At 41.6% G+C, this 60,948-nt stretch overlaps 1 protein-coding gene across 1 annotated transcript; it reads right to left on the bottom strand.

Moving 5' to 3' along the window:
- Positions 1-416: 416 nt before the first annotated feature.
- Positions 417-30,728, bottom strand: CHRNB4 (cholinergic receptor nicotinic beta 4 subunit). Its single transcript, XM_073361465.1, has 6 exons — positions 30,674-30,728; positions 21,413-21,558; positions 12,263-12,307; positions 12,038-12,147; positions 2,940-3,912; positions 417-557 (listed from the first exon to the last, which is right to left on the bottom strand). The coding sequence occupies exons 1-6, from the start codon at positions 30,726-30,728 to the stop codon at positions 417-419; spliced, it is 1,470 nt and encodes a 489-aa protein (XP_073217566.1).
- Between the last annotated feature and the right edge of the window lie 30,220 nt (positions 30,729-60,948).

Below are 60,948 nucleotides of genomic sequence, written 5' to 3'. Positions count from 1 at the left end.
ATTGTTTCTCTTGAAACAGCAAAATTGTGCAATGTGAACTGCAGGGTCTTATGGAAACATAATGTCTTTCCCAAAGTGGCATAAGTAAATGCCATTTTAATAATGATCCTGGTGCACTCTGAGGAAAACTGGTAAGTTGTAGAAATAAATAAATTTCTCTGTAAAATTTTTAAACATATTAAAAAAAGAGCCAATATTTAATCAAAAGTAATGAAATTAAAAAAGAAAAGATTGTCTTCTAGAAAATTCCTAACATCATGTTAACACAGCAGGCCAAATTCTGCTCTCAGTTCACCAGTGTAAATCCAGACTAACTCAACTGACTTCAATGGCATCACTTTGGATTTACACCAGTGGAACTGCGAGCAAAATCACGTGCAGCATCTGTGTAAACATTTTACAGTTTTAAATGAGAGTTAAGGGCTCACAGCAGCAGAGTGGTTTTGAAAAAGGGGCTGGAGAAATAGCCCAGCAGTCCCAAGGACACAAACAAAGATGAATATCCAGAGAAACAGTCTGTCCACTACCATGGCAACATACTTCCAATCTTCAATGACCTGGAAGAAAAAGTCAATTAAAGATACATAGCAATTTACCATGTTCATCTCCATCTCTTTTGTTGATGCTCAATGTTTGTAGTTTGTATATGAAAATAAGAGAAAACAATTCTTAAGGTTCAGGATCACCACAGGGGTCAGGAAGGAATTTTCCCTCATATAATGTCCTGAACAGTTGGTGAATGACACTATAAATAGTTTACACCTTGCTCTGAAGCAGCAGGTATTGATCACTACTGAATGCTTGGTGCCAGACAGGATGGATCCTCAGCATAATCCAGTAAGCTCCTGTGTGTGAATTGTAATTTGCTGATACTATTCATCCCAATTAATAACGATGAACAATACTTACTGCTTTTAAGAAAATAATTCTGTAGTTGATCTTGATTCTCAGTATGCAAGTGTTTTAATACATGTTAGCACTGCTGGTTGTACTCAAATCCCTGTCCAGTGTAGATGAGATCCTGGTCCCATTGAAGTCACAATGGGAGTTGTGCCATTGATTTTAATGGGGCCAGGATTTTACCTCCTATCTTTACATACACTACAGTGACTACAGGCATACTAGTGAGTTGTAAAGGGAAAGTGTTAATCTTTTTTATCACTTCTATTTTTTCTTTTATAATTGACTCTAGTTACACATGGGAATTCTTCCTCTTAACAACTTCACAGTACTTCCCAATTGACTCCTGCCTTATATTAGACCATTACATATTTCCCCCCCAATGAACACATGTACCTCCCATTGCTGTTAATGGGTGTTGTTACATGCTTCTGAGAAGAGAATATACTGTAGGTACATGAACAGTCACTATCAGAGCATGATACTAATGGAAAAAGCGGAGACTAGAATTATGAATCTAGAAAACAATGGTTTGTAACTAAGCACTTTAAGTTAATGTCAGAGGACCTGTGTGCAGAAAGCATTAAATTAATGTCTAACTTACAATACCTTGGAAAATTGCTCTTTAGTCTAGGGTGAGGACAGGGAGTTTGTGAATCATAGGACTGGAAGGGACCTTGCAAGGTCGTCTAGTCCAGTACCCTGCACTCATTTTTTAATATCCAGTATAAGTTCTTTACAAAAGCACAGATAGTATTGAAACACTTTTTCAGCATTGTGAGGCCTATACTTGTTTAAGCTTAAGGCTATATTTACAGATTTAGCATCTGATCTTTCTTTTTTTCTGTTGACCAGTAACTAGTTCCTTGAAAATGCAAGAAAGTCACCAGTGTGGCTTCATGTGGGATTCCTGCAAGATCTGAAGGGGAAAAGGAGCCAGGCTTTCAGACTACTTGACCTGTATAGTAAAAGGAGAGGAGGAGGACAGAGCAGTAATGGAAAACTTAAGACTAGATTGGGAGCTGGGGCAGAGGAGGGTCACGTAGGAAATTTTTCATGGATGCGGGGTGGGTGTTGGGGAAAGTCATGGGTGTTCATCTGAGCCTTCTGAGTTTTGCTGAACATTATTCAATGGATACTTATATGAACTTTAATGTACTAGCTAGTGTAATGTGTCTCTACAGGATGGGAGCAGAACTGCTCGAATGTGTGTCCGGGGTCCTATACTGCTCATAGCTGATGGAGAGTCTCCATTTGCTCAAGTGGAAGAAGCCTCAGCTTTTGTGGTATGAATATTGTGGTTCTATCTACACTCTTGCCAGACAGTGCTGAATGATCTTGGGAGGAAACATAATGACCACCATGTGTCAACCAACCAAACAGGGTATGGAGAGCTAATTGATAGCGCTCCAAAATAATCCAAATAATTTTAATCCAAAATAATAGCGTTCCTAGAAAGGGTTTGTGCCAATCAAACTAAATCCATTTCTAAACCCATTTAGTTAAACTACCTTATGTAGCCCAGCTCTAAGTAACTTACTCTAGCAGAACGCAGCCATGGTCATGGCTGACTTACCTGCAGTCCCTTCATTATGGGCCCAGTTATATGGTGTTTCCTCTGAACAGGTATTGAATGTTAACCCTCTCCCTGCCACACACTAGCTGTGGTCTCTACACCCCATTACCTTGCTGATGTAAAAACACAGTTTGTTTAACGTTAACTCATCTCCATCTCCCTCTGCCCCAAAGCAAGAAACATGTTCTATTTGTGGGGACTGAGATTCTTGTCTGGCACACTGCTTTTTAGAACAATATCCACTTTATCAAGTTGTTATTCATAGGAAATTTATAGGAAAATAAACTTATTACTAAACAGTGATTGACTATGAAAATTATAGCTAGGATCTCTATAAAAATTAACACTAAGGAAGATTGTTGGGTTCTTATTTCCCTTCTGAAGAAGAATACACTTATTTGAGACATCAAAGGAAAGAAAACTGGGGTTTGGAAAGATGGGAATGATTTCTCCTGTTACTTACACTTTGGTCATTGTCCTCACTTTTCATGTGGTCTGCTATAAAACTGACTCCATCAATTGCTTCTTGGACTTCTGGAGAAAACTTCATTGAAGATCTTAACCTAAAATCTTGATGGCCACTGATGTTATCCGGATTCTCAGTAACTTTCAAATCATATTTTTTGGCAGAGGCTGTGTTCACAAAGTAGGTGGAGTTTTTGTACAGGTTGGCTGGATCAGTGCATAGATTATCAGATTTATTCTTTCTGCGCTTGCTTAAGCTTTGTCTTGAAGAGGTATTCTCTGGGCGTTTCATGAACAGAAAAGTTGGAAGTTTATGAAGGAAAATCACCTTTACCCATGGGGGCATAGTGTGGGTGCTGGGAGATCTGTGATGGACATTCAGTACGCAGACGCTGGTAACTATTGAGAATGTTACTAGTACCATTGTAAACATCAGGTACTTTCCAATCAGTGGAACATCCAGTGATGTTGGCGGGACAATTTTGGAGATCAGCAATAAGAACACAGTCAAGGCAAGCAGTACAGATATGCATAAGGTCATCTTTTCACCACAGTCTGAAGGCAAGTAGAACACCAGGATAGCCAATGATGTAATAAGCACACAGGGAATTATAAGATTGATGGTATAAAAAAGAGGTTTCCTTTTAATAATAAAGTCGTATGTCACATCAACATACTTTGGGTCTAAGGGGTTTACATTCCTTCTTCCTGGAAGTGCTACAATATCCCATTCTCCACTTGGTCTAAAGTCATCCATGCTTGCCATGGAAGTTTTAAGTACCAAATCTATTTCTGTGTGATCATATGTCCAAGAGCGGAACTTCAGTGTGCAGTTTTGTTGATCAAATGGGAAATGCTTCACCTCAATCCTGCAGGCACTCTTGTAGATGGCTGGAGGCAACCAGAAAATGCTTCCATTGTTCTTTAAAATCACATTTGTATACACAGAAACTTCATATGTACCATCCGCGCTGAGGAAGTGGGAGAAAAAACAAACAAATAATGAAAAGACAAAAACAGCGAGGAGTCCTTGTGGCACCTTATAGACTAACAAATTTATTTGGGCATAAGCTTTCGTGGGCTAGAACCCACTTCATCAGATGCATGGAGTGGAAAATACAGTAGCAGGTATAAATACATGAAAAGATGGGAGTTCCCTTACCAAGTATGAGGTCAGTCTAATGAGACAATTCAATTAACACTACTTCTTGTCAACTGTTTGAAATGGGCCACTCTCATTACCACTACAAAAGTTATTTTTCCTCCCTTGGTATCCTACGGGTAATTGAATTGTCTCGTTAGACTGACCTCACACTTGGTAAGGGAACTCCTATCTTTTCATGTATTTATACCTGCTCCTGTATTTTCCTCTCCATGCATCTGATGAAGTGGGTTTTAGCCCACGAAAGCTTATGCCCAAATAAATTTGTTAGTCTCTAAGGTGCCACAAGGACGCCTTGTTGTTTTTGCTGATAACAGACTAACACGGCTACCACTCTGAAATCAGTGAAGAAACAGAATATGGGTTCAAAATACAGAAAAGGACAAACTACTACATTCTCAGCCTCCTCTACTGAATCCAAAAGGGGTCCCACTATCTCTGCTAGAATTAAACTTCTGTACCCTTTCAATGATAAAACCCATTTTCCAGGTATTTATAAGTTGACAATCAAAACTATGTATACATTTTTCAACCTGGGAATTAACACTTTTGCCAATAGTTAGACAATATCATTTATTAATGATAACGTGTATGTCTAGAGCCTGTTTCATCCAATAATCACCAAGTATTTTAAAAACAATTAATTATGCATTATTACCCCCATTGGGATGTGTAAAGAGATGTAAAGATAAGATCACCCATCACCAAAATGCAGCCACCATTGCTTTGGAACACAGCCATTAACAGCACATGGCAACTCTTCTGAACAGTTTTGAGCAGGAAGTGAAGAAGAATGCTATATTCAGTTGGGGATACAGGAGGAACATGGCAGAACGAATGCAATTACATGAGTTGTAATTTAGGCAGGATAATTGTGATTAAAGCTCCTGCTCTTACTAAAAGTGCCATGGGATTTTTAATGCCCACAAATTCTTAGTTTAGTTTCTCATCCAAAAGACTAAAACTGTACCAGAAGAGTGTCCTCCATCACCAGGGTGGGTAACTGGTTCAGTGGGAAGAGTGTTCCCTAAGTAATGGTGAACACCACTTCCTGCCATACTTCAATGCTCCTTGCAGAATCCTTGAACTAACAGCTTGATGCCACTTTGCATTGCTGTCCTAAAAAATATCATAAGCTAAGTGGCATGACTGCAAATAAATATTCCTGAAAGTATGATCAGGCTGAGATAGGTTTAACAAAAAAGGCTGTTAAGATCCCAAGATTATTTTGCTTAAATATGTCATCCACTTAGGCAGCACTTTTCCCCAAATACGTATTTGTTGATTAAACTTAACTGATCCTGTTATTGAAAGACACCATGAGGCTAGAAAAGAGTAACTATTCATCACCTTATTTCTCTATAAATTAACAAACACATGAATAAAAACTTGAGTAGGAAAGTCATTTTTAATAAAACAGGGTTAGTCAGTTTTTAAAGTTAGATGAGAGTAAATATAGTAAGGGAGAAATTGTCTGAATTAGAGTACTCTTTATGTTTTTCCTTTTCCTTTTTATTAAAGAATATAAGGGGAAAAATACATAATTTAGAGGCCATCTATCGTCAGCAAAAAAAATCGGATTAAATTTACCACGGATGTAAATAGCTCCATTGACTTCAACTGAGTTGCACCTACTTTCTGAAGCAGAAATTATGCCATAATATTTAGAAATAGGCATAAGTAATTATTCGCTGTTAATAAAGCTCCTTGAAGAAGAAAAGAGCCATGTAAGTATTAACATTTTTCTTCTAAGTAAAGTGTGAAACAAATAAACAGCCAAATAAATTCTGCACATCAATACTGCGTGTGTGACGCAGAGTATTGATGTGCAGAATATATGTATAATTAAAAAACTCTCCTAATCGGTTACAGTTTAAAGGTGCCAGTCTGACAATCCCAGAGAATAAAAATCAACTGAGACCATCAAAGCCATTTCATTTAGGTAATTAACAGCCACCAGAGGCAAGCATGTTTGAATCACTGACAGCATCTTGCCGGCTTCTCTGAATAGTTACTACAACTCCTGAGGAAGCTCGTAGAAGGAAGGTAATATGGATGGGGAGTGTTCAGCTGTTGTTACCTGCACTGGATGTGCCATGTTTGTCTTTCTTCCCCAGGACAGAAGCGACTTTGTCTGTACAAAGTGCAAGCTGGTCTCCATATTGGAAGAGAAGGTTCAAGGTCTGGAGCAACAGATATTGACCCTGCGTTGCATAAGAGAAACGGAAGATTTCCTGGACAGACATCAGGATATGCTTCTACAGACACAACGTTCTGAAGATTCAGAGCAGGCTGCACTGTGGGGACAGGAGGACGGTGAAGAAATTTGGCAGCATGTGACCTCCAGAAGAAGAAAGGGGAGTGTCCATGTACCAGCAACGCAGATACAGGTAAGTAACCATTTTCATTTTCTCTCCACAGGTACTAATGCGGAGAGTGGACTAGATGATACATCTGAGGGAAGGGAACAGAAGGAGACTCCGCTGATTGGAAGGCATGAGATGCACTGTCCTAGGGTTGGGGGTTCCACGATCACCACTCCCAAGAGAAGGAGGCGGGTGGTGGTGGTCGGGGACTCTCTCTCCTCAGCGGGACTGAGTCATCTATCTGCCACGCTGACCGGGAAAACCAAGAAGTCTGCTGCTTGCCAGAAGCTAGGATTTACGATGTGATGGAGAGACTGCCGAGACTCATCAAATCCTCGGATCGCTACCCCTTCCTGCTTCTCCACGCGGGCACCACTGATACTGCCAAGCATGGCCTTGAGCAGATCACTGCAGACTACGTGGCTCTGGGAAGAAGGATAAAGGAGTTTGAGGTGCAAGTGGTCTTCTCGTCCATCCTCTCCATGGAAGGAAAAGGCCTGGGTAGAGACCGTCGAATCGTGGAAGTCAACGAATGGCTATGCGGGTGGTGTCGGAGAGAAGGCTTTGGATTCTTTGACCATGGGATGGTGTTCCAAGAAGGAGGAGTGCTAGGCAGAGACGGGCTCCACCTAACAAAGAGAGGGAAGAGCATCTTCGCAAGCAGGCTGGCTAACCTAGTGAGGAGGGCTTTAAACTAGGTTTACCAGGGGAAGGAGACCGAAGCCCTGAGGTACGTGGGGAAGTGGGATACCGGGAGGAAGCACGAGCAGGAGCGTGCGAGAGGGCAGGGCTTCTGCCTCATACTGAGAAAGAGGGACGATCAGCGACTTATCTCAAGTGCCTATACACAAATGCAAGAAGCCTGGGAAACAAGCAGGAAGAACTGGAAGTCCTGGCACAGGCAAGGAATTATGATGTGACTGGAATAACAGAGACTTGGTGGGATAACTCACAAGACTGGAGTACTGGAGGGCTCAACGGGTAGTGATCAATGGCTCCATGTCTAGTTGGCAGCCGGTATCAAGTGGAGTGCCCCAAGGGTCGGTCCTGGGGCCGGTTTTGTTCAATATCTTCATAAATGATCTGGAGGATGGTGTGGATTGCACTCTCAGCAAATTTGCGGATGATACTAAACTGGGAGGAGTGGTAGATATGCTGGAGGGGAGGGATAGGATACAGAAGGACCTAGATAAATTGGAGGATTGGGCCAAAAGAAATCTGATGAGGTTCAGTAAGGATAAGTGCAGGGTCCTGCACTTAGGATGGAAGAATCCAATGCACCGCTACAGACTAGGGACCGAATGGCTAGGCAGCAGTTCTGCGGAAAAGGACCTAGGGGTGACAGTGGACGAGAAGCTGGATATGAGTCAGCAGTGTGCCCTTGTTGCCAAGAAGGCCAATGGCATTTTGGGATGTATAAGTAGGGGCATAGCGAGCAGATCGAGGGACGTGATCGTTCCCCTCTATTCGACATTGGTGAGGCCTCATCTGGAGTACTGTGTCCAGTTTTGGGCCCCACACTACAAGAAGGATGTGGATAAATTGGAGAGAGTCCAGCGAAGGGCAACAAAAATGATTAGGGGTCTAGAACACATGAGTTATGAGGAGAGGCTGAGGGAGCTGGGATTGTTTAGCCTGCAGAAGAGAAGAATGAGGGGGGATTTGATAGCTGCTTTCAACTACCTGAAAGGGGGTTCCAAAGAGGATGGCTCTAGACTGTTCTCAATGGTAGCAGATGACAGAACGAGGAGTAATGGTCTCAAGTTGCAGTGGGGGAGGTTTAGATTGGATATTAGGAAAAACTTTTTCACTAAGAGGGTGGTGAAACACTGGAATGCGTTACCTAGGGAGGTGGTAGAATCTCCTTCCTTAGAGGTTTTTAAGGTCAGGCTTGACAAAGCCCTGGCTGGGATGATTTAACTGGGAATTGGTCCTGCTTCGAGCAGGGGGTTGGACTAGATGACCTTCAGGGGTCCCTTCCAACCCTGATATTCTATGATTCTATGATTCTATGGATGGATATAAACTGTTCATGAAGGACAGGCAGGGCAGAAAAGGTGGGGGAGTTGCACTGTAGGTAAGGGAGCAGTATGACTGCACAGAGCTCAAGTATGAAACTGCAGAAAAACCTGAGAGTCTCTGGATTAAGTTTAGAAGTGTGAGCAGCAAGGGTAATGTTGTGGTGGGAGTCTGCTATAGACCACCAGACCAGGGGGATGAGGTGGACGAGGCTTTTTTCCAGCAACTCATGGAAGTTACTAGATTGCAGGCCCTGGTTCTCAATCACTCTGATATATGCTGGGAGAGCAATACAGCAGTGCACAGATAATCCAGGAAGTTTTTGGAAAGTGTAGGGGACAATTTCCTGGTGCAAGTGCTGGAGGAACCAACTAGAGGCAGAGCTCTTCTTGACTTGCTGCTTACAAACCGGGAGGAATTAGCAAGGGAAGCAAAAGTGGATGGGAACCTGGGAGGCAGTGACCATGAGATGGTAGAGTTCAGGATCCTGACACAGGGAAGAAAGGAGAGCAGCAGAATACGGACCCTGGACTTCAGAAAAGCAGACTTTGACTCCCTCAGGAAACTGATGGGCAGGATCCCCTGGGAGAATAACATGAGCGGGAAAGGAGTCCAGGAGAGCTGGCTGTATTTTAAAGAATCCTTATTGAGGTTACAGGGACAAACCATCCCGATGTGTAGAAAGAATAGTAAATATGGCAGGCGACCAGCTTGGCTTAACAGTGAAATCCTTGCTGATCTTAAACACAAAAAAGAAGCTTACAAAAAGTGGAAGATTGGACAAATGACCAGGGAAGAGTATAAAAATATTGCTCGGGTATGCAGAAGTGAAATCAGGAAGGCCAAATCACACCTGGAGTTGCAGCTAGCAAGAGATGTTAAGAATAACAAGAAGGGTTTCTTCAGGTATGTTTGCAACAAGAAAAAAGTCGAGGAAAGTGTGGGCCCCTTACTGAATGAGGGAGGCAATCTAGTGACAGAGGATGTGGAAAAAGCTAATGTACTCTTTTTTTGCCTCGATCTTCATGAACAAGGTCAGCTCCCAGACTACTGCACTGGGCAGCACAGCATGGGGAGGAGGTGACCAGCCCTCTGTGGAGAAAGAAGTGGTTCAGGACTATTTAGAAAAGCTGGACGAGCACAAGTCCATGGGGCTGGATGCATTGCATCCGAGAGTGCTAAAGGAGTTGACGGATGTGATTGCAGAGCCATTGGCCATTATCTTTGAAAACTCATGGTGATCGGGGGAAGTCCTGGATGACTGGAAAAAAGGCTAATGTAGTGCCCATCTTTAAAAAAGGGTAGAAGGAGGATCCAGGGAACTACGGGCCAGTCAGCCTCACCTCAGTCCCTGGAAAAATCATGGAGCAGGTTTTCAAGGAATCAATTCTGAAGCACTTAGAGGAGAGGAAAGTGATCAGGAACAGTCAGCATGGATTCACCAAGGGCAAGTCATGCCTGACTAACCTAATTGCCTTCTATGACAAAATAACTGGCTCTGTGGATGAGGGGAAAGCAGTGGACATGTTGTTCCTGGACTTTAGCAAAGCTTTTGACACGGTCTCCCACAGTATTCTTGCCAGCAAGTTAAAGAAGTGTGGGATGGATGAATGGACCATAAGGTGGATAGAAAGCTCACTAGATTGTCGGGCTCAACGGTTAGTGATCAATGGCTCCATGTCTAGTTGGCAGCCGGTATCAAGTGGAGTAACCCAAGGGTCGGTCCTTGGGCCGGTTTTGTTCAATATCTTCATAAATAATCTGGAGGATGGTGTGGATTGCACCCTCAGCAAGTTTGCAGGTGACACTAAACTGGGAGGAGTGGTAGATACGCTGGAGGGTAGGGATAGGATACAGAAGGCCCTAGACAAATTAGAGGATTGGGCCAAAAGAAATCTGATGAGGTTCAACAAGAACAAGTGCAGCGTCCTGCACTTAGGACAGAAGAATCCCATGCACCGCTACAGACTAGGGACCGAATGGCTCGGCAGCAGTTCTGCAGAAAAGGACCTGGGGTTACAGCGGACAAGAAGCTGGATATGAGTCAACAGTGTGCTGTTGTTGCCAAGAAGGCCAATGGCATTTTGGGATGTATAAGTAGGGGCATTGCCAGCAGATCGTGGGACGTGATTGTTCCCCTCTATTCGACATTGGTGAGGCCTCATCTGGAGTACTGTGTCCAGTTTTGGGCCCCACACTACAAGAAGGATGTGGAAAAATTGGAAAGAGTCCAGCGGAGGGCAACAAAAATGATTAGGGGACTGGAACACATGACTTATGAGGAGAGGCTGAGGGAACTGGGATTGTTTAGTCTGCAGAAGAGAAGAATGAGGGGGGATTTGATAGCTGCTTACAACTACCTGAAAGGGGGTTCCAAGAAGGATGGATCTAGACTGTTCTCAGTGGTAGCAGATGACAGAACAAGGAATAATGGTCTTAAGTTGCAGTGGGGGAGGTTTAGGTTGGATATTAGGAAAAACTTTTTCACTTGGAGGGTGGTGAAACACTGGAATGTGTTACCTAGGGAGGTGGTGGAATCTCCTTCCTTAGAGGTTTTTAAGGTCAGGCTTGACAAAGCCCTGGCTGGGATGATTTAGGTGGGGATTGGTCCTGCTTTGAGCAGGGGGTTGGACTAGATAACCTCCTGAGGTCCCTTCCAACCTTGATATTCTATAATTCTATTCTATGATTCTATGACAGCTTGGGGCAATTACAACTAGCAGCATAGAAATGTAAGGCTCTTTAATCCATTGCAAGTCATCTGGTACTTGGCAACATAGAATCTCTTTGCCTTATTCATTTTATCTCTTCATGCTGGTTCTATAGGCCTGGATCTACAAAGGAACCTAGATGTGACGCTAAGCATCACAACACATAACTTTTAGGTGTCTAGAAAATCACAGGAACAACACTGTGACCCAGAATTAGACACCTGGCACCCTGTACAATGAATGTGGAGAGAGAGGCTCCTTAGAATATAATCCACAAAAGCCAGCATCCTAGGTGGGAAGCCACCTATACTAGGCACTGGGAGATACTGACCAGAGGAGTGTGTCCTCAGTCCTGCTCTGCCCTCAGAGATAGGTTTTTAAGTCTGGCCTGCAGGGAGGTGCCTATTTGTGCTAGTGATCCATGAACTGGGAGGAAGACCTGTTCTGGCACCTAAACTAAGTGCAGGGCCTGATCTGATATATGGGCTCAGAGGCCACCTAATTCCATGCAAAACAGCTGGGAGGATGGAGGAGGAAGATCATTCTTATAACCGTTAGCCCAATGATTAGGGTAATCACCTGGGATGTGGGAGACAATGGGTTCTAGTTCCCCCTCTTCTTGATGAGAAGGGATTTGAACAGGGATCTACCACCTCTCCTTGAAGAGATTTTTCACTGTGCAGTATACAATATTATTAATCTAAATAATATCCTAAGCTTACTGTAAGCTTATTTTCCCTGCAAAAGAAAAAGATTTGCGGATTTTTTTTCTTGCTAAATCAATAGGATTTTTGTTTCTGTTTAAAATCTTTGCAACATTTTTTGTATCAAAACTTACTTATTGTAAAGCACAATGTCGGGCAGCCAGATTTGCTTAGATGGGATTCTCAGCTTATTTATGCCTTCATAGTCAGAGGGCTGCCATGCCAAACGATAGTCAGTCCATTCCTAGAGAAAGAATTGTACAGCAGTGATGTAAGTTATTTTGTGTCAGTCAAGTCATACTGACAACAAGAAAGCAATGTGTTAGTAGATTGCTATAGCATCCCCATGGGATGGTTACCTGGTTTAGCCAGACATTTGTGGTCATGATCTGTTCACGTTCATTCTAAAGAAGGAAAAAACATTTATAAATCTAAACTGTACAAGTTAGTTCTATTATTAGGATTTATTCATAAATCTTTCAGGGATACCTCAAACTCCTGGCTGCCTAAAACCATTGCATATAATGTAAAATCTACCTCTTATAACATTAGGAATCTTTCTGTGTCTACTGGTCTATCACTAAAATGCACAATTCTGACTATATTAATAATAATCACATAAAATATGACATGGTACAGAATTTCATACAATTATGTAATTCATTATAACTGTTAACTAAGATGGACTTGGGTATGTGCAGCTTTAAGAAGCTGTTTTTAAAACCCTAGAACAAGAAATGGGTAAAGTAATAGTCTCCTGACCATCTTTTTCTATTCATCAGGTCAATGGAATTGTCATTTTGGATTATACCACTATTGGGGCTCGTACAGGTTGGGGGCTCTCATCCACTCTGAACTGGACGACCAGCACCTAGGAGTATTAAAAGAATTGGCAAGGAACTCTCTGAACGACTACTGTTGATTTTTAACAAATCTTGGAATACTGAGAAAGTTCCAGAGGACTGGAAGAAGCTAATGCTGTACCAATATTTGAAATGGATAAACGGAATGACCTGGATGAGTGCAGGTCAGCTAGCCTGAAAATGATTGTAGGCAAAATCATAGAAAGGCAGATATAGAACTCAGTCAGTACAGAATTAATGGATGGTAGCATAATTAATGTCAATCAACATGATTTTATGGGTAATAGGTCTTGTTAAGCGAACTTGACATGGATTTTTTTGATGAGATTACATGTTTGGTTGATGTAATATACTTAAAATTCTGCGAGGCATTTGACTTAGTCCCACATGTCATTCTGATAAAAATAAATAGTGATCCCAGTGATATACAGAATCAATGAGGCCCCTATTAAATGGATTAAAAACTGGTTAACTGATAGATTGCCAAAACTAATTGTAAATAGGGAATTTATGATTCTGTGGGGATGTTTCTAGTGGAGTTTCAGGGGGATCTGTTCTTGGTCCTACATTCAATATTTTTGTTGATGATTTAGAAGAAAATATAAAGACATTGCAGATAAAATTTACAGAAGACATAAAAATTAGTGGAGTGGTAAATAAAATGAGGATAGATAAATTATGAAGAAAGATTTCTATAAAGCTGAGATTCCTGAAGCCACACCAGTTTTGACATTCCATAAGACCCAGAAAGATTCTAGCAATAGAACTAAGGCTTATTCTCATTGCAGATTTTTGTTCATTCAACAATGTAAATAATTCTACCAGTGATCCAAGAGCAGCAGCAGCCTTAATGACATGGATGATGAAAAACGATAAGAAGGCTGAGAGAAGAACAAAGGAGGGTAAAGCAGAGTGACCTGTGACAGTTACTAATGTCTGAGCGAGACTGGCAGGGAGAGGACACTGTCAAATAGCTGAGACCCCAAATATTGTCCTAGATAAAAATGGTGAGAAGTATTCAGATTCTAAATATATTTATCTTAAAAATCCATCACGCCATTGAAGAGATTCTATTTTCAAACTGTTGAAGGAGTATTCCAAACAATAAAGAGTAATAAACTCCTCCCTCCGCTATGCCAAGGGGCTTGATGTTTTGGGAGACTGGTAAAGCATATTTTAAATTTTAAATATTTTCTACTGGGTAATAGACCCTTTCACTGCTGGGTTACTGATTTAAATCTAGACCAGGTAAATAATGACTGCAAGAAGCTGTTAATATCTGATGATCACTCAGTGTTCTATCTAAAATTACATAAGAATGGTGATACTGGGTTAGACCAATGATCCACCTAGCCCAGTATCCTATCTCTTACAGTGGCCAATGCCAAATGCTTCAGAGGGAATGAACAGAACAGAGCAATTTCGAGTAATCCATCCAGTCCCAGCTTCTGCCAGTTGGAAGTTTAGGAACACCCAGATCATGGGGTTGCATCCCTGATCATCTTGGCTTATTGTCATTGATGGACCAGTCCTCTATTAACTTATCTAATTCTTTTTTGAACCCAGTTATACTTGGCCTTTGCAACTTCCCATGGCAATGAGTTCCACAGGTTGGTTGTGTGTTGTGTGAAGAAGTACTTCCTCTTGTTTGTTTTAAACCATCTGTCTATTAATTTAATCAGGTGATGCCTAGTTGTTGTATTTATGTGAAGGGGTAAATAACACTTCCGTATTCACTTTCTCCATACTGTTCGTGATTTTATAGATTGCTATCATATCTCCCCTTAGTTGTCTCTTTCCTAAAATGAACAATCCCAGTCTTTTTCATCTCTCCTCATATGGAAGTTGTTTCACACCCTTAATCATTTTTGTTGCCCTTCTCTGCACCTTTTCCAATTCTAATATATCTTTTTAAAGATGTGGTGACCAGAACTGCACAAATTATTGAAGGTTTGATATTTCCTGTTTTATTATCTATCTCTTTCCTAATGGTTCCTAACATTGTTAGCTTTTTTGACTGCTGCCGCACATTGAGAGGAAGTTTTCAGAGAACTATCCACGATGACGCCAAGATCTCTTTTTGAGTGGTAACAGCTAAATTAGATCCTATCATTTTGTATGTACAGTTGGGATTAATTTTTCCAATATGTATTACTTTGTATTTATTAACACTGAATTTCATCTGCCATTTTTTTGCCCAGTCAGTTTAGCGAGATCCCTTTTGCAGTCTGCTTTGGACATAACTGTCAAGTAATTTTGTATCGTCTGCAAATTTTGCCACTCACTGTTCACTCCCTTTTCCAGATCACTTATGAATATGTTGAACAGCACAGGTCCCAGTACAGATCCTTGGGGGACCCTGCTATTTACCTCTTTCCTTTGTGAAAACTGACCATTTATTCCTACCCTTTGTTTCCTATCTTTTAACCAGTTATTGAGTCATGGAAGGACCTTCCCTTTTATCCCATGACTGCTTAGTTTGCTTAAAAACCTTTGGTGAGGGACCTTGTTGAAAGCTTTCTGAAAGTTGAAGCACACTATATAGTTTGGATCACTCTTGTCTACATGCTTGTTGACTTCCACAAAGAATTGTAATAGATTGGTGAGGCATAATTTCCAGTTAGTAAAGCCATGTTGACTCTTCCCCAACATGTGTTTATCTGTGCATGTAATAATTTTTAACTATACTTTCAAACAATTTGTTTGGTACTGTAGTTAGGCTTACCAGCCTGTAATTGCCAGGATCACCTCAGGAGCCTTTTTTAAAAATAGGCATTACATTAGTATCTTCCAGTCATCTGGTATGGAGGCTGATTTAAGTGATAGGTTACATACCACAGTAAGTAGTTCTGAGACTTCATATGTGAGTTCCTTCAGAACTCTTGGATGAACACCATCTGGTCCGAGCGACTTATTACTGTTTAATTTATCAGTTTGTTCCAAAATGTCTTGTACTGACACCTCAGTCAGATTTGTCACATAAAAAGAATGGCTTGGGTGTGAGGATCTCCCCCACATCCTCTGCTGTGAAGTGGTAGAGGGTCTCCCTGGTGGACACATCACAAAAAGCCAACGTAACCGTCACTAATGTGTATCCTGGCAGGACGTCTCAACAAGATGTCAAAGACTGAATGGATATGGAGACCTGTCTGGTTTCCTGTCTGTAGAGGTAGTTACTCTAGCTGTGGGAAGAGGCTCATTAGTGGAAGCCTCACCTGCTGCTTCTTATGCTCTTCCCATTCTGTGGATAAACAGAAGTCTCCTCAATTCTGCACCTTTCTCCAGCATTAAATTCACAGGCACTGTACTCTCTAGAAATAGGTGAGTCGCTACCTGGCAATTAAATTGACCAAACCTCATTGACTCTCTTTTTCTCGTTAGTTGGCTGTAAACACAAAGGGACCCTTTAAATTAAGTAGCTTGGCAGCCAGCATAAAAGCAATTTGGATGGACGATAAGGACAAGAAGATAATCAAGCTGTCCTTAAATGTTGCTTCAGACCTGCAGGGCAATAGCAGGAAGTGGAGCTGGAGTGGTTTTTCAGATAAGAGACGCCAGTGAAAAGGGCCAAAAATACAAAGATAAACTAAATCAGTTAAGACTCAATATTGTCCCTTAGCAATATTGCTAATTGCCTTTAAGTTCCCAGCCATTGCCCTGGGTTAACCTTGTCTCACTAATTCCAATGTCATAGTTATCTCTAGAAATTGAGTCTGTGTCTTCAAATTAACAATGTTAGGTAAATAGAATACGTATAAGTAATAGCTAGATTATTATTTGTTTTTATTTTCTTTCTTGATCTTCTGTTTATTTTATTGTCTATTCTGCTTGGGACTCAGTTGGATTCAATAAATCCATTCCTTCCCTCATTATTCGTCTGAGTTGATGCCACACTAGTTGGTCAGTGAGACTCTTGATCTCTCATTTTACAGGAAGATTTATCATAAAGATGCTCTAGATTAAATCATGTGAGGCCCTTTATGGGCCTGGATCCTGGAATTCCTTTCAGGACAGGAAGCAGGGTTGTTGCATTACTGTGACAATGTGAGTGGAGGCTATGCATGAGCAATAGTACATTTCAGGCTCCCTGCACTCTGCTCCCTATATGTAAGGGGATGGTTGCCCCCTTACTAACATTCAGTGGGGGTGTTTTGGTTGGTTAGCTCCGGGTGCTAAAAGGGGAAGGGTCAATGGGAAATCAGGACCCTGAGACTGACAGTCCCCAGGAACAATGGAGAGAGGTCAGTGCTCCAGGTCAGCCTGAAGGACAGGGCGGGTAGGCTAATCAGGGAGTCAGGAGGCCACAGGGGTCCCATCGTCCTCTGTGTGAGCTGGAATTGCCTGGGTCAGACAGAGTGGGACCAACCTAAGGAGAAAGCAAGGGCCCAAGCTGAGCTGCGGAGCAGAACCATGCCAGATCCAGAGGGGCCAGAAAAGCAGCCCAGGAAGCAGGTCAGAGTTGGGAGCAGAGTCACAGAAGCAGCCCAGGGAGAGAGCAGATCCTGTGCTGGGAGCAGAGCTGCAGCCACAGAGCCAGGTGTGGTGAGCAACTGTGGCCAGCCAAGGGGGGACCCTGGGCAAAGGGCCCAGCGCAGAAAGACACCGCCAGCCAAGGGTCCTTGCAGGCCAGACTGGGAGGGGGATCTTAACCTGATGGGGGGGTGCTGACGCTGGGAAGAAGGGTCCCACCACCCAAAGCCTGGAGGTGTGTGGCCACCACCAGAACAAGTGTCCAACCCGCAGCATCCCTGCAGCACAGCCAGGGCCTGAGAAGGAGGCCTGGGACTTACAAGGAACAGACTGTGAACTGCCCTAGCATTCCAGAGACACTGTTTGTAATGTTCCCTGCCACAGAGCAAGGTGATGTGTTTTCCTTTACCTTTCCCATTTTTCCTTATTATTTTTAAAATTAATTGTTGATTTAAATAACTTGCATTTGCTTTAAATTGTATGTAATGATCAGTGGGTCAGGGAAGTGCCCAGTGCAGAGAGAGTACCCCGGAGTGGGGACACCCTAGCCCCTGTCCTAGGTGACCGCAGCAGGGTTGGGGGGTTGACCTCCGGAATCCTGGGCCCTGCCTTGTTGGGGTTACGAGGACTCTGCCAGACAGGAGAGTGGAAGGGGAGTCCTCAAGGGCAGGGAGGCTTCTGGGTAAAGGAAGTGGGAACAAGGACTAAGATCTTTTTGCTATCCCACCTCACCGGGGTAGTGCAGAAGCCAGGAAAGTTCCCCACAATAGTGGGACCATTCCCCCGCTTATATATAGGGTATGTCTACAGTGCAAATTAAGGTATAATTGTGGGGTAGGTAGGCATACCCAAACTAGATTTAATCTTGATAGCATGGGTAATGATGGCAGCGAAGACTCGGTGGTATGGGCTACCACCTCACTACATGCCTGCTGCTGACCCTGGGTATATACTCAGGTTGTTAGCCTATGCTGGGGTTCATGCCACTGTGTCTTCACTACTGTTGGTATGGGAGCTAGTTAAATTAGAGCTAAAGCAGGTATACCATACAATTGAACTGTAATTTACTGAGTAGCTGTACCCTAAGACCATGTCTACACTAGGAAAGGGTGTTTTTTTAACATATGTTAACTTATGTTAAGATCTTATGTAGAGGATGCAGTTTAATTTGTGAAGTGGTCAAGGCAAACTGCAGGAATTCTCCAGCTAACACATATGGAAACTACAGCTTGTCTTCTCTTCCCTAAGATCTTAACGTGTCATCTAAGCTGTTAAAAACACCTCTTTTTCTCGTGTAGATATTGCCTAAGAGTTTGTCCGCACTAGTGTTTTTGACTGTTATGTTATCTAATGCAAATCAATTGGCAATCATTTACCTGTTTGTATGGTCAGGTCTGGATACTCCACAAATATTTGTGGTTTACCTTATCCTGAGCTCTAGGAATAAATGTCTGTGGAGTGTTCAGGCTAGCTAATTTTATCTGTCTGTGCATTTATACCTTGTTCATCACCACAGTGTCTGACAAAAGGAGAACACACTGCTTTACTCCTACACAAACCCATAGTATGGCCTTGTTTCATTTGCACCCGGCCATTCAGATATATTGGGTGGAAGAGAGAACCAGACTGATCATGAGACAATAGTGACATCAAAGTGATTGGGGGCGAGGGTGGGCAGGGGGGAAGTTGTTTTGTTCCAGAAGTTGTGAAAAGCCTTGTGTCCTTATATAAGCTTCAGAGGCAGTTGTTGAGAGCCTCTCCAGTAGTACAGCAGGCTGTGTCAAGAAGGTGGACGTCTGCATCTGGGCTAAATATCACCAAGTGTAGGCACTTTAGCAAATTTAGAACAGATATCCTACTGCATGAAGGAGAAGGAAGAGCCTTTGGATAGGATTCCTTCCACACTTAGTTATATCATTAGCAATATAGTATGTCTAAGCTTTATGGGTCCGGAGCACCCCTCCCTGTGAGCAGATGTGGGCATGTGTGTCTCTGGTACAGTCTGGATGACAGGGAGGGGCAGTGGCTTTGCTGCACATACCTTCCCTCTGTTGGAGCATATGGAAGTCTCCCTGGCATGGCTGGGCCTCTAAAGACAGAAGGGCAAAGATCCTGGAGGACTTCTGCCAAGAAATCCCTGAAGGTGGCGCTAATGCTCCTAAAAAGCACCATTAACTCTCTTAGGAAGCATCTGTCCCTATAGAAGAAGTGGTTGGAGCTGAGCAAATGGCAGTGCTGTGCCTAATCAATTCTTGCTGCCATGTGGGAGGAAGGCCTTGCAGTGGCTCTGGAGGAGCTTGCTAACCCAAGTGATGGTCTGGGATCTATGCACTTACTGTTTACCCTATTGCTCCTGGGTTCTGTGAGGTTTGCAGACCATGCTTCCCCCTATTCTGTGAGTCTGCACCCTTCATTCCTTGTGGGAGGACCATGGGGACTCCCTGAAAGGGAACTCAGTCAATGTCTCCAGATGGAATCTCCTAGCGGAGGGGAACATGGGGCCTACAATCCCTTTGTTTATATTAGAATATCTGTTGGGTAAGGAATTCCGTATCTTCAAACGCATGCATTCATGCAGCTTCCTATTACTTCCATCGGTGTCTTTCTGCTTCCTGTCTTATATCAAAATTAGAAATATATGTCACTTTCCAACTTCAGAGTACTTTATAATTAATCACTAGTTCATCATTACAAAAACCATGGCAGGTCACTCCTATGCCCATTTTACAGCTAGGGGGACTGAGGCAGAGTTCAAGACATAACCCTATTTATGGGCCAGATGCTTTTCCCACTGCAGTCAATAACAAAACCTCCATTGCCTTTATTGGTGCAGCATCCAGTCCTAGAATAGCTCTTAGGCATTGTGTACAAACCCCACCTGGGCAACAAGGGGTTAAGGTCTTACCTTGGATCTAGGCAGCCCTACCCTGCCATACCTATAGGATATGCTCCAACTGGAGGAGGAGTTAAAAGGCTGGGGAACAGCTATTTTGGGGCAGACCAAGGAAGAGAGCAGAAAGAAGGCAGAAATTTCTCCCTAAGATAACTGCCCAAAGGTCCCTCCCTGAGGGAAGGGAGGACCTGCCACAGAGACAGCCTGAGAGGAAAGCATTTCACTCTCCCCCTCATATGAGCTTTGGACTTTGGTAATTCCCTTAGGTTTTTTGTTTGGACTACCCCAGCAGGGGAAAGCCCCTTGGGCTGAGCTGGCACAGGAAGGTGGCCATACCATGGGAGAAGGCAGTTGCCGCCTGAGAAAGGGAGATACCATGCTGCATGCCACCACCAGAAGGTGCTTTGTGGGGGTGAATGGGCAGCCTTCATGCCGCCTTAACCCAGATGGTGACTTGGGACAATCGCGGGGGGGAGACAGGAAGTGGCCCAGGGAGGGCAGCCTTAAGCTGCCTCCGCTGTCAGATCAGACTGATAGCCCTCAAAGGGCCTTAGGTCGGAGCCCGGTGGAGTGGGAGGGCCCTGGGCTCCCCTACCAACAACCCCTCTGCAGGACATAGGCCTTAGCCCTGAACACTAGGTGACACTACCTGACCAATCAACCCCTGAGTGAGGACCACCATAGGCACATATTTAATTTTAAGAATGTGCTTGAACTCCATTTAAGTTAAAGCTCATGCAAAAGTTAAGCATATATCTAATTGCTGTCCTAAATAGGGATTAGGTAAGTCCTTTCCTAAGTGATTTGGTCTAGACCCCATAGAGATTCAGAGCTCTTGGACAGGAGTTCCTGGCCCTCACTTCTGTGCTCAGACCATACCACATTTTTTCACTGTACACAGCAAAAGATAATTTATCATTATACACATTATGGAGAAGATCATCATGTGCTGTAAATTGGTGTGGCTCTAATGAAGTTGATGGAACTATGCCAGATTGTGTCAGCTAAGGATCTGGCTCTGTATTTTTCAGTACTTTATAGTTTAGGAATGAAGAGATCTCCTTTTGCCTGAATAAAGGTTACACTTACACATTCTGAATATTGCATGATGGACAAATAGATAATAAAACATATGTATCTTCCCATGTCACTTATGATTATATAAACCATATAATAACAGAGACAGTCATGCTAATACAATCTATCACCTACAGAGCGTGCTACCTCTTCAAAGTTCTGTACAAATAGTAATGAATGAAAAAGCACATCTTATTCAAACTTACCACACTGATTAGCTGTGCCAGGGAAACCAGCAGTTCTATAGATACCAACTGTGAGGAGTTGACAGCAGGGCGAATTAACTTATTATACCTGGCAGGGCTCAGTAGGTGGTTCATTAGCTTCTCCTCAGCATCTGCTGCGTCGCTTCCTGTAAAACAGCACAGAACAGGATCCCAACATGAAGAAGAGATTACATTATGAGGAGAGCATTGCAGCGCAGAATCCTCATCCAAATCAAATAAGAAAAGCTCTAGATTTTTGAAAGATTCTAACCGAATGTGAAACAGAAGGATCTGGGTTTATTATGAAAGCCTTTTGGGACAAATTCTGCTCTACTGAAGTCAGCTTTGTTGGGCAAGACATAAATCAAGGCAGAATTTACTCCTTTGCTTTTCATGTTAAAACTGGAAACTCTTCATCAGTGCAGCACCAAAGCAATAGGTACTCTGTGTTATGGTGTGAAATAGAAATTGGAAGTCCTTTTTCTTGTTTTAGGAAGAGATTTCTGAAGACCCAGAAGACAGATGTCCAATCCCATTTGTGACTTGAAAATCTCCCCTTTAACTGTCCTAGAAGATGAAGGAGGAATCCCAGGCACATGTATGGTAGGAAAAGTGTGCGCTATTTATAGGGAAGAGCCTGGGGATAAACTTTAGAAAGGTTTTCAAATGATTAAAGAGCACTATATATTTCTGGTTCTAGACTATTTTGATGAAGTATAGCAGAATCAAAAGCACTATTCTAGACTTGGGCCTTCTGACAGTTGGAAACCATAACTGAGATATGGAGTAGCCATAATATTAACACTTTAAATTCTAGGTGACCAATTATTTAAGTGACTTGTGAAATATAACATCTGAGAGATTCCAGGTTATCAAGTAATCCAGAACATTTTCTATTAGTTGAAGTAGTCTATGGCACAACTCCAGAGATAATGAAATCCGTTATTAGGCTCTTGCTTATGTTCTCGAAGCTCCCAGTGTTGTCCTCTGCAAACTACTGTTGACAACATAATAGATTAAGAAGCAAATTCTGCTCTGAGTTACATGAGTGTAAATCTGGAGAAACTCCATTGACTTCAGTGGTATAACCCTGAGCAGAATTTGGGCCTTATTGATCAACACTGTTGCTGTTAGAGACCCCAGCAGCTTCTCATAGGGATACAAATCCTCCACAGGAAGCAGGAAATTTATATAAGGGCTAGATTATTTTCCTAGTTAAAATGGTAAATGTAGAGTAACTCTGAACTGGTGTGACTCCACTGACTGACGTAAATGGAGTTACTTTCTGATTTATACTGGTGTGAATGAGAAGACATTCTGGTCCAGGGGATAGAAATATCAGTAATTTAAATATCTTCTCCTCTTTCAAATAAGCAAGTAACTCTATCCCCAAAAAATCTGGGGAGAGGGGGAGATAATCTGACGCTGGGTAATATTTATCTCCTTTACACCCTCTTCACGTACATTCCCAATATTCCTAAAAACATAGTCATTGCAAAGCAGTTATGTGCAGTAAAAGCCATTAAGCATTACAAATATTTCACATTTATAATACATTAGGGTAGCATGCTCAATACACTGTAGCATGTCAGTAAGACTCAAAGAGGACCAGTCATCAGAAAGCTTGTATCCAATAATCCTCCAAGTGGTTGAATTGCTTATATCTGAAGAGTTGCTTAATTTGACCTAGAACTGGGCTAAAATCTCTTGAGAACAGGCTTTCTCTTGAGAATCGTGGTACTTTTGGATTATGCCCAGGTTAGAAATGCTACAAGAAGAGCCTCTCAGTATTTTTGCTTCTGATTTAAATGAGGAAAATGTAGGATATAGCCACCCAAACACTTTCACATCTCAGAGCAGGATCTGTTAAACCTTTCTGGAGAGGTTGAGGTGAATATTAGCATTGCTCATTCCCTTAAGAACCAGCATCTAGCAAGGCATTGATAGCATAGCAAATTTACACAATGCGTGACAGAAATGTATACCATCTCTCTCTGCAAATATGTCCATGGTGCACACTCACGAGCTTAGCCTCACACCTTTAATTACTTTATTGACATTTCCATGGGAGAAGATAAGATATACAACAAGCAGTGATCAGTGCCTGTGTTTGAAAAGACGAAGCTAAGCAAAATGCAAAGTATTCACTTTGCATATTTTCCACTGTGAAAAGAGAGAGATTTGTGAAATTTTACAAAAGCAAAAATTGCATAAATATCCACATCCTCTGCTCACAACATTCTTTTTGCCAGTAAAAAAAAAATTATTCAGATCCAACCTGATTGGCATTGAGCCAAAGAGAAAAAATCTCTGGTAAGCCATGAGTCTTCTAGGGCAGTGTTCTTTCCATGCCTCAGATCCTACTTTGCCAGTCTGGTGAGTCACTGACACCCAGATGGGGTTGGTAGAGTGTTGTGTGATGTCTTTTCAGCCAGTGGACTGCCTAAGATGACATTGCAGTCTCAAGCATTGGAATTCCCAACAGTCAGTGGTGTTGACAGCAACAAGGTGTTTCATACAGGCACTATATTTTTCACTCTGAAAATCCAGTGAAAAGTTGGTTTCTTCATCAAGTAGGATTTTTTTTCACAGAGCCCTAAGAAAAAGAAATTATATCTCCTGTTGGTGATTTGTGTAGCCTCTGGTAATTTTAAGGCGTAATAGCTATAAAAAGACAAGATCCCAAATTATCTTCACATTTACGTCGTTGCTACCACATTGAAGATGTACCTTAGTAAGCGAGAGGACAGTTTGGCTCATGGGACATGTGGGTATGTAAGTTAGGGCTCACATATGGGCCATCGATTTGACACGGTAGTCACTACAATCGGGTGATGGGGCATTCAAGAGCCAACTTGAGTATCCATATGCAGTATGTTGACAGTGTGCACATTTTATTCATCTTTATATTCGGCTCACAGTATGCCTGAACTAGGAATGCCATGTAAGCATACTTTTGAACATGTCCATTTGGATAGGAGAGCCAGCTTAGATTTGAATTCAAGGCAGATGCTACATATTGCATAGGATCTTAAAGATCATTGAAAAAAAGTGAAGATTTCCCCTGCCCTTTAGAAAAAGCTCTGCTTGACATTTAACATCTTGCTTACTTTATGAGCTAGAAGTGCCACTTTGAGATGATGTCTGTTGCAATGACCACTCAGTGTGTGTTCTGTAGCTCTCCAGCTCTGAAAATACTATCATAACAAGAGACAACCATGTGATCAATTACCAAATGTGATCAAAATAATTCAGACTGAATTGCTCAGGTCAAGAATTTCCAGACAAGTAGCAGCCAGGTGGGAAAAGATTTTTATTTACTGTTGAGTTATTACTCTGTATGTCATGGTATCCATTTCTACAGAAATGCATAGGATAAGTGTAACAATCATTCAAAATGTTTCGCGAGACCTCGTTATCTAATGCAGATGGTAAAAAGCTGAGCTAGCAGTTCATTCCTGTGTCTGTCTCTTTACTCTCAGTCACAGCAGCAAGAGTAACAAATGCAAGCCCTATACTATTTCACCAAAATGGAAAATTGAAAACATACGTCAAAATTGTTAGTATGCTGCCCTTTCATCCGTTACTCCAGTGCATGCTGGGACAGCTTCAAGTGGGTAGGGAAAGGATGTGACTTGTTCTCATCCAGAAGAGCGTTGATGTTCCACTGCTGTTCTTAAAGAGCTCAGATTATAACATGCAATAATAAAGCTGTTTTTTCTTGTTGATTACTATTAATGAACTATTACATATAACATCACCTCTTTGGCAACAAATCACAGTTCTCTCCTTTCTTCTTGTGGAAGTGATGGGCTGGTACCACTGGTGTTTCTCTTCCCTAGGGCTGAATTACATATTCTGGCAATTGACTGCTCTCTGGGTAGACACAGAATAATAAAGTTAATGAAGAAGATGATGATGATGATCATACCTAGCCTTTCTACAGCATGTTTCAGTTGAGTGAAACTCCTATTGATTTCAGTGAGAATTGCACTGAAATGACACACTCAAGGTCAAAGACTGAGTCAGTAACAGAACAAAAGCCAACATACTATCTGGAAATAGGTGCAGGATCCTTGACACTCCTTCTACCCACTCCTCCCCATGTCAACTCTAACCCCTAGCTCATGCTCCAGCCTGGGAACTGTATAGAAAAGTAGCATTTTCTTCTTTTGAATGTCAAAAAGTTTGTTCAGTTTGCCTCTTTTCCTCATTATTAATAGCTGCCTGTTCCTAGCTGCTGATATTCACAAAGTCCTGCAGTGAAAAATTCCACCAAGTTTATTGTACTGTGATTAATTTCACTGCTGGGATGCTTTCAGAGTAATTTTTCTGTCATGCAAATGTTGTCTTTGGTGTTTTTTCTAATATGTTATGGACACGAAAGGCCAGATTCTGCCCTTCAGTAAGGCCCCTGAGCTTCTCTGGCACTACAAGAGAGCTGTAAAGTTGCACTAAACTGGCAGCTGAAATTTCTCTGAAATAGAGGAGTACACCTCAGCTGGTGTAGAGCTGGTGTAACTTCCTTTGCATCAGCCCCCCTCCCAGACTGCCAGCTGGTGTATGGGCTGGGCTTAGAATATGTGGCTAGAGTGCCGATTCTCCAGTGATCCCCAACCAGTGTAATTTAGACTGCTCTAAGCTACACCAGGGCCAGACTGGTCCTTGGCAGCCCCAGCAATTGGTAAGCACAAAGGTGGCTTTAAGCCGCCTTGCCCCCTCTCCTCATCCTTTTCTCTGGAGAAGCTGAGGATCTAACCCAAAGAATATTGCATACTCCACTACCTTATGCCTAGAATTGCCACTCAGTGAGGTTTTGTAATGAGACAGAAAACAAACTGTGTCTTTCAGTGACACCATTCAGATCTTTCCATCCTGAGACTCATTTGAGAGTCACAAAGCACTTAGCTAGCTTTTCATTTTTTATATTCTATGAAGTTGGTGAAATTCAGTTCAAATAAATCAGTGGGATTTAAGCGCTTATTTAAACTAAGCATGTGTTTTGAGTGTTTTGCTGAATCAGCATCTCAATCCTGACCTACAGCACCGGTGCTGCCTCTGTTCAGGGACTCTCTTGAGCAAAGACTGTCAATTGTATGGTTTCAGAGTAGCAGCCCTGTTAGTCTGTATTCACAAAAAGAAAAGGAGGACTTGTGACACCTTAGAGACTAACAAATTTGTTTGAGCATAAGCTTTCGTGAGCTACAGCTCACTTCATCGGATGCATTCAGAGGAAAATACAGTGGGGAGATTTATATACACAGAGAACATGAAATAATGGGTGTTACCATACACACTGTAAGGAGAGTGATCACTTAAGATGAGCTGTTACTGAGGAACAGTGGTGGGAGGGGGGGAATAAACATGGGGAAATAGTTTTACTTTGTGTAATGACCCATCCACTCCCAGTCTCTATTCAAGCCTAAATTAATTGTATCCAGTTTGCAAATTAATTCCAATTCACCAGTCTCTTGTTGGAGTCTGTTTCTGAAGTTTTTTTTGTTGAAGAATTGTCAGTTTTACGTCTCTAATCGAGTGACCAGAGAGATTGAAGTGTTCTCTGACTGGTTTTTGAATGTTATAATTGTATGGTGGATACATGGTAGGAGAAGACTGCCACATTTATTTTGAACAGTCATGGCTTGAACCCAGGGCTCTATTCCTGAAATACACTAACCTACTGATACTAACAGTGTGTATCTGCATCAGCCGTAAAGACTATGGGCTTTTGGTCCATCAGAAGCAGCAGGGCAGCATAGATAGATTATGCTGAGGCTGTTCTATTTCCTATGAATCCAAGCAACTCTAATATGTTACAGTGGAGGCTGTCTCTTTGCGCCAGATGCCTTTTTCCCATTGACTACAGTGGTGCAGGATTGCACCAGAATACTGTATAAAGTGGATGTTTCATGTTGCAACTTTTGTTATTTCCTCGTATGCTCCAGAAAGAGAATTGTAATGTCCACATTTGAAATCGGTATTCAGCTTTAACACTTCTGATCACACCCTTCTCACAAGCCTTTCTGTGAGCATTGGTTTTAGACAATCTTCAGTTAGAATATCTTGAAACCTGTGTTTTCTTTCTCCCATGTGAGAGATCTACTTAAGAATTGTTCTTATGTGATGAATCACCAGAAAAAAATAAGATAACTGTAGCTCTGCACATCAGAACAGACGCCACAAAAATGTTCCAAATTATTTGAAAAGTTTTGCAGGCCAGTGCTTCTGGGTGGCTGTTTTTGTTTTGTTTTCAGTCAAAAAACATAGTACCATATGAGATTTTAATATCATATTCATACTAGCTGTGGCATTTCTAAATCCAAATCTGTCTCATCAAAGGCCAAACAAGATAGAATTGTGCTGATCCATGCTGAACTCTGGGCTTGCTTTCTTTTCTTTTCTATTCTATCTTCTCATTAACATAGAGTAAAAATATCTATATAGTGAAGAAAGTGAGAAATACTACAGACCCAGAGTGATTAATTTTAATTGTGTGTTTATTAGAGGTGATGTCTTGAGGTAGTTGAAAAGAGTATCTCTGCTTAAACACAAAGATGTTTTAAAATCAGTGAGGTAACTTCAATGTATAAATAGTCTCAGCAACAAATCCAGTGCTCTAGCTTCTTTGTATAAGAAAGCCAGATAGAAATGGAGTGCAGTTTGGTATGAATTAAATGGAGCTGAGTGACCCCTGCTAACAAATTTCAGTGAATATATCTTTGTTAATTCTCTGTATTAGTGTTCACACCCCTGCCTGAGATTATTCTAGCAAATGAGTTTACTCCCTGCGATATCTGCTGGAATGGCCAATGGTAAATTAATACTGCAGAATATTTGCAGAAGGTGAATTTTGAATTTGTGTTCATGAGTATTCTCCATTTGAAATCTGATTCTAAACCTTATCTGCATCCAAGTAGGAAACCAAAACATCCCATGGGACTTGAGTCCAATCAGAACAGCTCATGTTTGGAATATCAAATATTTGCAATGAATTGTTCACAAATGAGTTACAGACTAAGAATTATTTTGAGAAAGTCTTATGCAAATATTTTCAAATAATGTGTACATTTAAGAAACTATCAGCTGCTCTTGGGCAAGTCACAAGCAAGGTAATGAGAAGGAACTCTTTGAATAAATGATTCTTATCCATTCATATCTAGCTTTAAATGACAATTCATCATCATTCAGATGCACAGATAGGATGCCACTAGATGTCACCAGCGCATTGACTTAAAGATTCCAGGATGAAACTATGCCTGCAAGTAGTGTCTAAAAATTATTTTTGTTCCTGAGCCGGTTTTATAATCTACTTTCTGTTTGCCAAACTACATATTAATTGGATGGCACCTAATGAAAGCAAAATAGCCAAGTGGACAAGGTCCTATATATTTCACAATGTCAGTGGCAATGTATTTCAAACTTTTTCTTTTTTTAAGTGCTTCTTTCCTTGACAAAATGTTTTCCAAATGGCAGTAACCAACAAAAATGTTGCATTTGAGTAGACAGATGCTTTTGGACAAACGATTGTAACAAGAATAATCAAGCAGCTCTAATTAGGAGGTGTACATATTTTTTTCACATACTGAAAACAGAAATGGGAAAAACAGTTAGGGCCAGATCCTCAGCTGGTGCAAATTGTCATAACAGCAGTGGACACGCTACAGTACAATGAAAGAAAATCCAAACTGGTATGTAACTTACAATATACCTTTCAGCAGCAAGGTTTCTTTCCACAGCTCATTTGCTACGACAAATTCCTTCCACCATATTTTGCATTTCATACTAAAAGAAACAAAATCATATGTTTTATTAAAGCATCAGTGTAAAGTTTCTCTTTTACATGATCTAGCATTTAATAATGTAAAATGAGATTGAAATAGCTACTCACCACCTTCAACAGCTGGTCACTTTGAGAACATCACAACAAACATGTTGGATCGATTTCCACAGAATGAAGTAAGGAGTAAAGTTGGCAGCTACAGTTGAGTGCCCTGTGAACACCTAAACTGCAAAACTAAACATAAATCACATTTCCTTTGTTTTCCTGACTTTTGAGACCTTTTAACAAATGTTGAATCATATTTAGAAATGGCATATTGTTCTATGTGTAGACTAACTTCTTTTGTTTTTCTTTCCTTCCCCCTGCAAAATGACTAAATGGACCATGGTAACTTGCCAGATTCTCTCCTACTGTCAGGGAAGAGAAATAAGAATGTTCCATTGTCTCCTCTTACATTATTTACTGACATTGTTATTACTTCTCAAAATATTCTATGTAAAATTATTTATTTATGTAAAATCCATTGCTGTTGCATTATAGTGTGGTATAGTATTAATGCCGGTTGTTCCAATACAGAGTAGCATCTAATGGAGCCTCATTTTAAAGTTCGTTTTAATTTCCAATAAAAAATTAATGCAAAGCAATAGCAAATATTTACAGGGCTCAAAGCTTGTCGTCTTAATTTCTTTTTTTGTTAAATCTAAACTAGGCCTCACTCTTCAAATATTATGTTTCAAAACAGATTTTTTTTAAACTACATTTTATGAATAAAGTAAGAAAATGTTGGGTGCAGAAATAACAATGATCAGAAGGGAAGGTTAGTCATTTGGGAATCAGACTTTCATTTCTACCACCACCACTAAACTAATACTCTTGCCTGATTTTTGTGTCTATGTGTTGGCTAAATTCTGTATATGAAAATAGGGATAGGCTATAGGAAATGGTCTTAATATATGATTGAATACTTTAACATATATTTACATAAACTTATTTGAAACAATATTTAAATACTATTAATCAAGTATTTAGGTAACAAGAAATCTGGGAAATAAATCAGAAAGCATAAGGAAATATTTGCCTTGTTCTTGTAGAATCAGTTGTGCATTCATCAGTTGTGCAATACATTATTTGAAGCCACGCTTCTCTCCTTACTATTTACAGTCACTCTAAACACATCCCCATCACTATCATAGGTGATCCAGGCGGCATTTACAGGAATATTCTTCCATGATCATAGTTTCCTACTGACTTTGGCTTTTATTGAGTTATGTTAAATCCAGGCTACCATTGCTACATCCTGGTTTCATTAATACTACACAAGACAAAACAGCACTAAAATAACAGATTTCATGCATCTTTCTGATGACTGTAAACTATCCCCCTGGAAGTTAGAGACATTTTGAAATCAATAACCCCATTGCTCCCTCCTCTTCCCTGAATGCCACAATTGTTCTACAAACTCTATCCAAAAAGACACTCACCGTTAAAAGAAAAAGAAACCACTACAAAGAGAAAGAACCTCTGTGTATTCCTCATGGCAATAACAAGAGGATGTGAATTAGTGTTCTTCAGTCGAGACTGCTGAGGATAGGCGCAGCTGTCTGGGTTGCACAGGCATGAGAGATAAAAGCAAACCTGAGCCTTGGAGATATTAACTCTCTGGAAAGATAGAGACAGTAGGACCCAGCAGATCTGATCTGCAAAGTGGAGCTTTCATGAGCATGGGGATCCCTCCCCCTTTGAAGCTGTTTAAAGAACCAGAGCAAAAGCATGTGAAAAGAAGAAACATAATGTGCTAATATGAAAAAAGCAAGAGGGGAGTATAACGGCCAGTAAATAAACAAGGTCTGTAATATATAATAGCAAGAATTATGCATTTGTCTAATATTTAAATAGCTTTCTCATTAGTGGATGCATTGGAGTTGGCAGGGGATGGCTGGGAAAGAGCTAGAGATAACTGTGTTCCAGAAGCCCAGCTAATGAAACTCACATAAGTGAATTAAGGCCCAAATATTAGGATCACTTTTTGCATTAGTGGAAAAGTTGGTCATCTACCACCAACCTATTTCCTCTCCAAAACCCAGACGGTACGTGTTCTGTTTCAGCTAGATCTCTGAAAGCCCAAGGAAGTTTCAGGAGGCGCATGCATTGTGCTTAACATTAATAGGAATTGTAAAAGGGAGGTTAAATCAGCCCAGTGAGAAATAATAGTACCAATAATAAAGACACTGTTGAGAGGTAGTAGGGGAAGTCAGGAGAACTCTGTGCCGGTCATTGTTACTGTTTGGAGAGTTCACATCTGGTAACAGTATATAAAGGGGAGAAAATGTTATGTATTGTGGAGTTACAGTGAAGAGTCATGAATCAGAGAGTGGGGGAAGGAGAGCTCACCTACCCTTTAAGGACAGAGAGAATGAACGATAGATTATTGTTCTCTAATTATTGCCCAGAAGTCCAAAAGTATTGCTCAATTTTTGTGCCTCTTAATCTATTTTAATTGCTAAACTTCTTACATGTATAGAAGGTAACTTTGTGCATGTCTTAAAGCTTGTATAAGGAGCTTTGAGGATAAAAAGCTCTATATATGTACCAAGAATTACTGTTGTGTTAATGTCCATATCCTCCAAAAGTAGTCACTTGTAATGCGTCTCCTCTTATCTAGATCCTCAGCTATGCCTTGGTAATCTGTTGTTATTTACATTACAGTAATGTCAAGAGGCCAAATCAGGGATCGGGGCCTCATTATGCTATGTTCTACACTGTAATAAGTTGTTATATCACTCTCCTACTTTCTCTCTCCTTTTTATTCCCTGTACGTTGTGTCTAAGTTTAACTGATTTGAGCAGGAGTTAGTAAATGCAATTTGTACTTCAAGAACACTGTAGGGAGTTTAGAGAAGGACACTGAGAAGAGAAAGACAGGATGGAGGAGCTGTGAATTTATCTATGTCTGAGTGGATAAAAAAGCCACTGCAAGCCAAGTGATTGCATTTTAATCCTACTTTTTGCAATCAAAATATAACACTGTCCTTCCTTGCCCCTTTCCTGCAGCCTTCAATTAAGCTCTTCCTTACAGTTCTAGATATTATTTCCACCAGAAGACCAGCCCTTTGTGCAAGTTGTAACCCATACCATGTGTCCCAAATGGATTTCTCATACCGTACCCCTCCACTTCACATTACCTATCAAAACATGCATTCAGACTGGTATATTTTATTGTTCTGTGTGTGAAAGGCTGTGTTAGAGGCCTGTGAATCATATGGTTCCTACATCTCTGATCTTATCTGGCAATCATGGCTTTAGTAATATTTAGGGAACTGTGCTCAAGACAGCTGTGTCAGCCTTGCCATTCTCTTCAGCTTTTGAGGTTGTAGCGGAGCAAAGTGTCACTCTGCTGGGAGAAAAACACAAATGTTTGTTTTATTTTTATCCTCTCTGCTTCTGGCCCTCTTCTCCCTAAAGGAAAGACCTCCATCTGCCAACTGAATATAGCTCTGGGCTTTGGCAGCAGTCGTATTAGTAATGGATCTGTGGACCCTGGAGTCATCTTGCATCATCTCTGCACCTAAATCCTTCCTGCAGACAGTTCACACAGAATATTATATTACTTCATTGGTTTATGTGATACCACAGAATGAGCGATCTGTGCTGAACAATCAACAGGTCCATATTGTGAAGAGCTTACAGTCTAAAGCCATGAGAAAGCAGGGGACATATCAGAACAAACATAGAGTAGATATGGCCATGCTAGCTCGAATACTTCAGAGTGGATGGGTCAGAATAGGGTGAATGTGAGTGGTCCAGAGTAGTCGAAGGATTCCTAATCTCTCACTGACTGGGCTACTGCTCCATAGCTGGCGGAGCTGGAATCAGATAAGGAAAGCAGAGAACAGGCAGACAGATTTTATTCTGTTGTGTTCTGTTCCTTACTTTGCCACTAAAATCTTGTGTGACCCTGAGGACAAGTCATTTAAACTCTCTGTGCATCATTTTAGCCATATGTACATTGATTCCCCACTGGGATGTTGTGGGGCTTTCGTAGTGTGTATTGAGCCTTGAGATCCTGAGATGAAAGGCCTTTCTACCAGACATTTTAGTATCCAGTATTGTGGAGTCACATACTAATGTTCTGCACAAGCAGTGAAGATTGGAGGGAAGAAATCTATCCATTTAATTGACCTAACTGCAGAGATCTGACCTGCATTCTTTCCACCCCCAAAACTTCTTTTGATTTCAGTGGACAGTTTGAATACATAAGGAATTCAGGATCACAATGTGCCCAAGAATTGAACAAGGTGATCTTGGCAGATTTATCACTGTGTTTTCAGGCTGCCACTTGCATTACTTAAGAACAAGCCACAGATATTGAAGCTAGCTGAGCAGAAGCAGCCTGAGGCATAGCTGGCATCCCTAATGAGACTGGTACAGATACAAGAAGAACACCGCAAAAAGAAATTGCTTCCAAGTGAAAAAAACACCATTTCCCTCCAGTAGTCATAATGTTGAACTGAAATTTAGATTTTAGTGTGTGGTTAAGGTGAATTGAAGAAAAACTTCAGATTGGCTTGGTAAATATTTGAACTAGCAAAATGGCTATCACTTTACTGCTGAAAATTGCTACAGAAAAATGTCTAATGGGAAAGTAAATATATCAATATTTGCATTTCTGTAGCACCTTCCATCTGAGCGAACATTAATTAATTAATTAAACCTGGGTCAATGCTCATCTAATCAAAGTCAAGGGATATTTTCCTCAGCTCTGTGTGACCAAATGGAGGGGTCTCCCACGATCTTAAATAGACTTTCTCTTGTGGGTGGAGACCCCCTCCTTTCTCCTTTGCAAAGTCCAGCTCCAAGATGGAGTTCTGGAGTCACCTGAGCAAATCACATGTCCATGCATGACTCACAGTTTTACAGGCAGAAGCCATTGGCCACATGGTATCTTGAATGGCTCTAGGAAGACTTCTTATGTGGATTGGAGCATTCCAAGATGCATTGTTGCTTAAGTGCTTCTTGACTGGGCACTTAATTTTACGAATTTCTTTCTCCAGTAACTGACCAAATGCTTTACTAAGGTTATTTAGTAATCAAGCCAGTACATGGCCAATATTCATAACTTTGAATACAAAAATGATACATGCATACAAATAGGATAAATAGATTCAGTAGATCATAACCTTTGCATAGATATGTTACATGGCATATGTAGCATAGAACATATTCCAGTTATGTCATATATATTCATAAGCATATTTCCATAAAGCCTTATGGGGGGCACTGTCACAGAGGCAACCTAGTGACAGAGGATGTGGAAAAAGCTAATGTACTCAATGCTTTTTTTTGCCTCTGTCTTCACGAACAAGGTCACCTCCCAGACTACTGCACTGGGCAGCACAGCATGGGGAGGAGGTGACCAGCCCTCTGTGGAGAAAGAAGTGGTTTGGGACTATTTAGAAAAGCTGGACAAGCACAAGTCCATGGGGCCGGATGCACGGCATCCAAGGGTGCCAGAGGAGTTGGCGCATGTGATTGCAGAACCATTGGCCATTATCTTTGAAAACTTATGGTGATTGGGGGAGGTCCCAGATGACTGGAAAAAGGCTAATGTAGTGCTCATCTTTAAAAAAGGGAAGGAGGAGGATCCAGGGAACTGCAGGCCAGTCAGCCTCACCTCAGTCCCTGGAAAAATCATGGAGCAAGTCCTCAAGGAATCAATTCTGAAGCACTTAAAGGAGAGGAAAGTGATCAGGAACAGTCAGCATGGATTCACCAAGGGCAAGTCATACCTAACTAACCTAATTGCCTTCTATGATGAGATAACTGGCTCCGTGGATGAGGAGAAAGCAGTGAACATGTTATTCTTTGACTTGAGCAAAGCTTTTGATACAGTCTCCCACAGTATTCTTGCCAGCAAGTTAAAGAAGTATGGGCTGGATGAATGGACTATAAAGGGGATAGAAAGCTGGCTAGATCGTCGAGCTCAACAGGCAAGTTTGCAGATGACACTAAACTGGGAGGAGAGGTAGATACGCTGGAGGGTAGGGATAGGACACAGAGGGACCTAGACAAATTAGAGGATTGGGCCAAAAGAAATCTGATGAGGTTCAACAAAGACAAGTGCAGAGTCCTGCACTTAGGACAGAAGACTCCCATGCACCGCTACAGACTAGGTACCGAATGGCTAGGCAGCAGTTCTGCAGAAAAGGACCTAGGGGTTACAGTGGATGAGAAGCTGGATATAAGTCAACAGTGTGCCCTTGTTGCCAAGAAGGCTAATGGCATTTTGGGCTGTATAAGTAGGGGCACTGCCAGCAGATCGAGGGACGTGATCGTTCCCCTCTATTTGACATTGGTGAGGCCTCATCTGGAGTACTGTGACCAGTTTTGGGCCCCACACTACAAGAAGGATGTGGAAAAATTGGAAAGAGTCCAGCGGAGGGCAACAAAAGTGATTAGGGGACTGGAACACATGACTTATGAGGAGAGGCTGAGGGAACTTGGATTGTTTAGTCTGCAGAAGAGAACAATGAGAGGGGATTTGATAGCTGCTTTCAACTACCTGAAAGGGGGTTCCAAAGAGGATGGATCTAGACTGTTCTCAGTGGTAGCAGATGACAGAACAAGGAGTAATGGTATCAAGTTGCAGTGGGGGAGGTTTAGGTTGGACATTAGGAAAAACTTTTTCACTAGGAGGGTGGTGAAGCACTGGAATGTGTTACCTAGGGAGGTGGTGGAATCTCTTTCCTTAGAGGTTTTTAAGGTCAGGCTTGACAAAGCCCAGGTTGGGATTATTTAGTTGGGGATTGGTCCTGCTTTGAGCCACCTGAGGTCCCTTCCAACCCTGATATTCTATGATTAAAATTCAAAATGATCTGGACAAACTGGAGAAATGGTCTGAAGTAAATTGGATAAAATTCAATAAGGACAAATGCAAAGTACTCCACTTAGGAACAATCTGTTACACACAAACAAAATGTGAAATGACTGCCTGGGAAGGAGTACTGCGGAAAGGGATCTGGGGGTCATAGTGGATCACAAGCTAAATATAAGTCAACAGTGTAACACTGTTGCAAAAAAAGCAAACATCATTCTGGGATGTATTAGCAGGAGTATTGTAAGCAAGACACGAGAAGTAATTCTTCTGCTCCACTCCGTGCTGATTAGGCATCGACTGGAATATTGTGTCCAGTTCTGGGTGTCACATTTCAGGAAAGATATGGACAAATTGGAGAACGTCCAGAGAAGAGCAACAAAAATGATTAAAGGTCTAGAAAACATGAACTATGAGGGAAGATTGAAAAAATTGGGTTTGTTTAGTCTGGAGAAGAGAAGACTGGGAGGGGACATAACAGTTTTCAAGTACATAAAAGGTTGTTACAAGGAGGAGGGAGAAAAATTATTCTTCTTAACCTCTGAGGATAGGACAAGAAGCAATGGGCTTAAATTGCAGCAAGGGCAGTTTAGGTTGGACATTAGGAAAAACTTCCTAACTGTCAGAGTGGTTAAGCACTGGAATAAACTGCCTAGGGAGGTTGTGGACTCTCCATCACTGGGGATTTTTAAGAGCAGGTTGGACAAACACCTGTCAGGGATGGTCTAGATAATACTTAGTCCTGCCATGAGTGCAGGGGACTGGATTAGATGGTCTCTCGAGGTCCCTTCCAGTTCTATGATTCAGGCAAGGTATTATGATATCACAGTTCTGCATATGGCAGTGGCAAGTAGATTTCTTGATGCTGCCGAATGTTTAGATAGATATCACTTTTTTGTGGGTCTGAATTATGGTGATGCCTATGAGTAGAAACCTGACACATCACATCATGGATATTCTCCAAAACCACAAAAATGATCTAAAGAACTGCCACAGACAGGAATATAACAGCCTTGTGAAAGACCACAGACAAGTGGAGTTGCACCTGGTCTGAATTTGGCCCAGCTATCTAAATATGAATGTATGTGCTAAATCAGAAAGCATCTGTCTATTAGGAAGCAGTCACAGTTTGAATCTGGGAGTATACAAAGCAGCCCACTCTTCTGGAACAACAAATTCTTTTGCTGGTTAGATTTTTGGAATGTCATAAATCTGATATTCATTTTTGACTAGCAGGTGGGATATGTTTCCATGATATGTGAAAATACGATTGTCAAGTCTCTGACACTTTGATATTTTCCACTATCAAAGCTTTGAGCCTTCAAATTATAGAAGATAACAGGCACTGACAGCTCTCAAATACTAGAGAAGAAGCAGATGTACTTGTATGGAGGCTGAAGATTTTATTAAGATCAATTTTTTCTAGATTCAGTTGTATGGTTCAAGGTCTTTGATCCGGGTCAAAGAGATGAAGTAACCTGTAGCACAGCCCTCAAATACAGCCAGTAGTTGCAGTGACTGGCTGAACAGCACCAGTGTGGAGCTAAAGAATGCATGAAACTGGTTTCCAATATGCGCTCAAAAATGCACGTAATCAAGCAAAAAAGATCTGTGCACAGAACTATGTTTGAGAATCGTATTTGTTGGGATTCCAGAGTGTTGAAGGCTGAGATGAACCACAGCTTGATTCAAAAGGATGGCTCATTATATGCAGCATTTCTTGAATATGCAACTAGGCATGTCGGTTTATATGATGCCTGAAAGGGCTCTGCAACTGGAGGAGCTTTGTTTGGGAAAATGGTTGAAAAGGGATCTGATGATTTAGTCAAGTTAGGTTTCTTGTCTGGGTGCAAGATAGCTGAATCCTATATCATTTGAGAGTCTTTAGTTAATGGTCCTTATGCAAGTGAGAGCTAAAAGTTCCTCCGCTATAAAGATCTATTACTATGACTCTAGCACTAGATTAGAGCTCCTTGGTCAGAGTTCTATCATGTGACCCAGTCTCATTAACGTCCTTGAGATTTTTTCAAAGAAAATGTGTTGTGAAGCTAGAAACAGTAAGACACCTAGAGATGTCCTAATAAATGGACTGACCCTGCTAGATTCTGATTTACCTTCAGCAACCATTGAAGGCAATGGGATTTGCTGGAACTTATCACATCTCAGGACCAGGCACAGAATTTTTGTCCCTAGCATATTTTCCTTGATAAGAATGAAAACTGTCAGACAGGATGCTTTTCCTCCTATTGCCTGTACTGCACATCTGTATCCATCTTTCTCTTCACTAGCATTTGAGGGTCTGTCCAGATCAGTTTGAGTGATCATCCCATTTAGTGAATTAAGTGAGTTTAGAGCTTTCAGGATGATGTTTCATACCAATATATCACCTTGTGAATGACCTCCCTTTTAATAATCCAGATCAATAGAGAACACGCTAATATTTCATGCCATTATGTTTCTATGGCAGAATAACTGTCTTTCATCTGTTGGACCCTAAAGATAGCACCTGTATATCCAAAGCAGATGCACCAGCAGCAAGACCCATCTTTTTATTTCACAGCAACAGACATAACTTTAGAATGCTGCTCTCTCAAATGAAACATTGTGGATAAAATTGGTCCCCATCCAGACAGCTAACACGAGGCCTATGCACCACTTAAGCCTTCAAAATAAAGGTTCGTAGGGACTTAAGTGGTGCATAGGCCTTGTGTTAGCTGTCTGGATGGGCACCAATTTCATTCACATTGCTTCATCCCAGTAGCAGGCAATCATGTTTTTCACAGTTTTAAGTACCACAAAACCAATCTTTATATCCTGAAGAAGCAATCCATGTATGAAGACATGGGACCTGATTCTGCTCTCATTTGCATCAGTTTTACATTGGTGCAGCACCAATGACCTCCATGAAATCACTCCTTATTTACACCACACAGAGTGAAGAAGAATCTAGCCCAACTGGTGAATTAGAGCTCAAAGGGACAATTCTATTAAAACTCTGTGTACAACCCTTAAAGAACAGGACTGAGTTGATGCCAAGAAATTGTTTGAAAGAATATTTAATTTAAAGGTCATGCATTGAAGTTAAAAAAGACAGAATTTCTTTACACAAACATTTAACTATGGATCAAATTGCCAACATCAGCAAGAACAAGATGTGGTGAACACTTTAAGAAATGTTTGAAGATGCAAATATCCAGTGGAGCCATTTGCTAGCTGGATTTGAGGAATCTGAAGCTAGGATACAGGCTGATTTCTGAGGCTTGCAGGCATAGACACAGATGGGCCATTATTCTTCTTGGCAATTTGATATTTGGTTTTCTAATCACAAACAGCAAATCTAATGTGAGATGAGAAAACAAACAGAGATGGCTCATAACACTCAGCAGGGAGAAGGTCTTTTTTTTGGAATCTCACAACATCGTGCCTAACAGCCAAACCTGAAGGTTCTTACTGACTTGAAACTCAGTCTTTACATAGGCAACACTGCCACTGATTATGACTGAATAAAAACTGAGTGAGGAACTCAGGATTTGGCCCTAAATTCTGTGCTTGGTTCCTGAGCACTAAAGTTCACTGAATAATAAGAGTCAGTTTCTTGAGAACTTAGTACTGATGTCTCAGGAAGAAATTATTGTTCCCCAAAATTATACGTAGAATTTTAATGGGTTGTTCCTGAGGTGAATTCCATCCAGCGGGCTGTCAGAAAAGTGCAAAACTTTTGCAAGAGGTTTTAAAACACAGGGGCTATTTGCTTAGTTGTGAAAATAAACTTCTGTTGTACCAGTTTGGCCAAGTTCCTATAACATCGGTAGAAGGCCAGGGAGGTGAACTATGAAATTGCCAGTCCAGAACAACATGGCATAAAAGGAAAAACTAGGTGATGCACTCCAGCTTGATAAAGCAATGGTGTCTTCACAAGGAGACCTTATTGATTTCTTAAAAAATGTGGAGGCAAGATGCACAAAAGAGGAGTGTGATGGGGGTATCTACCTCACGGAGGTGTAGAAGGGGTTAACCCCAGGAGTGAGCAGTTGAGGGGAGTCCTCCAAGTGGCCTAGAGATGCTGCATTGGGCACAGCCAATCAGGGTAAGGCTGCAGGGAGCAACCAATCAGGCCCCCGTGGGCTCAGATAAAAGAAGCTGCTGGGCCAGAGTTTAGTCACTGTCTGGAGCTCAAGAAGGGAGGACTGGGTTCCTAGCAGGTGGATGGAAGCTAGCACCATGGACAGAGCAGTTTCTGGCAGGGAACAAGAAGAAGCTCCTGGCTGGCTGCTAGGACTGACATGCTGAGGCCCTGAGGTAAGGGTGAAGAAACAGAGCTGGTGACTGGCTAGAGGACCCAGTGATGAAGAGGGCACAGCAGTTCCTGGAGAGGCTGCTGGCAGACACGGAGGCAGAGTGATGGGGTGCAAACTGTGGATGTGGGAGTGTCGTCCTTGAGCTAACCCCCAGAGTGACCAGAAGAGGAGGCGCCAATTCAGCCGTGAGTGGTGTGCCCCGTGACAAGGAGATTAACTAAAATTCCCTGCTGGGCAAAAATTTTTAAAGCCTTAAAAGGTGAACGTATTCTCAGAAGTGGAAAATATAGTAGGAGATTATCCTAAGAAAGATAAACTCAGAAGACCACTTCTCAACAAGGATCCATATTCTGTACAGATTCCCTGTCCAATTCCAGATCCATTTCAAGATGGTGATCCTGATCTTCAAAGTCATTACTGGGCTTAGATCAAGCTACCTCCGTGACCACTTCTCCCTCGGCACCCCACCACAATGGCTGCAGCTACCTGGACAATCTGAGAGCCCCAGGCTACACCGCTTGGGAGCCAGGACCAGGGCTATTCTAGGTAGAGAGCTGTAGGCAGAGGAGTTTCTTAGCACCAGAGTTCAAGGATGAGCCCAACTCTTGCTTCTTTTAGGACACAATGCAACATTTATCTCATTGCAGAGGCCTGCCCTGAATGACTTGGTAATACCTTTCTGGAAGAAAACCACCAGGGATGAGGCCAGTCTTTATAGCAGATGTTATTCAATTATCTTTGTCACTAAATGATGACATCAGAGTATTCCCCATACTAAGTCTAGGGGATGCCATAAACGCTGTGGCAATGTTGCCTAGTTGCAAATGGAAGACTGTAAGGTTTTTAAACATGACCACTCTAAATCAAGGAGAGTGGAGAGTTTGAGTCCTTTATAGGTGGAATCAATGTAATGCCCATTGATGTGGCACTTTTATCCTACAATGATAGGCTCAATAAGACTGCAGATTAGAATGGTCCCATACCCATCACTATAGGATTTGTGTATTTTACAAATTCACCTGTCAAATATACACCTATGGATCAGTGTCTCTCTATTGCCACCCCCCGCATTAGTAGTTCATTTATTGTGAGAATGCTACAATGTGGGTATAAGTTTTACATTTTATTCTGAAGGTAGTGAGATTAATGGTCAGTCTGATTTTCTTAGGCCATGAGGTCCTCAGATGTTGGCCTGTTGCTGAGAAGGCTGAGAAGGCTTACCTGTGTGTATCATTCTTGAAGTTGATATGTCCATTGTTCCAGAGAAATATAACTTTAGTGGAATTTCATGATCCCAGAGTGCCCATGGGGACATTCTGAAGGACCAAAACCCCAAACATGCCTCAGTATTCAATGGGAGCTGCTACCAAAGTTCTCATCAGCTTATGTAACTATGTAGCCAAGCTGCTTCATCTGAACAAGGTGAAGTTTTGTTAACACTTCTCTTGTAACATTAGTGATCTCATCAATTATTCCGTCTCTAACTTTCTCTTCTTAGGAATTGTTATCAAAAAGGATGTGGTAAAAGTTGTCATCATAGGGAGTCTTCACATTCTCCTCAGTCTGACTTTTGGCTTGCATATAGCACAGAGACTACATTAGTCTTGTTTCTGATATTTGATTCTATGACGTTAAGTGCTATAGAAAAACCTCAGATACATTATCTCTTCCTAGGAATAGATAAAGGTAGTGTCAATGCTCATTCATGCAGATCCTTCAACAGCCTTTACTAGTGTTGGCCACAAGTTTTTTGTTGGCCTACATGTAGACCCTGTCTGGATTGGATTATCTCTCTTAAAAAGGAAAGAATGGAACCACGGAACTTGCTAGTGGTGATCCTGAGTTCCTTTTTGAAGAAACTAGAATGCTATCATATATGCAATTCATAAGAAGGCTTGGAGAATCAGGGAGCAAGGCAATAAAATTGACTTTTCTATGGATTCCATCACCGGTTGGTATATATGGAAGTGAGGTAGATGATGATTGGGCCAAAATTGGAAGATCAGAAATTCAAGTAGGAATGAGGACAGTTGAGAATATTGACCCCCTGTCAAGAAAAATATTAGCTGAAATAAATAATCAAAAGATAAAGGATCCTCTGATTGATATCAAAGCATCTTAGAAAATAATATCCACTATTATGAGACTATGGACAGGGCGCACTGCAGGAATGAAAATCAGTAGAGCTGGGACCAAGATGTATCCACTCTACAAGTTGTGTTTGGAAGCAGGATTTAACACCTGCCTGTGCTTTTGAATGTAATATTGTAGGGAAAATGACACTCTTTGGATCTGACACCTGGGATCAAGCCCTTTCAAAGGACCCTGTAAGAGTCACTGAATTCATTCTTGAACATCATGGTCTGATGGTCCGATGTGATTTAATAAGGAAGGGCTAAATAATGAATGTGTACAGTTGGGATTATATCTTAGCAGGTAAAGGTGGTTTGTGGCTTAAGCGAACTGTAGGGGCTTACTTTTTGAATCAAGAATATGAAAGATAAATGCTAAAAAAGGAACTCCATTTCTTACCTTTAGACATCTAAGTACTTTATTTTGACAAGAGGAACTGCATTCCCTTATCTACTAAATCCTCCAAACTGAGCCCTGTACCCATCTTTTGTATAACACCTCATGGGCAACTGATAGCATCTTATCTGCTTTGATATATCTCTGATGATAATACTCAGCACTGATATCAGACATTCCAGCTTCACCAGAAATAGCCATTTTATTCCACTTTAACAATTAGACCCTACCTCCTGAGATTTCATTTTCATCCCTTTCCATGCATACTAAAATGTGCATGGTATCCTAGAGTGAAATCCTGCAGAGAACACTGCTTCGTACATGCACTACACACTCTGTAGTAAAATGTAGTACAGCTCCTCTTGAGATAAAACACACCTATCCCAATATTATAGACAAAAAAAGCTGTAGTACTCTGTGCTGAAACAAAAACATCATAATACATTTAAATTCTGATTTAAATGGTGATACGCTTTCACTTCTGTTCTGTTGTATTTATTCTGTAACCAGTAATCTTCTGAAAAAAGCTACACTGACCATCAGAAGCATGTGTTGTGATTCAAACACACAGAAAATTCTGAATAGGTACGTGGATTTTAATTACACAGGGCCAAATCCTGCATTTCTGTAAGAAGCTGTGTTGAATTCTTGCACACCAGAATTCTTCAATGAAGCAGAATTGCACATTACAAACTGTCTCACTGCTTGGGGCCTAGTCCCTTGATTTTTAATAGCAGTTTTGCTTACAGAAGGCTTGTAGAATGAGACCTTGCAATATATTAGTTCTTTTTCTATCATTTATAAGACCAATGTGCCTGGAACATGGAATCTGTCTGCAGTCAGGTTCAAAGGTTTTCATCTCCCACATTGACAACTCAACGAAGAAACTGAACACTATATTTACTGACCGTCTCCTCAACACATACCAGAAAAAGGCTGAACTGACAATGCAGAGAAAATTGTGCTACTTTAAATGAGTATTTGGCCTTTGCATTTGGAACTGCAGTATCACATGTCATGGTAGATTTTAAAATTGTGGTTAGCACAGGGTGCTAGAGGGGAAGGATGGTTTTATAGTTAGGATACAAAACAGGGAGGCAGGAGATTTGGGCCTATTTCCGGCTCTGCCATGGGCTTCCTGTGTTTTTCTGGGTATGTCCTTTACCAGCTCCGTGCCTCAGTTTCCACAGTTGTAAAATGAGGATAACAACTTACCTACCTTGAAAGGCTTATCCAATGTTTCTAAATGCTTAGGGATCCAGAGATGGAAACTGTTACCAGACTATGAAGTGTAGTTATATCATGATGGGATTCATACTGCTGCTCCTATTAGCAGAGGGGAGGGAGTTGTCTGTTTTTAATATATGTACAGAAAAAGAGGCATTCACTGAAAAGTCTGCTGTTTTGGGCATGATCCTGTAAGGTGCTGAGTGCCTTCAAGACCCACTGTAGTCAAACAGATCAGGCCCAAACAGCAGATTTTCCTAGAAGCAACTCATAAAAGTTTTATAGCAACTCCCGTGACTGAATTGTTTTTGATATTGCAGTTAGCTGCTCCAGTAATTATTACAGACTAGATTCTGCCTGGCCCTTATGTGGCTGCGCAGTGACGGGGAGGGAGTAAAAAGCTTCTTTCTCCCCAGCCCCCTAACTTAACTCTCCTAACTTTAATGGAGACCCTCAGGCCACAATGGGTATACTAGAAATAGACACCCTTCCTGCTTAATATCAGGCAAATACTTCTAGTTAAGAAGACTGAGGAAAGAGAAATGCAGAAATAAATACATAGACAACAGTATTTCTACCTACTGGGCAATGTTAGAATTACAGCTGTTAGAAATGGAAAAACCCTGTTAGGTCCTCCAGCCACGGCCAGACCATTCTTAAGGCTTTGTCCATTCTAGGTTTAATGAGGCTCCTGATGCTTCTAGTGTGATGGGCTTTTCAAAAGCACTTTGCACTGGTCTAACTCTGCTCCCATTGAATTCCATGGCAAAACTCCCATTGACCGTAATGGGAGTAGTGTTAGGCCAATGCTGAATACCCACCCACCACAGGAGAGTGGTTCACTGTCCAAAGTGTCTTGAACCTGGAAAGATTTCCTAAGATTCAACCTCTATTTTGCTTTCTTAGTTTCATCCCATGTCTCTTAGTTAAATTCTAATGCACCACAGATTGTGCCCAGTCCTCTCGTCGATGTGAAATAGAGATGGGTGTGAACAGCCCTTCTCCCAACTCATGTGTGACTCATGTAAGTGCCAGGGAGAATTGTAGCCCTGTGCTCTGGGAAGTGCCAGGGCTGCATCCTGTCTACTACACCCTCAGAGCACTCAGCACAAGGAATGTAGGGAAGGGTGGCTGCAGGTAGAGCAGACATGGCTCTAGTCCCTCCAGTGCATACATCTGCCGGAGAGAGCAGGATTAAGTAAGATGCACCCCACAAACTGTGGGCATGCAGACTCTGAGAGGCTTGGAACTCCAGGGGCCATTCTGCTTTCCTAAGGCAAACGTCTCCCAATAGCACAGTGGGCCACCCTTGGCCAGTGCAGCTCCATACATCCTGCAGTGCTGCACAGCACAGCATCTAACAGGCACAACAGAGTCCGAAAGAATTACTCCATCTCCTTTGGATCTCAGTGGAGGGGAAAGGGAAGGGCTGCACTGCAGTGTGACCCCTTGGAAGAATTCTGACTGACTTGGACACAATTCCTCCTGGCACTTCACATGCCAGACTAGCAGCTCCGGCAGCGTTTGAAAGTGAGGGGTTGAGCTCTCCTTCCTTCTGGGTCCTCATAGGTCCCTGCTCTCCAGCCTAACTGTGCCTAGTTCCTTGCACACAGGAGTTGGGCGGAGGCATTAGCACAGTCACAATCCAGCCTTCTGTTTACACCTTTCAGATATTTGCAGATTGTCTCCTGCTTGATTTCCAGTTCTCTGTGGGAATTCAACCAGCCGTGTAAGAGCAGTAGACACATCTAAAATGTAAAGCAGTATAATAGTTCATAAATCTAGTTTGACAGCAGTCCTAGATAAGGACTAATTGTCAGAAATATGCTTTTCACGTTTTTATTTTATTTTTTTGTAATTGGTGGCTAAGAGAAAAAAATGTGGTTTTAAAAGCTGCTAAATTCCTGATAAAATACACACTGAGAAATAGCCAGCATCATCAATGATTCAGTGCAAACAACATTAAAATTACATTAAGGGTTTGGTCCAAACCCATGAAGTCAGGGACCACAGGGCTTCTAATTTCCATTTGCCATGTTTCTGCGTGTTGAGTGCTGCTGATCCTCAATGGTCTTGTAAAGTGCATCACAAAAGGGTTTTATTGAATTTCCTTTGTATTTTTATTGTGTTTGGGGAGGATTTTTTTTAAATCCAATTTCTTATTCTGCATGAACAGTAAAAGGACACGATGGGATCATGAAGATAGATGTTGCTCCCTCTGAAATTAAGAGATTTGTGCCAGTTATTTCAACAGGAGCAGGATTAAGCTCAGTATCACAATTTTCTATTATGCTTTTTTGTACACAAAGAGCAACCAGAGCGCTTCAGATTAAAGTGATTTATTTTAGACTGAGAAAAAAAATATCTGTACAAAAGTGAAGTGTACTGGAGAGAGCTGTAATGGGCTGCCGTTTCTGCACACAGGCAGTTAGTAGAAATGTAAATGTGTAGTATGCAGTGGGAAAAACAGAGCAACCAGGGAGCAGCTTTCATCAACAGACGCCTGGGGTGAGTTCCTCTCACACTGATGCAGATGCACGGTCTGTGAAAGGAGGTCATTTATAGGCAACCCTCAGGAGTTGTCAAAGGTGATACCAGAAAATCTAGCGACACAGAAATCTCCGAAGGGGAAACCACAGGAGAAGGAAGGTATTCAGACTGGAACCACACAAAATGGAAGACCTGTGAAGTTGCCCAGTGATTTCAAAGAGTAGGCACATAATTAAAATTACTAGGTTTTCACTATAAGAAGAGAGAACTTATGAAAGGTAGCCATAGCTATGTAAATGGTTGACAGATGAAGAGTGAGTAGATGGCTCTCAATAATATGTAGCATAGTTCCTGGCACTTGTTGTGCCCTGCAAATGGCTACCTTTTGCTAAGCTCTTTACATTGGCTCTTAAAACACGAGTGACCTCTAAGCTCCTTGCACTTTCAGCAATTAAAAGGAACCAGAAAGCAAAAACAAATTTGGGGGGGCGGGGAATGCTCTTCTATACTCTCAGAACCCTGAGGGGTGGGCAAGTGGTGGGGGGGCGGGGCGGGGCGGGAGGGGGAGGGAAGTCTCCTTGCCCATCCTTTCTAGAAAATTCCAAGCTCTTGACAAGGGATCATTTGTTCCAGTAATGTAAGCCTTTATGATCAATTCTTGAAGGAGAACAAGTTACATTTTCTTTGCTATATGCAAAAATAAAATGAGTTTTCCATACGCAGAAAAGCAGTGGTTTTCTGCAATACATGTTCATTTCTTAAAAGCACCACAAACCACTTGCCATTCAATAGGGGCTTCCAGTGAGGGGTTCATGGCATAAAACCCAGTGTGGGGTGGAAACACTCATCTTCTATGGTGTGCTTAGTGCTCCCAAACTATTCCACCATAGGTGCTCGTTTCATATACAACTCAAGTTAAAGGTATTGTCACTGTCTCTTAATGCACCATTGGGAAAGGTTCCTGAGGAAATTTCCCTTGGAAAAGTTCTGAGGAAATGTTACATTTGGAAGTTCATTCTAAAACAATGGAGGAGACATTGTGAGGGCAGCATCAGGGTAATGTAAGCATTTTTTGAGTGGGCGTTGTAGCATCGAGGTCCACCTCTAGTAATTGCAAGGAGAATATTATCTTATTGTAAACAGCTTACAAGAGTGAGCAAGGGAGTGCCTGGAATAATTATTTCAACCACCTCACCCACAAACACACGCACACGTGTAGCTCTCCCTCCATTGCCTCTTCTTTCCTTCCCGGAGATGTGGGATGGGAGTTCCAGAGAACTAAAGGAATTGGGCTCCCAGCTGCCATTGGCTTTCACTGACTCCCGTAAATCCTAGCTGTAGTTCCAACTGTCTCCTACCTGAGTTTCAATTGCCTATATGTCTTCTGAGCTCCTGTGCCTGTTTGCTTTTTCTGCAGTATCTCTGTTGTAAGCTGTCGTGTTTTTGAATATTACTATTGAATACTGTAGTACTTTGGGTTGACCCAATCCTCCTTCCACTGAATTCATTGTCATAATTCCCACTGATTTCAGAGGGGACTGGATTGAGCTCACTGTGAAAAATACCAGCATGAGAACATACAGCCTGATTGTGACTCCAAGATCCACCTAGAGAGGGGACTGTGTGTATGGATTTCCTCCACCTGCATGGAAGCAGGATGGAGTCCAGCAGGCTCTGTTTTTCTAAAATATCTGCTCTAGGAATTGTCCTGGGGAAGTTTTGTGTCCTGTGGTATATAAGAGGTCAGACTAGATTATCACAATGGTCCTTTTTGGCCTTGGAATCGACGACTCTCCCAGCCCTACGGAGATTCCCTGGAAATGCACTACACTCAGGAGGAGGTTGAGGCATGTGTAGCAGTGATCACAATTTTGGATTTTTTCTGTTTTCCTCTGAATTAGAGCAAGGAAGAGAAGTTTTGTGTGTTCCTCTTTTTTGTCTCTTTCAAATATTCTCTCGTCACACTCTGGTCTGCACTCTCTGATTTTGCGCAGACATTTGGCCAGCAAAAAGATAATAAGGCCATGTCTACACGGGGGCTGGGGGAAGGGGTCATTTCCACCTTGGGTAGAGGCACCCGCGCTAGCTCTCATTGAGGTAACACACTGAAAATAGTAGCACAGCCGCAGCAGGACAAACTAGCCACCCCAAGGGTCTACTTAGGGTTTCAGATGGGATCGTATTCAGTGTGCCTAGCCCATCCTGCTTCGCATGCAGCTGTGGCTACGCTGCTGTTTTTAGCATACTATCGCCGTTAGCACGTGTATGTCTACCTGAGCTGGAAGTGACTAGTCTAGATAAAATCTGAGAAAGGGAGTGGTTGTGCTCTGATGGACTGTGCCAGATCTTGCCCTGTGCTGTGTGGACGCATTGCGGAGTTAAACAGAACAGGGAGCTTTTCCCCCACCGCACACTCAAACAGCAGCAGGACAGGATACCCTGTTAGTATTCTCTACACCTAGGATGGAATCCTGGCTAATGTGCCCACTGATGCTCCATGACCCAAGAGGACATGATTTGCTGTTCTGGAGGTGCAGTCAGACCCTTGACCTCCTCACACATACCCTCTCCCCTCTGACATTCTGTGGCCTCTAACATACACTAGAGCAGTGGTTCTCAAACTGTGGGTCAGGACCCCAAAGTGGGTTGTGACCTCCTTTGAATAGGGTTGCTAGGGCTGGCTTAGACTTGTTAGGGCCCAAGGCTGAAGCCTAAGCCCCACCGCCCAGGGTTGAAGCCAAAGCCCAAGGGCTTCAGCCCTGGATGGCAGGACTCAGGTTGCAGGCCCCCTGCCTGTGGCTCAAGCCCTTGAGCTTCAGCTTTGGCCCTCCAGGCCGGAGCGCTGGGGCTCGGGCTGTGGCCCCTCCACCCAGGGCAGTGGGAGTTGGGCAGGCTCAGGCTTCAGTCACCCTCCTGGGGTCCTGAAATAATTTTTGTTGTCAGAAGGGGTCGCGGTAAAATGAAGTTTGAGAACCCCTGCACTAGAGGAGCCATCTTAACAGGCCTCAGGTTGGGCACTCATTATCAATGGCACTTTTGGAAGTTTGGGGCTGACTGTATCTGCACCAGCAGTATTACTAACTCCAAATATCATGAGTCATGCCTGCCTCATTAAGACTTGCTTAAAAATCCTGAGATTTTTAAATACTAATGTGGCAGGCAGGCTGGCTCTTTAAGGGGAGTTGGGCTCAGCCTTGTCAGTGATTTAGCAGTTAACCCCCCCTCCCCCCCCAACTGATCTTGATTTGGTAACTCAATTACAATTAGTGATCCCAGCTGTGAAAAGCTCATGGAGAAGTAGATAGAGAGGAAAGGCCAATTGGTAAGGAGTAGATTCCAGGGAGAGGAATAAGGGGAGTTCCTTCTCTCTGGGAAGGGCCTGATGAAGACTGGCTGGAGAGAACCACAGAGCAGGTTGGGATTTGGTAGGAAGGTCCTAAGATAAGATGTGTAAGAAACAGGGAGGTTCTTGGGAGGAAGACACTGCCAGGGTCCCTGTAGAGGGGAGATGGTCAGGAGAGATCTCTATGGAAAAAAATCTGGAAGTCAGTGCTCAGCCAAAGGAGTAAAGAAGGAACTCTGTAGTCCCTGGGAATTGAGGTGAAAAAGTAGGAAACTTCAACACAGCCTGTGGGGTGGAAGGATCTTCTGTTTGGATGTTGCTGTGGATTTTTTAGCTGGACTGTTCTCCCCTTGGAAGGGGACAGAACTGGAAAGAGGTGACTTGTCTTGAGGGCTGGGCTATGGAAGATTGCAGGACTAAAGAAGCCCTATTGCAGGGCTAAAGAAGTGGTAAACAAGGAGGAGCTAGGGATGAAAATGCCTGCAATGCCCTGGTCCAACACCAGGGGGTGCTATGTTAGTGAGTAGAACCACATACAACTAAATGTCAGGTTCCTATTATCTGTCTTCTGGTTTCTGAGTTTTAGGGTACAGTTGAGTCACATTTTCAAGTTTTTTTTTTCCCACAGCTGTAAAGCCTAAAATCTTAATTACATGAAAATCTCAGTGCTCATGTTTTTAATCTTCTGACTCCAGGTGCAGTGGCTTAAGGTATGAGAGGATTGCAATAGTGCAGGAATGTCTGTAACAGCCACAACAGCTCTCTTGAATCCTATCCCAGTGCCCTAATCACAAGATGATCCCTGCAGATCCTAGGGAATCTGCAGGGTTTGTGGGTGGACATCAGGACTTGTTCTGCAGTTGGACTGGGGCGAGAATGATTGGGGAGTGCTTCACAAAGAGAATCTCAGAGGCTTCCTCCTGTATAGCTCTCTCTGGCAGAATTTCCTGCAAAGGGGGTATTTGTGCCTATAGTTAACAATCCCCTGTAAGGTTTCAGAGTGGTAACCATGTTAGTCTGTATCAGCAAAAACAATGAGGAGTCCTTGTGGGACTGTAAAGACTAACACATTTATTTGGGCATAAGTTTTTGTAGGCTAAAACCCACTTCATCAGATGCATGGAGTAGAAAATACAGTAGAGAGAGATAAATTCCCAGCATATGAAAAGCTGGGAGTTGCCTTAACAAGTGTGGGGGGGGGAAGGGGAGTCAGTGCTAATGAACTAATTGAATTGGCTTGTTAGCACTGACCACCACCACCCCCCTATCCCCAACAAGCCAAGCCAATTCAATTCAATTCAACTGGCTCATTAGCACTGACCCCCCACACACACACACTTGGTAAGTTTCAGAATAGCAGCCATGTTGGTCTGTATTCACAAAAAGAAAAGGAGTACTTGTGGCACCTTAGGGACTAACCAATTTATTTAAGCATAAGCTTTCGTGAGCTACAGCTCACTTCACTTGGTAAGGCAGCATAGGAAAAGCTTGGAGTTGCCTTACCAAGTGAAGTGAGCTGTAGCTCACGAAAACTTATGCTTAAATAAATTGGTTAGTCCCTAAGGTGCCACAAGTACTCTTTTTCTTTTTGGACCATAACAAGAAATCTTACAGGGGATTAGCAAAAATAACGAGGAGTCCTTGTGGCACCTTAGAGACTAACATTTATTTGGGCATAAGCTTTCATGGGCTAAAACCCACTTCATCAGATGCATGTTTTAGCCCATGAAAGCTTATGCCCAAATAAATGTTAGTCTCTAAGGTGCCACAAGGACTCCTCGTTGTTTTTGCTAATCCCCTGTAAGATTTCTTGTTATGGTCCAAAAAGAAAAGGAGTACGTGTGGTTAGGCTCTAAGGTGCCAATCTATTTGAGCATAAGCTTTCATGAGCTACAGCTCATTTCATCGGATGCATGCATGTTATGGCCCATTCTCTCAATCATAAAGATTGAAATGTAAACAATGAAACAGCAGGTGGCAACCTAGAACTTGACTTTTAATGCAACACCATACAGGAATCAAATGGTAACAAAGTAAAACTCTGAAAGATAAGGGAGTAATTTCTGAGTCTCAAACTAATTATCAGTAAATCAAGTGACAAAGAATGCTATGGAATTTGTGATTCTTTCACTGGTATGTAACTTCCCTATCATTCCTTCTACCCTTTCTTCAATGGTGCCCCCCTGGGAAAGGCCCAACAAATGGAAGACAGGTAGACAAGCACTTTAAATAACCCTGCATTCGTATTCTGGTTATTTTGACAATCTATGTACAAAGCCAGAAATAAAGTTTTCCTGTTTAGCCAATACAAATGCTTATATACTGATACTTAAAAATAGAGACTTCAATTGCTCTTCTTTCATCATGCACAAGAATCTGAACTTCAGTTTTGATTTTTCATTACATGGAGCTTATAAAGCTTCTTGAGTGACCCAGATATTTTTCTCTCTTGACTTATCCAGCATGCTACTACAAACATTTGTTATTTCCAAGTTAAGGAGAGCAGTTCCTTCTGTCTATTCTGATTTGCTTTTCTTAAGCTTCTTTAATGCCTCTGGTCCCATCATCTACGCTGTGTGGAAAGCAGTAATTTGTGCTGACATTATCTAACTGCCTTGCAGAAAAAACATGTTCCATATCAGCAACTAAAGGGAGAAAGTTATCTATAATTTAGGACAATAATGGGGTGTAATTCCTGAAGTTTCACAGTGTCTTGAATGCTGACAGAATCTGCTATCATTAGAGTTTTCTCAGGATTCTATTATGTGGATGTAATAAGTTATGACTGAAAGGAAATCGTTATGAGGACTTCGGCTCTGTAGCCTCTTTATTTTCCTTCATGCCAGTTGTGCTTATTAGAACTCAGGAGTAATTTTGGTTTTTTGTTTTGTTTTTTGACATCTCAAAAATCAGAGGCAACAGTGTGACTGTGTATTGGGGTCATCCTTCTGATAAATACTAGCCCTTACTCTCCTGCCATGCCAATTTTAAACTAGCGTAACTCCACAGACTTTGCTGAGTTACTCCTGACTTACACCAGTTTAAGTGAGAGCAAAGTCTAAGTATGGCTTAGACATAGGAGGGTATTTGCCCTGATTAAATCTGGGAGCAGGGAATCCTTGTTTTCCATTTTGCTTTCTAAAATGTGTGCAGAATGGCTCTCTTATCCCTCGACAAGAAAATATAAAATGGGTGTTTGGGTGTGTTAACAGGTGGAGTCCCCGCCCTGGCCAACACAAGCGTGCACAGTCTGGGTCAGCATCTATAACTCATTCCTCTTCCACAAGCTTTTGTTCTTGAGAACAGGAAACATAAATTTGAGCTAGAGTTGGCTGTTTATAGGAATTTTTCCTGTAACATCTCCTATGTCAATTCCTTCCCCCTCTCTTATGAGAAACTCTCTTCCTTTTATCATCCTAAATTGGAGCTTATGAAACCTGCCTGCTTTCAGTGCCACAGTGAGTCAGCAGAATGGCTCTGTATGTCCATGCAGGGTCTGCCTGATAGCTGTGGTTTGTTTCTACTAGCTCCTTACCCATCTCTCCTGCATACTCTCTCCCTTCTCTTCCCTTTATACTTCTCCATGAACTTTTCAATGCTATTATCTTTTCTTAGCTCCAAACTTAACTTGAAAAAGCATCCCTTTCACTTCTGCAGAATCTGTTCCTATTCACTCACAATGCAAAGGGAGTTAGTCCAGAATTGTTTCTGGAGATGTATGGGTTTTCTTTTGTATATTGATTTTTTAAAAAAAATTTGTATGAAATTACTAAAATAAAAATTAAACTCAAGGGAAGTTTCTTACCGTGGAGCTGTGGGTGACCTGAACATTTGCTGCAGCAGTTTGACATTTGACCCAAAGATATAATTAGCACTTGTGGATAACTTTTTAGTCATAGATCCACAAACCCATCACAAAGCTGTCAAGGTATCATTATTGCCCTCTTATATATGGGGAAATGGAAGCATATGAGTTTCAGTGACTTGCCCATGGTCACACAAAGTCAAAGATTAGGAGTAGAATCCAGCTCTCCAGATTCCCAGTTTATGTTCCCTTGACTGTCCTGTCTTCTCAAGGGATGAGATGGGCTTGACTCATGGAGTCCAGATTAGGATCCAGATCCAAATTCAGACTTTACTGTAGGTTGTGAGATGTGTATGGTTTTTATCTGGAATTCCAGTTCAGGACCACCTCTGATTTCGAGATGAGAAAAGTGTGTGCTGGAGAGTTGATTACTGTATTGGGTTTACTAATTATTGATACCCTAGTTCTTTCAGGATTTGATGTATAAATACATCGCTGATGCAATGAGTTATATTTTTAGCCTGTGTATTTTTATATACCTACACACTTCACAAGAATATATTTGATTCTATATCAATGTGATGTTTCATAGATTTATAAAGCCAGAAGGGACCATTATGAGCACCTAGTCTGACCTTCTGCACAACACAGGCTATAGGCTCACCCAGTGCTTCCTGCATCTAGCCCATAACTTCTGGTTAAGATAGAGCATATCTTTTTAGACATGTAATCTTTATTTAAAGACTTCAAGTGATGGAATCTACCACATCCCTAGATAAGTTATTCCAGTGGTTAATTACCCTTACTGTTAAAAATCTCACCTTATTTCTAGTTTTGAGCCATTGGATCTTGTTATGCCTCTGTTAGATAAATTAAAGAGCCCTCCAGCAGAAATCTTTCTGCCCTGTAGATGCTTATATGCTGTGACCAAGTCACTTCTTAACCTTTTCTTAGAAAAACTAAATAGACTGAGCTTCTTTAGTCTCTCACTGAAAAGAAGGTTTTCCAGGCTTCTAATTTTGCAGCTCTTATCTGAACCTTTTCAGTTTGTAAACATCCTTTTTAAAGAGGATTCAGTTCTGGTGTCCACAGCATTCCAGTACTGTCTCGCTAATGCCAAGCAGTAACAGTACCACCTTGCTTCTACTTGATCTTCCTCTGCTTATACCTCCAGGTATCCCATTCGCTTTCTTACCCACTTTATCACACTGGGAGCTTTGAGTCTGAGGATGTTATCTTAACACAGATTAGTATACAGCATTGTTATCTGACATGGAAGGTGATATATTGCATCTGGCTTAAGAAGGGATGTGTCTATTACAAGAGGTATTATATACGATTCAGTAAGCAATATATCTGAATTCAGCAGGTAATAGAGCTGATTCACTAGTTGACTTGTCTGCTTCTGCAAGTGGTATATAAAATCCAATGAGTGATGTGTGTTGCTCAATAGGTGATCTATTTTTCCCTCCTGAATAATTTGTGTATGTGTGTGTGATTTATTTACAGAAGCCCACATAACCTGTGACAGATTTATGTTAGTATGTGGTCCAGTAGAATTGTTAGTTCAATGCCATATGAATATCCAAATTCAGAATGATTGCTGGTATATGGGTTAATACCTTGGTTTGTAAATAAAGCCTGGATATATTTATAGAGAATTAATATATAATTGAAAATCTGTAGACCGCATAATATCTTGCTTAGCTGAAAATCTATTTTGAATTCTGCCAGGTGAGAGCTAAAATTCCATCTGCTTGTTACGTCTTACAGTGTGAAGTGTGACACTGGGCAAATGAGTAAATAAAATCAATTTAGACTAGGGTAGAAATATGATCTGGGATTGACTTGGTATAGTCACTTGTGAAAATTGCCCATGCACAAGGAATGGGCAGAGTGGGGAGTCTACTTCCTGCATCACCAACACATTTAATCTGTGACAAGCACAAGTAAATTCCAGGCTAGAACTTTTTGCCTCTCCTACATGGATTCTAATTACCCCTCTGTAACTAGGCATTACTATATATGAGAGCTCAAGCTTATTCGTAGGTGTAGTATATGATGTAATTTTCAATAGTCTCTCTCTCTCTCTCTCTCTTTCTTATCTAAATATAAAAATAATATATGCTGTGACTGGAGTCCCAGGGGAGCCAACTGAGGTCACTCAATTAGGATGAATTGCAAAGAATGGGGCAGACAATCCCCAAAGCTGTTGGATATTCCAATACTTAGATTTACCAAGCCAGGACAAAATAGCTTCTAGAATACCTCATTTGTTACCCAGAAGCCAACAACACAGTTCCATTAAAGTAACCCAAACTTAGGCCTCCACCCAGACACCCAAGTCAAATATGATGAGGATTACTGAAAATCTTATTCATCATACAAGAAAGTTCTACCAATCCCAAAGGATTGTATACCGCCAAGTTTCATCTCACTTAAAAACCACTTGCTTACAAAATCAGACATAAATAGAAGTGTCACAGCATACTAATACTAAAAATTGCTTACTTTCTCATTTTTTACCATATAATTATAACAAAGCCATTGGAATATAAATATTGTACTTGTATTTCAGTGTATAGTGTATATAGAGCAGTATAAACAAGTCATTGTACGAAATTTTAGTTTGTACTGACTTTTCTAGTGCTTTTTATGTAGCCTGTCATAAAACTAGGCAAGTATCTAGATAAGCTGATGTACCCCCTGGAAGACTTCTGCGTACCCCCAAGGGGTACATGTAGCCCAGGTTGAGAACCACTGCTCTATTGCACTTAATAATGCAGCACAAGTGCCTAGGGTTCATCATACAATCTTTGCAGTCACAAACCTGGTCACAATTAATTTTCACATTCCTAATTAAATTTTGGGAAATTTGGACTGCAGTGTTACTGGCTGCTTCTTGAGTCATCGGACTATATATTTTCTTGAGCAGCGTGTACACATTTACATTGGTGGTGCAGCTTCCTTTGATTGTATTGACATCCCTGGGAAGTGAAGCGTTATGAGATTCACTTGTCTGTCATTGTTTTCATCTGTTGTTGGCCTCCTTTCTTTAAACTATGGGGCCTCCCGAAAAATCTCACAAATGTGCTTAACAGAAATTCTGCCAGCTTCTTAACAAGACAGACTTTGCAAACTCTAGGGAATACAAGAGGGTAAATGAGAGAAGAAAGCTCCAATAAAGAAATTGGAGATATGAACGTATTTCTCCTGCTTTCTTTTCAGATGCCTCCTTTGCAGGACTAGCTGAGAAATCACCCCATTTTTTATGTAACCTATGTAGGGGGAAGGGTAAGTCAATTGATTTACCAATTCTGTGCTACAGAATTCCTCTGACAAAGTATGTGCACAGACCATGAATTCCTATCCTTGTAAGAGACTGCAGCTGGATTTTCTATGGGAACCCTCTAAATACTAAAAGTAGAAATGATGATGATAATAGGATTCACTTTCTTCCTTTCCTTATGAATCCAGTCTTTATCATCAGACAATTATTCATACACACAGTTAATAATTTTAAATTCCATTTTATGAATAACGCTCCAAAAAACCCCAAACCTGTTATAGCACAGCAATTGCAATGCAACCTGTCTAGATTAACATCCCTAATTAGAAATTTATTTTCCTTTAAAATAAACAATATGACATGGGCCTAAACTCCACAAAATATATTTATAATACCTTACAAAATCAATACAGGGATTGGGACTTTTGACAGTTGGAGATGGTGTGCTTTCACGTAGGCTAACCCAGGGTATCTTATTTAATTGTCAATATAAACACTTAACCAGTTGTTTCAGCATCCAAACTACTGAGTGCATACACAAATTCAAATAAGAATAAAAAAATCTTTACAATGACTGCAGCTGTTAGGCTTACACAATGGCTCTGGTTCAGTGATGTAGTACACCTCCTGAAGACATTTGGCCTCCAGTCCGCAATTGCTCCTTTATGGTGTTTTCCCAGTCTCAATCCCATGACTACTTAACATATAACTGTGCAGACAGATAATGTCCAACTAACCTGTATTGAGATCAAACCCCCAGCTCAGTTTGGGTTGCCTCTGGCAACCCAATCTTCTCCTTGCAGGGGTGGGCTGTGTCTTCTCTCCTTTTTAGACAGGGAGCAATTGATATTTTTGTATCTTATTTAAAAATGAATGATTTGATGTTAATACAATACTGGAAAAATGGCCTAGTGCTTGTGGCAAGATGAAGGGACACTTCCTAACCCCCCAATACACAAAGAGTTAACGTCAGCATTCCTTCCTCTTTCCAGTCCCAGCCCCCAACACCTATGTAAGGGATGGGCTATAAAAAAGGATGCTGATGCGAGAGGGTCTTGTTCTTTGCTGCACCTCCAGGAGACGGGACTTGATGCCCCCTTTGTGCCCTCAGGAGTCTGCGTTGCTAGAGGCACAAAATGACCTCTGGAGTAAGTTAGAACAGCCCCCAGGGTCTCTAATTTATCTAATTAGGCTGCAGCACAGCCTAAACTGTCCAAAGGCCCATATGCTGTAAGCCTGCATTGGATCTGCCCTCAGCTCACCCCCAGCCAATAATTGCAAGGGGCAGAGCGTAGGGTCACCCACATTAACTCCACAGTGTCTGTGCTGCAGTAATTCTCCCACAGCCCCTTAACGGCGTCTGTACAGCCTTTGTATACCATCAGAGCAGCATATAGGAGCTGGACTGGGACAAAGAATCTGTGTCAGAAAGCAGCACGTGTGTGTGCTTGGTGGAAATAATACTCCCAACTTAGGTTCTTAAGAGTGGGTGGATCCTCAGGGTGGGGCAGTTTTTTTTAACTTTGTGTTACCTTGGTTAGACTGTGTGTATGAAGATTCTCTTCTGTTGAACAGATCTTACTGCATGAGGCTTGGTTTTTGTTTCTGCTCGGTCACCCTGCCAGTTTACAGTGCTGTACCTGGCCCAAGTCTTACTATTGGTTCAAATCCCAAGGGCTTTGCTTCATCTGTACTCAAGCTTCAGTGGGAGTTGCTGAGGCACAGCACCTGAGTCTGCATCTGCTCTGCTGACTTCAAGGAGAGCTTTTTGACTAAGGGCTGCAGGATTAGACCCATAGTGACTGAAGAGAACAAACAATGGCTTTGAAATAGTTCATAGTTTGTTTTTGCAGAGGAAGCAGCAGGATCTGGTTGACTGGAGGGTGGTAAAATGTTCTTTGTAGACCTTTGACCACCAAAAACTCCATTGTACCACAGAAACCAGAACGTAGTAGCCAGAATGCTGAGGTGGGTGGGGAGAGGATTAGAGGAAATGTTTTCCCGTTCCTCGATAATGGTGGTGTGACCAGTTAGGGTGGGTGTGCAAGTCCTGGACACTGTAAGATTAATAATTTTGAGTAATCTGCATCCTGCTAAAATCCCACTCCACTCTCACTGGAAGTAATTGTTGTCAAATTAAAGTAATAAACAGCCATAACTGTAACTGGTTATTTTTTCATTTGTCTACTATACATGAAATAAGTGTACATCTTGTAGAAGGGTGAATAACTTTACAGGTTCTCCTCTTGAGGGGTAGGCCATATACTATCTCCTTCAGATTCTCTTGGAGATTTGAGGTCAATGGATGTTTGTGTTGCCAGAAAGTATATGCCTGAGCAGTCCTCTTTTTCTTCTAAAGTCTCTTCTTCTAACTGTAGAGGGAAGATGGAAGGGATTGGGAATTGGATGCTTTCAAAACTGTCCTTCTGTCAGATCTTACTAGGGATCAATTATGTTCAGTATTTGCTGCCCAGGGTGAGGGGAGAAGGGAAGGAGATTTCTCAGGGAGCTCTTATCCTGTTTTCTACCTTAAAACCTACCTTTTTAACCTTTGATTTCTTTCTTAAGGCCAAAATCTTTCAGAATGGAGAATTAAAAAGGGCTTTAAAATATATGCTTTAAAAGGAAAATGGACATATTGAGGGTTTACTATGAGTGTTCCCAAGCATCCAATAGGAATTTTAAGGATTTAAGCAGCAGGTATGATATATATCAGCAAAAACAAATGTAATGGTCGGTCTGTCTGTATGCATGACATTCAGTACATGATCCCTTCAGAATACATGGAGAAGGTCACTTGTACTGAATACAAGTTAGCTGCAAAGAAAAAACTTAGCGGGTTTGTGAGTCTTCTGCTTCTATATGATTAAAGCATTCTTTAAAATTTCTGGAGGCTTAAGGCAGAGATGTAGCTTTTGCTTATTTTTGTACATTAAAAATTCATATTATCTAGCCTGGAAGACTCTGACTGGAGAACCAGAAAAATGACAGCATCACATGAATGAAGAACAAGAGGTGGAGGGAGGCCTTTTCAGTCAGGCTGTTTAAAATTGATTCAATGGGGGGGGGGTGTTAACCCCATTAAACTTCAATGTATAATTAGCATTTTGGAGAAGGGGAGCAGAAAGTCATCTCTGTTAAAAAATTCAGCATCATCACTCTTCCAGCTAAGGTGTGAGAGCTAAAAGTAAATGTCCCTGAGACCTTCCAAAGCCCCTTAGCAAAGCCAAGGGAAACTAGAGTTGATGCTCCTAATATTTCTGTGGTTAATCCCTCCCCCGGCCCCCAAACCTCAGCAGCCTTAAAACAACTGAATTCTAAGGCCAGCTTTACAAAAAAACAAAACAAAACCCAACAACCAAAAAAGAGCACAAGACCCATTTTTGATCCACACCATTTAAAATCCCATCTTTAACCAAAGGAGGGTATGTTGGCCTGGCTCTAGTGCTCCTTCTTGGCCTTGAGCTACGAACACCGGGGACCAATGGATAGGCCTGTTGGAGCTGACTTACTGATACTAGAATGCAGCTATTTTGATCAAAAAGTTAAGAGCAGCAAAACCAAAAAACCCTACCAAAACAAGACACTCACTGCACATGCTGCTCCCCCTGGGGAGAGGGGAAGAGAACAAACACCACGACAGATGTGTAATCACATTGCTTAATGCACTATTGGAAGGCGTTTAGATACTATAGTGATGAGCACAGTATAAGAACTTATATACAATAGAACAGAATTGTCAGTAATGAAGTGAATTAAAATTTAAAGCTAACAGAATTGCTCCTATTTACTCTTGTGCGTTTTCCCAAATATAATGGCAAGTATTTTCCCAGCCAGCAGCTCTGAGAAGGCAGAGGGAGATGACCTGGAAGGCATGCATTAATGTTAGAGCCTTTAAGAGGTAG

Source organism: Lepidochelys kempii, chromosome 10, assembly GCF_965140265.1.
Source record: "Lepidochelys kempii isolate rLepKem1 chromosome 10, rLepKem1.hap2, whole genome shotgun sequence".
Taxonomy (NCBI): Eukaryota; Metazoa; Chordata; order Testudines; family Cheloniidae; genus Lepidochelys; species Lepidochelys kempii.
This window is presented reverse-complemented; position numbering and strand designations above follow the sequence as displayed.

Excerpts from the sequence above, each read along its gene's own strand:
- CHRNB4 (XM_073361465.1), bottom strand. The coding sequence starts at position 30,728 with ATGAGGAATACACAGAGGTTCTTTCTCTTTGTAGTGGTTTCTTTTTCT. Across the intron at positions 21,559-30,673 it reads GGTTTCTTTTTCTTTTAACG|GAAGCGACGCAGCAGATGCT; the intron begins GTGAGTGTCTTT and ends GCTGTTTTACAG. Across the intron at positions 12,308-21,412 it reads TGGCACAGCTAATCAGTGTG|AATGAACGTGAACAGATCAT; the intron begins GTAAGTTTGAAT and ends TTCCTTCTTTAG.